At 36.1% G+C, this 71519-nt stretch overlaps 6 protein-coding genes across 6 annotated transcripts; 5 read left to right on the forward strand and 1 right to left on the reverse strand.

Moving 5' to 3' along the window:
• The first annotated feature begins 7935 nt into the window (after positions 1-7935).
• Positions 7936-12797, forward strand: LOC137713105 (uncharacterized). The gene is made up of 6 exons (XM_068452360.1): positions 7936-8157; positions 8306-8423; positions 9550-9708; positions 10725-10985; positions 11706-12353; positions 12501-12797. Exons 2-6 carry the CDS (start codon positions 8343-8345, stop codon positions 12588-12590), a joined length of 1239 nt encoding a protein of 412 aa, XP_068308461.1. The 5' UTR covers positions 7936-8157; positions 8306-8342; the 3' UTR covers positions 12591-12797.
• Positions 12798-18696: 5899 nt separating this feature from the next.
• LOC137712274 (uncharacterized) lies at positions 18697-19035 on the forward strand. The gene has a single exon (XM_068451380.1). The coding sequence runs from the start codon at positions 18697-18699 to the stop codon at positions 19033-19035; it is 339 nt and encodes a 112-aa protein (XP_068307481.1).
• Positions 19036-35300: 16265 nt separating this feature from the next.
• Positions 35301-38094, forward strand: LOC137713085 (uncharacterized). The gene is made up of 8 exons (XM_068452336.1): positions 35301-35400; positions 36439-36598; positions 36693-36798; positions 36884-36966; positions 37179-37242; positions 37340-37457; positions 37559-37713; positions 37854-38094. The coding sequence occupies exons 2-8, from the start codon at positions 36474-36476 to the stop codon at positions 37929-37931; spliced, it is 729 nt and encodes a 242-aa protein (XP_068308437.1). The 5' UTR covers positions 35301-35400; positions 36439-36473; the 3' UTR covers positions 37932-38094.
• A 7581-nt stretch (positions 38095-45675) lies between these two features.
• LOC137713086 (nucleoside diphosphate kinase III, chloroplastic/mitochondrial-like) lies at positions 45676-48520 on the forward strand. Its single transcript, XM_068452337.1, has 7 exons — positions 45676-45831; positions 46548-46685; positions 47403-47440; positions 47537-47587; positions 47696-47863; positions 47941-48053; positions 48205-48520. The coding sequence occupies exons 1-7, from the start codon at positions 45747-45749 to the stop codon at positions 48326-48328; spliced, it is 717 nt and encodes a 238-aa protein (XP_068308438.1). The 5' UTR covers positions 45676-45746; the 3' UTR covers positions 48329-48520.
• Positions 48521-53770: 5250 nt separating this feature from the next.
• Positions 53771-56139, reverse strand: LOC137712046 (cytochrome b561 and DOMON domain-containing protein At3g61750-like). The gene is made up of 4 exons (XM_068451193.1): positions 55906-56139; positions 55395-55800; positions 54606-54892; positions 53771-54124 (listed from the first exon to the last, which is right to left on the reverse strand). The coding sequence occupies exons 1-4, from the start codon at positions 56137-56139 to the stop codon at positions 53831-53833; spliced, it is 1221 nt and encodes a 406-aa protein (XP_068307294.1). The 3' UTR covers positions 53771-53830.
• Positions 56140-66823: 10684 nt separating this feature from the next.
• LOC137713222 (UDP-glucose 4-epimerase GEPI48-like) lies at positions 66824-70838 on the forward strand. The gene is made up of 9 exons (XM_068452500.1): positions 66824-67553; positions 68049-68098; positions 68199-68334; positions 68517-68618; positions 68749-68976; positions 69256-69334; positions 69590-69672; positions 70254-70345; positions 70424-70838. The coding sequence occupies exons 1-9, from the start codon at positions 67371-67373 to the stop codon at positions 70515-70517; spliced, it is 1047 nt and encodes a 348-aa protein (XP_068308601.1). The 5' UTR covers positions 66824-67370; the 3' UTR covers positions 70518-70838.
• The last annotated feature ends 681 nt before the right edge of the window (positions 70839-71519 follow it).

Below are 71519 nucleotides of genomic sequence, written 5' to 3' on the forward strand. Positions count from 1 at the left end.
TGGGAGGTGCGCCTAAACTTCTGAGGTGAGTCTCAACTCTTGAGGCGTTGTCAAGGCGCCACTTAGGCATTTAAATTAAGGAAAACTAATGAAAATGGCTTGAAAACTTTGAGTTTTAACGATAAGGACAAAATCAAGGGTAAAATGAATAGTACTAGGATTGACTTTTTAGTGTAAAAATGTGGTTTTTCGTTGAAGTGAACAGTACCAAGAGTTTTTCATTAAAGTTCCCTTTAAATTATTATCATTAAAAAAAGGTTTTTTTTTTTTTTGTGTGAAATATCATATCAACGTTTACATATTTTTTTAATTTGTCATATATACTAAAATTTTAAGGAATTTGTCATATCAACTTTCTAAAATCATTAATTTGTCATCTCATCATAACTCCATTAAATTTACCATCCAAAATAATCCATGTTCCTTAAACATGACTTGGTTTCAAGGTTATTTCAAACTTTTAACTCCCCACACTCTTTCAAGATTATTTCGGACATTTCAAGTCATTTTTTGAAGATTAGGTGAACCGTGTTAAATTATCAAAAAAAAACTTGTGAAAATAAGGTCAAAAGTGCAAAATAATCCGGAACACAAGTCAATGCGCATGACTTATTTTGAATGGAAAACTTAACGGAGTTAGGATGAGATGACAAATTAATGATTTCAAAAATTTGATTTGAAAAATCAATTAAAATTTGTTCATCTAACAAATTGAAAAATGTATATAAGTTCATATGACATTTCAAAAAATTTAGAGTAAATTAAACAAAACTACCTCAACTATAGGTTGAACTACAATCTCATACCTCATGTTTTAAACATTGCAATGTCATACCCCCAACTTATAAAATCATTGTAATGTCAGACATCCATTAAAAATTTTATCAATTTGGTTGCTAAGCGATGATGTGACAGGTGTGAGGCCCACTCATCACTCAACTGAATTTAAAAATTAATAAAATTTAATAAGTTAAGATTTTTTTTTAATCTGAAAAAATTAAGATTTATTAAAAAAACCCTCCACCCCTCACGTCTCTCCCTCTTCTCTCCCTCATATTTCCCTCGTCTTCGAAAGATCGGCAAAGGAGCTATGGAATGCGCCGTGTGCTTGAGCGAGTTCGACGACTTCGAAACGTTACATTTGCTTCCCAAATCCGACCACATCCATCTAGATTGCACCTGACACCTGACTCACACTTGACGGGTCACTCGCAGATCCGACCCAGATTGGACACAGAGTGGTTCACGTTGAGATTGCTGGAAAAGGTGAGGAGGCAACTGGCTTCGAGAGGCAACAACAAGAACCTGTGCCCACTGGACCACCTCTGGGAGCCGGACGATTTCCACGAGTCGATCCACCACCACAACCCAGCGAGGCAACGAAGTTTCAATCCTTGTCGTCGGTCTAGAACATAAGATTCTCGAGTTGCACTGGTACAAGCTCGCGAGGAATCAGAAAAAAGACACCCAATTGGGCGGCGGCTAAACCAATGTAGAAATGAAACTGATTGGTGGTGGCTGAAGCGGGGGAGGTTGGATTGGTGATGGTTGAAACGGGGGAGGCTGCAAAATCAAGAGACAACCAAGATCAAATGTATACATGTTCCTCCAAACTGTACTTACAGATCATTGTTTTTTTTTAATTTGGGAACGTTGCTGCAAATCAAGGAGAGAGTTTTTTCAATTATCTTAATTTTTTCAGACCAAAAAAAATTCTTAATTTTTGACTTTTTCACACCAAAGCCAATGAAGTAGACGAGGGAGATATGAGGGATAAAAGAGGGAGAAAGACGTGAGGAGATAGGAGGTTTTTTTTAATAAACTTTAATTTTTTTAAACTAAAAATCTAAACTTATTAATACTTAATTAATTTTTAAATTCAAAACAAACACATACCAAATCCAAACAACATCGTTCTAGGCATATTTTTTTAGAACCCAGTAATTCTCTTTCTACAAACGAATTCCAAATTTGTCATGCAAACTTTCCAGTTTGCCCTCAAATAAAAACGCACCAAACTGGTGACCACCAACCACATCCAAACCACCTCAACCATTTTTCTCTCATCTCATCTTTACCTCGAGTTCAAATAATTAAATTTTCAATTAATTTTATTTTTAATTAATTTTTTTATTTTTCATCATACTCATCCTTTCAAATGAAGTTTGAGAGCGTTTGAGAATGTACAAAAAAGTATGTGGAAAAGATGAAGCCACACACCCTTTGCATTTAACAGTCGCCTCCCAAAAACATGCATGTTGTGAATAGACATATGATTACTATAAATACAAGCATCTACATGTATTCAAACCACTGAAAATCATTTATCTTTTCATTCAAAGTATACTGAGAGAACCCCAAAGATTTGCCAGAAGTCTAATGTGAAGTCTAGACTTTTAGGTTTGGCTTTCCTTGTCAACATTGTAATTGTACCACATGCTCAATATTGCTTTAGGTTTTTCTCTGTTTATAGGCTATGTCTGCTAGGAAGAAATGTTCAAGAATGTGGCACATCTTGCTTCAAAAGGTTTGTTCATGCATCTCCATTAATTTCACATCTACATTCCTGTTACATTCTTACTATCTTAGTTGTCTTGCCAGCCTTGCACGCGGATTTCCAGCAAGCTGGGCACGCAATTTAAACATGCCCACGTGGGCTAACTGATAACTTTTTGCCGAATGTTTGTTTTCCACCCTTGATCTTTTCAAATCGTTTTGAAGCATGACACGTGTCCCTTGTTGGTTGAAAAACGAACCAATGTTTTTGGGGTTAAGATCCTTAGCAGGTTTCATTTGGTTTTTTGGGGTTTCTAGATTTATTTTTCTAGAGTGAGGGAGAGAAACGTTAAGGCTTGACCTTCCTCTTTGTTCTTCAGTTATGAAACCCTAGTTGCAAAACTATTTGCTTGCATTAAACACCCAATCATTGAAGAATAGGGTTGCATTGTCTTTGGGGTTTTACATTAAATTTATGGTGAAGTTATTCAAGTTTCAAATTTGATTATTGACCCATTTGAGGATTCACATCAATTTCTTCCTTCAACTGTTTGATTGGAAAAACTGACTGGAAATTGAATCCAGATCTGCATATCATTATCATAACATCATATGCATAGTTTGTGTTGGTTTCGATGCCATAAGGTGAAGAGCTCAGGAAGAGCTACCATTTTGCAAAGATTGAAGGAATCCTCAACTTGTGCAAAGTAAGGCTGCACAAAGGTAAAGCTGCTATGTAGACCATGTCTAGGAATTGAGCTTTACGTGGAATTTTTTAAGAAGCTTATTTGTATTAGTGGATTGGACTTAGTGGAGAGTCCCCAATTTTTTAACCCAAAGGTGGGTTTTTTCGGACAAAAACTTCTTGTGTTGAAAGCCCTTTATTACTTGTCACATATATCATCTATATGCACATGTTACATGTACCTTTTAACTTGTTAATAGATATGTGCATGAAGTCATGCTCACCCAATACAACAATAACCTAAAGTAAACTAGTGAAGTGCTGACTAGGACATTATTTATGTTTTAGATTGGAATATATAATCTGTGTTTGGTTGACTAACGAATATGTCTTAGTTGACTAGTATGCTTGACTAGTCAGTCCAATAGATCATTTTTTTTTTTACAAGATATTCCGCCTATACTAATTTCATCTAGTTTTCCAATGCTGGAATCTCGACCTAAATCTTTGAATCCTGGTGAAGTAGACGTCCATCAAACTACAAGCACAAAGTATGTTTCTAGGACATTGCAGTACGCAAGCCTTGATCATTGTTCTTACCTGTTTTTGTTGTTATTAGCATATTTGAACTTTTTTTATATATAAATTTGTCATTGATTGTTGATAAATATCCAACAATGCACTCTTCCACTCATCCATCCAGCTTTTATTCTATGGTTGAGATCTTCATCTACTTCTCCATTATTTTGCAAAATAGATCCAACATAACGAAAACGTTCACTCTGTAGACCGGATCCTCATTTAGTACGTAATGGGGACAACTGCTTTGTCTGTTGCAAGAATTTAGAGTCAATCCAAAGTTAGTATTAGTTTCTTTCTTCAAAGACGATCAATTTTCAGCACAATAGCAATAAGAAAAGACAGCCATTGAAGAAATGGTCGAGTAAGCTTCATTTTTCCTATCTCCAACTTCACAATAGACTGCAGAATTGGGAATGGCTGTACCGTTACGTAAACTTGCACATACCATATTGACATAGAGCTAGCACCATAAATCCTCATGTTAATTCAAGACCAAAAAACTTACCAACAGAATACGGGTGTACAAATATTGGTCTAATAGAAGATACAACAAAGATTCCATATGAAATGCTAATTTTTAATTCAAAAGACTCACCAATCCACTTAGATATGAATAATCATTGTGTATCTATCACAAAAATATAATACGAAGGGTTTCCACCTTTCTCAACATCTTGAGTAAGTTTACTTAGAGCCAAACCAAATGTATATGAATCATCAGTCTAGTTATCTATATCCTAATCAATTTTTGAAATGTACGTGGATACAAATAATTGCATAACCTAATAAAAAGAAGGAAATAGAAAGAAAATAGATTATGCAGGAAGTAGATCGGTAAGAGCACAAATGGGTGCTTAACCAATGATCTATTTTATCAAGATAGAAGTAGATTCTGCAAGGTTGAGGTTTAGGAATATTGTCCCTATTTTTCAAGTTTTAGGTCTTACGTACCAAGGATGATGTTTTGGGCTATGATGCACCTCTTGGCAGGCTCTAATTCTACCATATATTGTAAAACAAACCTTAGAATGGGTAAGAAATAGAGACATTCTTGGGTTCGAAAGGTTTCATTTGAACCATACGAGTCTTTTTGGTACATCCTCGCTGAAGCAGAGCATGTCGTTCAATAGGCTCCAACTGAAACTGCATTAGACCATTTGGTAGAATCCAATCGAACTGGCTCTACACCGTTCGAGTACCTCCAACCGAATAATCGAGGTACCTATTTCTCACATTTGTGGTAGTAATCAAATTCAAGAATTTGGTAAACTTCTGCTCTCTACAATGCTACTTCAAAAGTAAGTTAGAAAAAATGAAAGGACGAGAAAACTATTCTCCAATCAAAATTCAATCAGATTTATAAACTTCAAAATCGTACTCATTCATGGACATAAAGGTTTCAATCATGTCTTGCTTTGGGCAAAAGATCATCTTTACATGATTGAAATAGTCCGTAAAGCGAGCCAAAGAGCCATGGAATCCTCGTTCGGGAGATATTTTCATTTGTAATGCTTCGACCATAAGTTTTCGAATGAAGATAATGATTAAGGCTTATTCAACTCTTCCATGCCATTGTTGGCTTCAATAGTTTCTTAGCTTCTTGATAGTCAAGTGGAGATTCACATCTTGTACCCCCATAAAGTGGTTTCTGTTGGAAATGTCCAAATCAGTGAAATCGAACTTGTGATGGTTAGTCCATCCATTGATTGGACAAAATTGTGATTGGTGCTATGATAAATAATACATTATAAGCATCAAAGTTAGAAATTTTCAAGTTCTAAGATATGGTTTACATGAAAAACTTTGGCTTTGAAAGGCACTAAATTCGAGACTATAGGTTCAAGTTTAGTTATGAATTTCCGGTTCTAAATAGGGGTACCTGTAAGAACACATAATACAATATATAACTAAGTGTAGTGGATTTGGGTTACTTTAGGAACTAAATATGAGTGCTTTGGGACTACGAAAGTGAGTAAACGGTTTGAAGAAAAGAATAAAATATTGAATTGTTAATGTCTAAAAGTAGACTTCAAGCCAATAATTTTGGATGTCTTGTCAGATTAATCAATTGTTGGTCACTTTAATTAATTCAATAGATTTTAACCATTTAGCTTTGATCGTGGAAGCAAAATAATGATGTTCGAGCCATATCAACTTTGATTGGCTTTGGGCCAAGCGATCACGAAATTATAACGTAATACAACATTAACCAAAAATGTCCCAAAAACATTTGGGTAGGTAAAGAAGCAAGGGATGCCAAATTATGGCATTCGGTCGAAAAAAAAGTATGCAACCCAACACACTCGGGATGGCTACAGTACATAAGGCTCTACAACAAAGCTGCAAGCTTGTTGGTTCGGGGGAAAGGCTACACAATAGCCTAGTTTGGCTGCAGGCCAATGGGCCATGGGTTAGGAAGAGCCCAGTAGTGCAGGGATGCAGGCTTTAGGCCTAGTCATGGAGAAGCTAGCTTCAGGTTTGACGGAAGACAAGCCCAGCAAGCATTGGCTTGTTGGCTAGTGGGCTGAAGGCACGGAACAAGCCTAGCATGTGCTGGAGTGTGAGTAGCCCAACAAAAAAGTTGCTAGCATTGTGGGCTTAGAAATGTAGTAGGCTTAGCAAGTCAAACCTAGGCCAGAGGCCTGGTCCACGCATATAGCAAAGCCCAAATGGCTGCTACATCACGGTGACATCAGAACGATGTCATTCCAGCACCCAAGCCTCGAGTTGCAGCCTCGACTTGGCATCAGATTGGTGTGGTTCCAAGTCATGGCTCAGCCGTAAATTTCCCAAAATTTTAATTTTTTTTTGAATTTCCTAGGATTTTAAAACCCTAATTGCTTCTAACTTCTTTTGATTCTTTGACTCACAAATTCCACATAGCAAATTTATAATTGCGTAATGCATGAACGTGTGTATATATATATATTGACAAATATATGAACATATACAATATATATATATATATATATATATATATATATATATATATCGGAATGTAACTATAAATGTAGGGAATTCATGCATTATGAGGAATGTTTTCATGCTTCATGGTCATTTTAAATATCTTAATTTATTTTAAAAGAACTTTGATTGGCGGAAAACAACTAAGCCTTTGAATTTGTAGAAAATCCTTCTCAAAAAGCCAGAATTGCATCTCCAATGATTTGTATCACGTTCAACAAAGAAAAATTAAATTGAATCAATAACATGTAAACCAATTTAATAAAATAATAAGTTAATCATAAAAAGAATGATTAAAAAGTAATACTCCCCTTGATTGAAGAACAAACTCTCTTTAGCTCAATGTCAAGAGCGTGTTGATAACATATTGTAGACCTAATTTAGTTAACAAAATAAATGACAAAGAGCAAGGGGGTGAAGCGGCACAAAGGAGAAGAAAGACAGGTGTGATCTGAGTTATGTATTCTCACACTCATCATGTCTTTATATATAGTAGTAAGGAAGGTAAATTTCTTACTCAATTAGGATTACAACTCTAATAGGATAACATCTAATCTAAGAAATATGGTAGAATCCCACAAGGATATCTCATATATGATAAGATTTACACAATCACATTCTTGAACTAATAAGATTGGAACAATATTTTTTTTTCCGTTGCAAAGATATTCACATATTTCGATGGCAATGGCACCCCCTTGATTATGACGTTATAAAGTTAAACTTTGATGGTTTTGTCCCTCCGGAGAGAGTTGTTGCTGTCTTTGTGTTAAGGAATTCTAAGGGTTGGGTTATTGGTGCTAGTGCTTTAAACCTAGAAGGCGTAACTATTTCAATGGCTGAGGTTATGGGTTTGAGTGAAAGATTAAAGTTTGACATACACAAAGGGCTTCAAAACATTCTGGTGGAGGGAGATTTCAATATTAATCATCTGCGTAATTCAAGGAAGATGGGATGTCCCTTGGAACCCAAATTCTATTTTTGAGAATATTCATGGGATGGCCTCAGAGTTCAATCACATAGAATGGAACCATGTTTTTAGAGAATATTTTTTTGTAGCGGCTGCGTTACCTCATCTTGGTTTCACTCTTGAAAATCCGCATTTCGTGGATCATTGTCTCCCTAAACGCCTTCCACTTTGATTGCCCGGGTAATGGTTGTAGTATGAGGTTTTTCCCTTGATTTAATGAAAAAACATATATATTGGACGAAGCGGGATGTGAAACTCTCACCACTATTGGTCTATAGTCTCTAGTCTAGTGGATCAATATGGCGGGAAAATGTCCTTATGGTCCTTACAAGATATAAAATCCCTAACCCCTCTTTCTCTCCTTCTCTCTCTCCGAACCCCCTCTTCCGTTCTTCAATCTCACACCCGCTTCACCATTCTCTTCGACCTCTGAGGGCCCTAATCCTCGCCCGAAAAATTGGTACGTTTCGCGACATCCCACTTCCTATTTCTCGAAATCTGGGGTTCTTTCTGTTCTACTGCGAATTAATCCTTTTGTTTGCAATTATGTAATTGTCGATTAATTTTGTGCTTAATTTCTTGTTTTTAATTTTGGGTTTTGGGTGCAGAGGCTTTGGACCGAAGCAATCGGTTGTCTTTGTGAAGATGGACAGTGCATTCGAGGATGAGGCTGAGCACACCGTTTCGATCCAAGAGTATCTTAAGGATGTTGAGGAACAGGAACTGGTTTGCCTCTTTGATCATAATTAGTGGCTAATCTGTTCAAGTTTAACTGGCTGGAATTGATTAATGTGATTAAATGGTTAATAATGTAGCAATTTTGTGTTTCTGGTGTTTTGAAATTGAAGACAATTCTGTGTGTTTTTTTTTTTTTTTTTTTCTTGAGTAGAATTGTTATAATAGACTAAGTGGGTTGCAAATGGACAAGGAACGATTGTATAACACTTGTGTAATTCAGCTCTCGAGGTTTCCTTTCAAGTTTGATGATTTTCTTTTAATATGAATTGGGTGTTTTGAAATTGAAGACAATTCTGTGTTTTTTTTTATTTCTTGAGTAGAATTGTTATAATAGGCTAAGTGGGTTGCAAATGGACAAGGAATGATTGGCATAACACTTGTGTAATTCAGCTCTCAAGGTTTCCTTACAAGTTTGATGATTTTCTTTTAATATGAATTGAAGAAAATTGTTTCTTGTAATGCAAAATAAGTATATGCTGAAAACGACACTTTTAAAAGACAATAAACTTTTTAAGGAGGGTTTAAGTTGTGAAAAATTGCTACTTTTGAGGTTGTAGTTATGTTGGGAAATTTTGATCTCAGCTTGGTAACTTAGTCTAAGAGCTTGTCTAGAGTTTTAGCTAGGCGCAGAACAGCCTAGCTCACAAGTCTTAGGTAAGTTAACAACAGCCATGTGTGGTACTCTAGAGCAAGACGATTAAGCTATTGAAATGTTCAACTGAAGAAAGCGTTGGGACCCCAATATTTGATTTTATGAGGAATTACAAGATTATCGTCTGAGGAAGGATTCAATGAAATATCAATGGATTCTGCAATAAAACATAAATCAGTAGTATGTCTATTGGGAAATCTAGTCTTAATTCCACAATTCTCAGTCCCTCTACTTCTCAAATTGATTAAATGGATGTTTAGTCTTGGCTAATATAACTGTTGAGCTTCAAAACAATCCTGTTTTCTTTAATCAACAAGCCAAGACAAATCGTTCAAGGATCAGGACAAAAATCTCCCCGCACTTCTTTGTCTCCCTTCGTGGTCTTAAATTTGAACAGAATACAAATAACGAGTCACTAATTTATCTATTAATTCCTACTTTTTGGTGTTTGATCACTCATAGGAAGCTGATTTGGTTTTGGGAGGCGACGAAGGCAAGGAGTGTACCTATAACAATGGTTATATGAAGAGGCAGGCAATTTTCTCATGCCTGACTTGCACCCCAGATGGGAATGCTGGAGTCTGCACAGCTTGCAGCTTGTCTTGCCATGATGGCCATGAGGTATTTTGATATCTTTTCCAGTATAAGCCATTATCTAAACTGAATAAAATTAAAGCTGGGTCATTTCTTTTGTGATGTGATTCCACTATTTGATTCACTCCAGTCTCCAACTGAGAAAGAACCTCATATTTACCTTGTTGGCTGAAGGGAGTGATTAATATCCTTACAGGGTTCACAATCTTTGTTTCCTCATTGGCTTGAAAGATTTTTGGTCTAAAAAAACAAAAAGGTGGTTAGTACCTTATGATAGAATATGAATTGATTCAAATTTAAGACTTAGAGAGTAACATAGATAATATGGAGCAAGACAGGTGGCGTTTATTATGACATCCCACATCGTCCAGGGGAGTGATCCTTATATGTATTCTCATCCCTACCTAGCACGAGGCCTTTTGGGGGCTCACTGGCTTTGGGTTCCATCGGAACTCTGAAGTTAAGCGCGCGAGAGCACTCTCATGATGGGTAACCCACTGGGAAGTTCTCGTGTGAGTCCCCAGAAACAAAACCGTGAGGGTGTGCTTGGGGGCCCAAAGCGGACAATATTGTGCTACGGCGGAGTCGGGCCTGGGAAGTGGTCCCGCCCGGGCCGGGATGAGTGGGCCCGGGAAGTGATCCGACCCGGGCTGGGATGTGACATTTATGAGGCTGGGTTAGAAAGCATCTTAAATGGTTGCCTCTTTCCCCTCTGAGTCTCAAAAGATACCTTTGAAGTTGAACCATTTGGTGTTCTTTCCATTCTTTCTAACCAAACCTAGTAGCTCTTGCTCCCCCATTTTAAAGTCGTTCAGATTTTTTTTGTCTCCTTGATAGTTTCTACCTCTTGTGGAGAAAATGACATGTAATTTTGGGATTTGGGATTTGGGATTTGGGATTAATGGTGTTTTATATGTATTGCTTTATATTCTATACTTCAAAATTATTATGCATTGATGTTTTAGCGCTTTTATTTGACTAGGTTATTCTATTTGATTTATCTTCCTATATCTAATGATGACCGTTATTGTTACTCGGAGCAGATTGTAGAACTGTGGACCAAAAGAAATTTTAGATGTGATTGTGGAAATTCAAAATTTGGAGAGTTCTTTTGCAAGCTTTCCCCAAATAAAGATATAGAAAATGTTGAAAATTCTTACAATCAGAATTTCAAAGGATCATACTGCACCTGCAGTCGCCCCTATCCTGATCCAGATGTTGAAGAACAAGTAGAGATGATACAATGCTGTGTGTGTGAAGACTGGTTCCATGAGGAACACATTGGTCTCGACTCTTCTGATGAGGTTGGTAGCTTGGGATACATGTTTGCCATGTTTTCTGCTTCTTTGTATCATGTTGTAGGCTCTTGTTTTCTGCTTGTTTTGTATTATGTTGTAGGATTTATCTCAACATTATGTGCTTTAGTACCAATTAGCATAATGGCATTGGGCTTTGGGTATTGCTGTCATTTTGAACTGTGAATATTTAGATGTAACATAAAGTAAACTCATATTGATGAGTTTGTTGCAATTTGAAACATTGGATAGGCCTCAAAATTTCTTACTGTTGTGCTGATTAATAATTGGTAACATAGGATCTGATATTTTGGGGCTCATCCTATGCTGCTGCTGATTTACTATGCCAATGATATCAGATGACGAGCTTTATTCTGATACTGTTACTGATCAGTTATTTCTCCATCAGTCTGGAGGAAAGTTGATCAACGTGATGATATTTTTTGTATAGTTGTGTAGATCACCAACTTTTTAGCCACTTTAATTCTGAAGGTAGTTTCGTACTTTTATACCTATGCATTTCTAGACGTTATGAATATTTGAAATTTTGTGTGAACGCTTATCTTACTATTTGTATATGGTTACAGTCTACATTGTTGTGAAAAAAGAAAAAAAAAATATCTCACCTCTCAATTGCTAAAGGCCACATCCCAACTTTTTAATTTTCAGTGCTGATATTCTATCCAAAGTACGTTGCTAACATCCTACTTGTCCCCTTATGCACTACAGATTCCAAGAGATGAGGAAGGTGAACCTCTTTATGAGGATTTTATTTGTAAGGGGTGCTCAGCAGTTTGCTCTTTTATAAGACTCTACAATCAAACCATCTTGGCATCTGGGAGCCAAAAAGATGCTCCCGTTGAGACTGCCAAGGATAAAAAGGTTTTGAGCGATATGCCTTTAGCTGGTAGATCTGGAAAGCTAGAGAATGATATTTCTCAAAGTTCTGATACTATTTCTGAACCTGTATGTGGTGGGGATAGCTTGCTCCTTGGAGAAAATTCTGGGAAGAATACAGATTCGGATCAATGCATTACAGATGCAAATGCACCTGTTACTTGTGTTATTGGAGTTAATCTGGTGGTTGCTTCCCCTGTTTTAGAGTGTAAGCCAATGTTTCTTCTGAAAAACTGGAGGGATGTACTCTGCAAGTGTGAAAAATGCAGTGAGTTTTACGAACAGAAGCATATTAGGTTTCTGCTTGACAAGGAAGACTCGATCATGGAGTATGAGAAAATTGCAAAGCAGAAGAGAGAGGAAAAATTGCAGCAACAGGAGGGGGCTGAGTTGACTATGCTCGATAAACTTGGCCATGTAGAGAAAATAGAGATTCTGAGTGGCATCGCAGACATGAAAGATGAGCTTCGTTCTTTCCTGGTAAGTCCTTGATGATTATAAACTTTAATTTTGTTTCAAGCGTTGCTTTTATGATGTAAAATCACATAAGAGACCATTTTAGAATATGACTTTTTGTAAATACATGATTTTAAGTTCTGATCAAAACTATGCTTCCTAATTTTGCAGGGATCATTTGATCCATCGAAGACAATCACCTCTGCTGATGTCCACCAGATGTTTGAGAATCTAGCAAAGAAACGAAGGCGTGTAGAGTGAGTTATAACTGGATCTTTACTGCAGTCATATGCACTTGTTAAATTATAACATTGTATGGTTGCTATTGAAGTTAATCCTGGTTTCAGTAACATTTAAAAAGCCTACGTAGCTAGGCAGAATGCTGTACTAGTATCAGTGTTGCTACCTTGCAGACTTATATCCTAACAAATTATGGTGTTTAACTTGAGGTGCTTATTTTCAACTGCCCGACACGCAATGCTTCTATAGGTAACTGGATCACGTAGTTTTCCATGATTGTGTTGCAATCTATGAGTTACCTTCCACTCTTCGCAGTATGAAATGTTAAAACATTTATGCATATTTTTTGGTATGTGCTTCGGACGGGTGCATGCGTTGGGGTGTTTTATTTAATCACGTGATTGTTCATGAAGCATGTGAAACTAAAGTAGGTTGCAGCGCTAGCAAATTATCTAACCTTGTGAAAATAGTAGGAACCATGTCTAGCTAGTCGGCTACGTGTGTATGACAGTCAGTGCAAGACACAAAACTCTTGCGATAGTCGGCTACGTGTGGGTGACTCCCAACTGTTGATATGAGTCACCCACACGTGTAACTGTCTGACTGGCCGACCCGTAGCATTCTTCTTAGAGCTTGTGGCACTTAAAGATTGGGGTGGAGCATTATTGTAAATCTTGGGGCCGTGATTTTCTGATTGACAGAAAGTATTCTTGTAAATTGCAAAATTGTCAAACACCCTTTCAACAAGAGGGGACAAAAGTAGGCAGTTTTTTACTCCCATGGGAAAGGGAAAGGGAAAGGGCAAGGGAAAGGGAAAGGGAAAGGGAAAGGGAAAGGGAAATGATAGTAAAAAAGAAAAGAAAAATGCATGCTGTTAATTTTAATTTTACAGTTGATCGAGTCTTAATCGATAATTAAAAAAGTAGTCATTGTCTTGACCTAAACCATGGAGACTGTCGAGTGCCTCTTTATTTTTTAACCCCCAAATGGAGAAAATTTTGTATTTTTAGTTGCAATATTTGAAATTTTAATTGTATATTGTGGAAGATTCATATAATTTATAGTTATGTGGTTGTTGAATCTCGCGGTATTACTCAGTACTATGGTCTGATAGTATTCCTCTTCACTTGGAAGTGAGAGGTTTTGGATTTGAATCTCATGGATAACGAATTCAATATCAAATTAGGCTGCTCATTGCGTGACATTGCCAAACTCTCCCTTACAAATATCGATGTACTAAAAAAATAAGTTATGTGGTTACCTGTCGTCTAGTTATATTTTTGGCAAGTCAAATTTTTTTCGTTTTCAACTTGTTATGACTAATATTTATTTTCTGCAATTACTATCGCCATCTATTGTTATGATTACTTCAAGTTTTCAACACAGGGAGTTGAGAAACTTGCATGCAATTAGTGATATAACGGACGATAGCCAAAGACTTTTTCCTTAATTAGCTCATATATGTAGGGGACTTACGACTCATATGCAGCTTCGATGCTCAATCAATGAAATATTTAAGCGTCCGATAGATTGGAAGTTTCGATTCCCTCTAATGTAACAAAAAAAATCTCAAATATCCATCTAGCAGAACGTTTGAAAAAAAAAAAAAAAATCAACCGAGCTTTCATGGTAGAAAAATGATAATCTTCAAACTTCTCTTTTTCTAGCAACGTAAATAAACAGAAGTACGCTAAAACAAAAAGTAAGTGTGAAAATCGTTCCTCTTTAATTAGTTTCTTAACACTTCTTATCGTTGCTTTACAGTAAAATAATGATATATGGATGACTCATAAAATTCACATTCACACCTCTTTTAAATAAGGAGCATAAAATATGAGACAGGACCAGTTGATCTTGACAAACAAACAAACGAACAAACAGGTAGTTGTTGAATTGCAGACCAAATTGAACTTTCTACACTCTTGATTTCAAACACAACTTTTATCCAGAATTCTTATGACATGGTTCTTCTGTTTGTTACGACTTTTTCACTATATATCACTAATCACTTTAAGAGTGACTAAAGTTGAAACTCCTTTTAATGAAATAATTAAGATTACTTTTATCATTAAAAAATAATATAAGCTTAAGCTCCCCTTCTTTTCACCAGATCTATTGTCTTCAATCAAAGACTAAATCTATATATATATATATATATATATATATATATATATATATATATATATATATATATATATATATAGTGTTGTGGTAAATGGTAATCATTTTCTTGCTTTACGATTTTCTGGTTCTGCCTTTGAAATTCATTTTTCTTTCACAAAAAAAGGGTATCCAGCATATCACTATCGAAAGTGGCATTTCCACTTTAAAGAAAAAAAAAAATCTCAATTAGGTAAATCCCTTAGACTTTTTTTCCACGTAAATTATGCCACACCACATGCACATTATGAAATAATGGACTCAACTTTCTTTTTCTCTTTTCTTTTACCTCAGTGGAATGATGACCTATTGTCTGGAATATTAAAAGGGATGAAGAAAAACAAGAAGAGAGAACAAGTCTAAAGAGATGGAGGGAAATGTATAAGGAAATACATTGTCAAACTCATTTAGTATTACAGTTTGGTAGTATTAATCTCTATTTATAAGAAAGCGGTTTTAAGTTTGAATCTCATAAATAACGAGTTTGATAGCAATTTATATTCCATAGTATGTAAATATATCATTGTATATATATATATATATAATAAAAAATAAAAAATAAAAGTACTTGATTCCTATCTTGTAAGGAGTCTTTCTTCTGCGACACAAATCACAGCTTCATACATGTACAACATCATATCATTTATTCGTATGTCCTAGTATGGTATTTTAGGATGTCTTGAGTTTGAATCTCGTTAACGGTGAGTAAGAAGAAATGACATGTAAAATTCACGCGATCAAATCATGTAAATTGTGATTTACTAATAAGAAGAAATGACATGTAAATTGTGATTAAAAAAAAAAGGTTTCTATAATTTTAAACTGTGATTTACTATTAAGAAGAAATGACATGTAAAATTCACACGATCAAATCATGTAAATTTTTCAATAGATCCTAATGCTTGCTTTTGAGGTACGGGAGACGGAATCGGAGATTATTAGAGATACATTGATTCCACGAAAATGAGGATGGTGCTGGTTAGACCTTAAAATTTGTTGGAACAAAAAATATATGATTCTCATTAGACAACAAATAAAGTAAATCGTGAATAAAAATTGAGACGATGTAGGCAAAACTATAGAATAATAATATAAATGGTGTCGGTGACTGCATTATTTTCAGTAATTTAAACAAACAATTTTGCATCCGTGATTCCATGCATAAAACAAAAACTAATTAGATAGATTATGAAAAAAAGACAACTTCTGGGCCTGGCTGCGGCAACATATATCTATAAATTTTGGCACCTTGTATTATATATGTCATGGTGGTGGTGGGCAGGGAGGTTAGGTTTGCAGCAGATTTCCTGTATGCCCGTGACATGTCGAGGAATGGGGTCTCTAATCTATGAATATGAACATGAAACTTCTACTGATTTAGGTTTGCAAATTCCACGAAATGTTCATATTGTCAACTGTTAATTTTTAATGTTAGCTCCAAATGGAAAAAAAAAAAAAAAAAAAAAAAAACTGTTGTTACACTAGAAAGAAATTGACAAGAGAAAAGCCAAATAAGAGTAAAGTTCTTGTACCGTATCGATATCTAATATAACATTTCCACACTTAGTGTGAGAATTCGGCATAACAGTGTATCTAATACATATAAAAGTTTCTCCTAAAGAAAGTTGTGTGTTGTTAGATTCTAATTAGTCTCACGATCTTGACCAAGAGGGGTTTTTCTCTTTTCGTTCGTTACAAAGAGATGCTATGTTCTCCTTGTTGAGGACTTGATGTAACTTCTTGTATGTTTTATATAGCATCTTCATCCTTCGTAAGCTCTTTTGGGTTTTGAAGTCATTTTGGCTTAATGAAATACCTATCGTTGCACCTCACAAAAAAAAAAAAAAAAAATGATATGTTCTTTCCTTCTTGTTTTGTATCCTATATATCCTACAATTTTCAAAATTTTCGACCAATTATTTGGTGATTGCAAGTACCTTCCACTATTTCATAGTAAGGGAAAAAAAATTTAACAATAACAAATCAATCATCATCAGAAAATTGGGTCCGACGTATGATGATGTTCTTTGATTGCTTTTAATCAAAGACATCAGTTATGATCTTTGAAACACGGTACTGGAGCGGGGAGGTCCGGCAACTCGTGGAATTCAAAATTTTTAGATTTGGAAGCGGCATAGATTCCGCAATTAAAATTTTTTTAAATTATTAAGTTATTCCGCTTCTTATCATACCACAGTAAGGCCTCGTTTGGCAGCTCGGACTGTACTGACTATTTCTGTCGGATAGGATAAATAGCCACCGGATAGTACTGACTAAATTAGTCGGGTGTTTGGTGCAGTATCGGACTAGCGATCGTATTATTTATACTGTGTTTGATATTATACTAGATAGGAGGCATCAAATTTAAAAAAAAAAAAAAATTTAAATGAAATCATTTTTTTGTTCCCAGGTCTCTCCGCACCCCCCAAACACCCTCCCTCTCTCTCCCTTCTTCTTCCCCGACGATAGAAGAATCCCAAATAATTGTTCCCCAGCTCTCTCCGCCACACCCCCCAAACTCCCTCCCTTTCTCTCCCATATTCTTCTTCCCCGACTAAATAATCCGGACGTTTTGGTTGGTTTTATTAAGCGGGTGTATACCGTATTATCCTATCCGACCGGTTAAATTAATCCGGTGCTTATTTAGTACGAGTGAACGCCAAACACCCGGGTCCGTATAACTAATTAATCCGGACGTTTTGGTTGGTTTTATTAAGCGGGTGTATACCGTATTATCCTATCCGACCGGTTAAATTAATCCGGTGCTTATTTAGTACGAGTGAACGCCAAACACCCGGGTCCGTATAACTAATCCTATCCGATCCTTTATCCGATGTGCCAAACAAGGCCTAAATATTCAAATTCAAAATAAAACCACTATTCTAAAGGCGATGGTTGGCCACTGTCCCAATTCGTTCATCTCTAGACATTTGAAAATTAAGAAAATGCACATAGACATGCTTAGGCGTCCACCTAGCTCGCTTAAGTGCTTGCCTAGCCTGCCTAAACTTGCCTACGGCACGACCCTGACTTAGACAGAACATCAATAACTTTCATTTTGCATTTTAATTTTTCAATAAAATGTAAGAAACTTGTTGAATATTTGGATGACCACTCATTATATGTTTGTTCCCTATGTTTCCAATATGTTCTAATATTTATAATTTATATATCATTTTATTTTGCAATAGATGTATCTCAATATAATTATGTGTGTGTTTTAAGTATAAATAGACACTTATTTATACAATAAACAATCATTTACTTAAATCTGCCTAGTCCGCCTAGGCGCTAGGCCCTAACACACCGCCTGACTAGCGCCTAGCGTCTTTTAGAATCTTAAATAAAACTATAAGTAGTGGATTGCCTTAATGATTAGGGTATTCATCTTCAACTCATTACATCGTAGGTTCAAACTCCCCCCCTCATTTAAGTAATTTTTTAAAATTATAAAATAACTGAAAAGGTTTTTGAAAATTTCAGTTACACCCTCATTTTAAAGATTTTTTTTTACAAAATGATCCTTAATGCTCCTGAGCCGAAGTACGCAATTAGCTCCCAACGTATCCCGCTCCCACACCCAATCCCGGACAATAGTAGCGACTCGTGAGAGCTTTAGCAGTACATCATGGTCCCTTAAAATATCACACAAACAGACAAATATTTACATGACATGGGCAGTGAGCAAATAATTTTCTCACTTATTTAAATTTTAAAGTAAGAAGAAGAATCAAGGCTCGTGAACAATAAAACAAGTCTACATAATCTTTTTCTTTGTATTTTACTGTTAATTATTGGATTTTCACACCTATATATATATATATATATAAATACATGTTCTCCTTTCGCATGCACCAACTATATATAGTGGTTCTTTTGTTGCCAACCAATGTTTTTCATGGTTTGATTTAAACAAAAAAAAAATAGAGTTTTATAATTTCTCATACAGGAATTAAGGTGGTTAATCATGGGAAATTGTGTGGAGACATGCAAACAAAAGCAGGAGCAAGAAGATGGTCAAATGCAACAGCAGCAGCAGCATGAGCAAGAAGACGATGAGAGAGAAAATAAAGATAGGTTTGTGAAGGAACAAAATTTGGGGAAAGATGGAAACATAAGAGTAAAGATTGTGTTGAGCAAAGAAGAGCTGGAGTGGTTGATGCTTCAGCTGAAAGATAGTGGAGGGAAGAACTTGGAAGATGTTTTGCAGGAGATCCAGAAAAGCAGAGCCAAAGCTATTGAGGGGTGGAAGCCTTCTTTGGAGACCATCATGGAATGCCCTGAAGTAATTGAGATGGATAGATGAGTCTAATATTTCGAACTTTTGCTGCTGCTGCTCTGCTGCTTCTTCTTCGTCTTCTCCTTTTTTTTTTTTAGTTTGTTTATTTTCAACTTGTTTTTAGGGCTTTGAAGTGGCTGATGACCCAACTGTGTAATTAAGGTTTTTCATTTTTTTTTTTTCTCTCTGGAATGGTGAGCCCTGATGTTGTTTGTGAGATGTAAAAATAACTTCTTCAGATTTTTGATCGGGACCATCCAAATAAGGTAATGAGAAATGCTAGATACCTTCTTCATTTGCCTTTTTCTATTTACTTTTTTCATTCATTACTTAATACATGTATTTATTAAGAAATTAAACGACATAAGAGCAGTTCCAGCGTGCCCAGGCAATACACTATGCTATCTATCTAATGAACAGTAACTGCCCTTAATGAACAGTAATCGTCTTTTGCATCTCCACCGTTGCACTTCAATAGCCCTGGTATTAGGCAATAAAATGTTAGAATTTTTTTATTTATAAAATAATACAAAATAATTTTATTTGTAATTTCGGATAAGATTTTTAATCGTTCTCGTTGCGCCACGTGTCATTATCTGAAAAGTTATAAAATAATACAAAATAATTTTATTTGTAATTTCGAATAAGATTTTTAATCATTCTCATTGTGCCACTTGTCATAAAATCTGAAAAGACAATTATTTATAGAAAAGTAATTGTTGCACCATGTAAGATTTTTAATCGTTCTTGTTGCGCCACTTGTAATTTCAAGGATAATGAAAAGGTATTTATAGAAAAGTAAAATCAATTTTTTTTTAATTTTTTCATATTTTTTTTTCCTGATTTTTAATAATTTTTTACATTTTTTAAAATTTTTATTCACCTAATTAATCTCTGCCGTTGGATTAAAAAAATTTGAATTTCCAACACTCCAGATTGTGCCACGTGGCATAATGGTAACATTTCAGAATTTTAAATTGTTTTTTCCTTTTTTTTTTTAATTTACATAGCCTAATAACATGGACTATTGATCTCAGATCCAACGGTTGAAATTAAATGAAGTTTTTTAATTTTTTTTTTACCTTTGAAAATCCAACGGTCCATAAAATATAGCCGTTAAAATCCAATGGACACGGGGAAGCCACGTGGCCTCCCCAATGGTAAGAAATCTGAGTGGGCCGCGGGCCTTATTTCTGAATTTATGTCTCCTGACTTGCGCCCACGTGCCTAATAGAAAAAAAATTAAAAAAACAGCTGACGTCGCCCTAACGTCACACCCACTCCGGGTTCTCGGGCTACCACACGCTGGACCAAATCCGTCGAGCTCTCTGGCCCTGTTCACTCCACTGTCCCCCGAGCAAGAGCTCTCGCTGGAGCTGCTCTAACTAATGCATTAAAATCATAAATTTTACTTTTCCATTTTTTTTAACAAAAGATATTATTTACACTAAGTGGGAGGGTGGACTTAGCCTCACAATGGACTAGCAATAATGTGGTTCAAATTCGTATTTGACGAAAATTGAACCTAAGACCTCTCAGACCGTAGTACTATGTAACTTTTCCACCTTAAAAACATAAATTACGTAATTTATTAATTTATTAGTAGAATAAATGTGTCAAGTGATGAGTGGAGAAATTAGATGGGAAAAGCAAATGGAGAAGATAAATCTTATATATTTGTACACGCATTTTATCTCCTTATATATTAGTATTGTGTTTCTTATTATTTAATTAAATAATAAAAAAAGTACCGAAATTCTTTCTCCTAATTAATTTCCTCTCGCCATTAAACCATTTGTATTTTATTATGAATATTTGCATGTATTTACCGATAGGCATTTGCTCATGCAATTAGATATCCGTACAAATTCAACTTGAAAATTGGTTTATAATCTTCACGGTCCAGGTTAAGTCCATGACTAACTTTTTATCTAAGAAATTCATCCTTCATATATTTTGTGGTTGATTTATAAGAATTCGTGTTTATGATCTGAATTGTTCATATTATATATAAATTATTATGTAAAGATCATTTATGCAAAAAATCAATAAAAGCTAAATTTGTTTATTCAGTCAAGTATAGCAAATAGATAAACCGTTAGTAATATACTTTTACTAATTCCGATCATTTATTTTTATACAATTTGATAACTAAAACAATCTTATATTTTATTATTTTTTAGAGAAATAATCTTTACATAGTAATTTGTAATATTAACAATTCTGATTATGAGCAGCGATTTATGTGATTGGCCACAAAGTGTTTGAGGGAATTCCTCCCCATCCTTTTGAGGAGTCAAGTCAGTTGCATTTTTTGCCTACTATTTTCTGAGTATCTAGTTAAGGGTTCACCAACAGAATTGTGTATGGTTTCATTCAAACGGTCTTCCACGGCAACAAGTTTCGAAGACGTGAGGCTCGTATACCAATTGACACAACAAAAGTATCCGGTTAAGAGTTGACGAACGATTCCCCTTTGAAATAATTCTCAAAATCCAGATATTGAGAAAAGCTCTAGTTTAATCGACAATTTGGGGGAAGTTGAATCAATGCAAACCTAAAAGTCAATTATAAAGTCTTGGAGAAAACCATAGTTGCAAAAGGGAAATTACAAAATTACTCTAAACACACAATACAATTTAAAAGTTGTTTTAACCCCTTAAACTGTGTTAAAATGCCAAAAAGAGTCTTATATCACAATAAAAAAAAATCACAGTAAATCAGTGAGATAGACTCGTCTTGCTGTTGTCTTTCCAAAAGATATCGTGGATCCAAACAAACACATAAAATCCAAAATTTACTATTCATCGAAAAACTTTGGCGCTCGCCGTTCAAATCACTTCTTCCAGCACCTCGTCATATATACTCGCTAAAATTAACCTTGAGAGAGCTCTTGGAGTTAATTTTAAGGTTTAGAGTCAGAATTAACTTTGAAAGAGCTATTGGTTTAATTTTAGGGTTAGAGAATTTTGACAAAATCTCTTAAGTGTGTTTTATATCTTGCAAATTACAATTCCTCCAAAAAAGCTAAACTCAAGTTTCTGAGTTTTTAATATTTGGTACATAAAATTATTTTCATTCCAGAATGGTATCTAAAATCAAAATTTTGAGACAGTTTCATACATCCATTAAGGTTGCACTTAAGTCAACCATTAATTGATGATGTGACGCCCATGTGAACAATGATTGGCGGCCATGTGTCAATCTGGCCCACGTGCAAATTAAAAAATAAAAAAATTATATTAAAAAAATATAAAATTAAACTGAAAAATTAAACCTAAACTGAGGATGCGAACACATGGTCGCAAAGGAGTCCCTCATCGTTGAAGAGCGTGGAGATCGGGATCTTCATCACGTTCAACCAACTCTTGTTTCTCAGATCCAGAACCTCGCGGTTCATCCTTCCGATCTGAACGCTCGAGCCGAGCTTGTACATTCCCTCTTGGATGATCGATTTTCTAATGATTGTGTTAGATGTGGACGCATTCCTTCGCATATCCCGAGGTGATCATATCCCGATACGTGTTTGACTTCGAGATGGCGTCTGTGAAGGAACGCGGGGGGGGGGGAGTCGGCGAGGACAGAGGAGGAAGGAGACTGTGGGATGGCTGAGGGTTAAATTTAGGCTTTAGGTTTATTTTTTCAATTTTTTATTTTTTTTAATTTAAATTTTTTTCTAACTTTTAATTTTTAATATTCATGTGGATCCAGATTGACACGTTCTGCTAAGTTATTGCCCACATGAGTGTCACATCACTAGTTAATGACTGACTTCATACAACTTTAACAAGTGTATGAAACTGTCTCACAATTTTGATTTTAAGTACCATTCTGAAATTAAAAAAACTTCATGTATCAAATATTAAAAATCTATAAATTTAAGAGTAGTAAATTAAGATTAACCCTACGTTCAAATATTCCATCAAACTTCAAAGCATAAATCAAATCAAACTTAAGACTTTGGGCCTATAAGTTGAAGCAAGCGGGCAAATGCATGTCGCAGTTGAATTATGACTAATGAAACGAGTGATATGATATGATATGATATGTCTCACAACTATTGCGAGTTTGGCACCAGCATTAACTAGCCACAAACTCAATCTCTAAATAAGAATTGTTATTGACACTTTAAATTTCTTATTCTACATTCCAAACTTTTTATATTTAGAAAGAAAAAATACACTTGTGAGGAGTGTAGAATGAAAATTTTGAAGTACCAATAACACTTCCCTTTCTAAATACATTAATTTTTTTGGCTCCAACTCGATATGATCAGTGATTATTTTTGGTAAAGAAAAGAAGTGGGGGATGTAACTTGAGAACATTTCAAGAGGTCACCCATCCTAATATTACTCTTGGTCAAACTTGCTTAACTTCAGAGTTTTGATGAAATACGATGCATATGAGTTGGTATGATCGCATCCTGAGACCTATGTCTTTAGTAACATGTTTTTGGGATAATCTTTACCGATGCATCAACCAGGTCATAACACTTGTCCATTTTAATTGAAATGCTATGGTTCAAGTTGTCCTACCAAATAAGAGGTGAAGAAAAATAAAATAAATGAACATTGAGCACAAACCCCTCATAACCTGTCACACTAAAAAACAGTAGCTACTTGGCTCCAATTTGATCAGTGGACACCCCCACAAAGTTGAACTGAAGACAAGTTGTAAATGGTCAAAAGCCCAATCCATAGGTATGTCTTATAGTTTTGCCTATCCAAACCATGTTTGGGTAAGTTTGAAATCAATTTATTTCAAATTATGCCCAGGTGCAAACTGTAATTTTGAAAACGGAAATTACTGCTTAAGCCTGCATAATCCGGTATAATTTATAACAATTATACAAAAGGAAAGACAGTATCTTATCAGTTAAAATCTAAATTACAAGTACAAATTTCATGTAAAATTTTACAACTAATAAAATAGCTACTTCAACTTAGACTAAAGGTCTTAAAAACTGCAAGAAGCATGTAGCTCAAATAGTTAGTGGTGTATTCACACACCTACAGTTCCGTGTTCAAATCTCACCTCTCCCAATACTCTAGAGAGGAGGAGGAGGGGGGGGGGGGGGGGGGGGGGGGGGGGTGCCGCCGGGCGGCGGAAGGCTAGAAAAAACTAATGGTACTAATCAATAGAGGCTAGTAATACCAATAATTATAAATTAAAAAATTGCAATAGTAAAATTACAAATAAACAACTCTCAGAATTCTTCAGGGATGCTCTTCAGAACTGGACATGCAGCACATAAAGTGCTAGCTGGGGACGCCTCAACACTGATATGACCCTTCGGAATCTGGGTAAACTCACCAGCTACATCCTTGAAATCAAGAATGCCTCCATTTTTGCACTTCGAAAGCATTCGTGCCGCTTCTTGCTTTGTCATCTTGACTTTCACTCTAATCACCCCTCCTTTCCTATCTTCTAACTCCTTCTTGATCAGTGGTTCAGAATTTTCATAGTAAGTGCAGGTGCCATTAATTTCTTCCTTCCTCGAGGAGAGCTTCTTACTAATTAACTCATCTATGTATACAACATTTTTTACGTAGGGTTTCCTAAGTTCTAGCATGTTATCTATCGGTTTGATCTTATTGAAGAAAGAAAGCAAAGAGTTCAACATTGTTACGAGAGAGAGAGAGAGAGAGAGAGAGAGAGAGAGAGAGAGAGAGAGAGAGTTATGCAACATGTTAGGGTAGGAAAGTGTATATATAGAGAACCTGGAGAAGCTATGGAGTGTTAATTGGGTAAAGATAAGTCTTGATTGTGTGGTTTGGCCAAGCACAGGTGGTAGACTGTCTTATGAGTACTAATGGGACCCCGAAGTATGATTAAGTAAAATTAACGTTGGACAAGAAATCAGAACACTTTAGAAGTGGTCAAAGCTCTTTATATGTATTTGTATTAAAAAAAGTGAAATAGTAACATTTTGCGAATTTATCATTATCAACTAAAAATTTTCTAGTATTGCTCATTCATTTTTTATTCTAATGTTTTGCTCTTGTCTATAATTGTATTTTTATACGATAATGCACAGAAGCAGGAAATTAAGAAAGTATATAACTTATCTTGTGGAAATTTCAAAACCAAATTAAAATATTGAAATAAATATGAGTGGCTTTCATGTACCCCATGAAAGAAGGCAATGTTAACATTCAAAACTTTAGTCAGTTGGACGAATTATATGGTTGATTATCATGTGTTCTGCCGTCTGGTCGATTAATACGCGTTTTGGATATACAGTCTTGCAACTAATGACGCATGAGGCTGACTTGACTTGACAATTGTCATGATGAGTTCAGTACTAACTTGATCAAAGGGGCGGGTCAGGTTGAACAGGGTAAACGAGGTTCGTTCTCTACCCACTCAAGTTACAGACCTTAAATTTTATTTGATACGAAAATTGAAGGATATCTGTCTAATATTACTGGAAAACTCTCCAGTTATTCAAATAATTATATTAGTTTTTTGGTTTTATTAAGAGAAGTAAAAAAGGAAGAATTAAGTTATATCCTGCTGGGGATAAGTATTAAAGCTGAATCACAGTATATGAAAATATGTTACCAAACAAAGTTGTAAGATTTAATTTATCTTTTCATAGATCATTACAATCAAATCTTGGATATGTTTAATTAGGATTTTTTCTTTTAGAAACGATACGATATTTACGATGCATTATTAGATTACATTCACAACAAAGCAACACCACACCACACTACACCACAATGACACAACTAGTTAGATATCAAAGTTATCAAAAGTGTCTGCCGTCATAGCATCCATATAGAGACAACCACAACAATCAGAAGAAAAATGCAGATAGACCATGAGGTCTCAATCACTTCAGCCTCATGGAATTAAGGTCTAATAGAAGCATCATTAAATTGACTAATCTAATCACGTAACGAATACACTGCGAAAGTAAGCAGAAGAAAATTCTAGATTGCCCAAAAGTGCCCTACAACAGCTTGCGCGCCGAACCTCTTTTCATTGGTTAAAAGATCTTTACCCAACGAAATATTCAGTTTGTAGAGGAAATCTGGTCAACATTACGGTTTACATAAAACCTTTACGAGACGGAAAGTATTCGGAGAGCAAACTTTTATTCATCGGGCAAGATTTTGGCGCCAAGAAGAAAAAAATGATGGGCATTACTTTGAGGTTTGCGGGATGAACTCCTAGTTCTACAAAACGTATTTTTGGTAAAAATCTTCTTGTAATCCATGTCAAAAAATTCGAAAACAAGGATATAATTAGCAATAATGCTATTCTTACTATGTTTTTATACCACATTTATATACCACCTTATGTGGCATCTAATGTGGACAACCACATCATTTAAATTAATCAAAATTTAATTTAAATTAAAAACCATTTAATAAACAATAATTAAAAAAAAAAGCTAGAATTAAATGGTGATTGTGGCATATGAGGAGTCTTCTCTTTCCTTCCCCGTTCAATCCTACTCCTTCTCCCGTTTCTTCTTCTACGCCAGTCTTTTCACACCATTTTTTTCAAGTCAGTCAAATCCACCACAATCTAAATTAAATCTCATATGGCAAGGTTCATGCACCCCCCCCCCCCCCCCAAAAAAAAATTGGATTATTGGTACGCATCTATCGTTTTTACTAATGAACCTTGTCGTACACTTGCAGTGGAATTTTCCAAACTCATTCAATTCCGATCAGCCCTGAAACCCCGATTTAGGAGATGGTATGCCTCTGGTGTCTTGAAACTAACTTTGAATCACCAGGAACATTTGAAGTTGGACTATGAGAACTCCCGGATGTCTCCGAGCTCTTGTTCTCTACATGCCCCTTCCTCACAAACCACAATTTGTCAAAGATTCTCCTTGACCTAGATGGCAGCACTTGCGCAACACTTGCATTGTTTTTGCTGCTATTCTTGCCAAGTTTCGCGTTCTTTTAATTCTGGTTTTTTTTTTTAATTATTTGTTTATTAAATGGTTTTTAATTTAAATTAAATTCTAATTAATTTAAATGATGTGGTTGTCGACATCAGATGTCACATAAGGTGGTATATAAATGTGGTATAAAAACATGGTAAGAATAGCATTACTGTATAATTAATCTAAACCTAAATCTAAAGGTATTTGAACCTAAATAAAGTAACATAGGAAAAAAATTCAATGGAAAAAAAAAAAAAAAAAAGGAGGGAAGAAAAAAATAGAAAATGACATATCGGTACTTCGTTACCGATCTTCGTTGAGGATATCACTACCATGCTAGCAACTTACTCAATTAGACTTGCTAACTTCATAGCGATCCCCCCTTTTCAATTTTTTTGTTCTTTTTCAGTTTTTTATTTATTAATTTTTCTTTTATTTCTCTTACCATAACAACAAATTATCATATTCACGTTTTCTAATCAATTTTAAAAACTTTTACAAGATTCATTATAAGCCAAAATTTGAGTCATTCTAAGTGCACCACATGTTTTCTAAAATTAATTTAGGACATTCCAACATGTGGTGTAATTAGAATGACTCAAATTTTGGCTTATAATGAATCTTGTAAAAGTTCTTAAAATTGATTGGAAAACGTGAATATGATAATTTGCTGTTATGGTAAGAGAAATAAAAGAAAAATTAATAAATAAAAAACTGAAAAAGAACAAAAAAATTGAAAAGGGGGGATCGCTATGAAGCTAGCAAGTCTGATTGAGTAAGTTGCTAGCATGGTAGTGATATCCTCAACGAAGATGATAATTTGCTATTATGGTAAGAGAAATCAAAGAAAAATTAAAATGACTCAACTTATCATTTTGCACTGAATATAAATTTATAGAACATTAAAATGATAGTTTGGTGGTGTGGTATGGGAAAAATGAAAATTTAACAAAAAAATTAATAAATAAATAATAAAATAAATCAATTAATGGTTTAGGCACAACGAGACGTAGCTCAAACTCATGCCCAAGCCCAAACTCGTGCCCTCAGGAAGGTCCAAGGTGAAGTAGAAGCGATGAAGGCCGATGAGGTTTAGAGTTTAGGGGTTTATGAATAGTAATGGGTGAATAGTAACACCCTGAGTTTAGCATGGCAAAAGTCCATCTCGTTTTCCGTGAGCGAAGCCTGCCTCATCTTCTATGCACCTGAGTTCGTATTGTTTAGCATACATGGAATGCATCTTGTTTTGGGTGCCACATTTATTGACCACTAGGTAATCCACCAGTAAGTCCCATCAACTCTTTATCCAAACTAGGGGTAGGAAATTTTGCCATAAACCGATTTACCGACCGAACCATACTGATCGATTCATAAAGGTATGGTATATTTTTGGCATTTTATCATAATCGGTTGGCATTATACCAAACCGACAATTAATGGCATGGCTTTAGTATTGGATTTTGTATATCGGCGGTATGCCATACCGACCAATATATATATATATATATATATAAAGATATTTTCTATTTAGATATTTTAGGTATTTTTTACATGTTTGACTCCTCAGTTTTAGGGTTTTAAAAATAAGGGTTGTTCAATTTTTTTTTCCCTAACTCTTGCACGACTTCGAGCAGCCTTGATCTATCAATTTTCTTCTTTTCTTAAACGCACACCTCCTTGGTTATAAGGAGATCTTATAACCAGAACCATACTTTTGAAGTTTTTGTTTATGCATTAGTTGCTACAATTGAATTTAGACAATTATATTACTTAGACTTTTGAGTTTGTAAACTTATAACTATTTGGATTATGTTTGCTGACAATTGTTGTTGGCTTATTAAGTTTTGATCTGATTTCCATTTTAATTTTTTAAGTCATCATTATGTTGGCTTATCATCAATTGAAAAATAGCGGCAGCAACTTCTTTTTCTCTTTTCTGGTTTGTTGTTTATGGGTCGGTGCATGTTCTTGAGCTATTGTTTTTGTAGCTTATTTGCAACCACCTGTTATGCCATTACCAACTGAACCAACCAATAATTTTGGTTGAACCGATTTTTGGCAACCACAAGAAGACGGTTGGCTAGCGGTAAATGATTTTCAGTAATTATGTGTATATGGCTGGCAGGTGGCACAAGGAATTTGGCACGGTTTGCTAACCGAACCTAGCCCTAATCCAAACCATCTTCTTGAACACTTTCAATTGCAGTTCTTGCAGAACTTTCTGGTTTTTCTTCCTGTTTCGGCGGCAACCCATGCTGATGCTTCTTCCTCTTCGACATCTCTTTTAAGCTCTTGTAGTAAACCTGCTCCGCCATTGCAGAGCCCTTTGCCTAGCAAGATTTCGGATAAATTAAATTTGGCAGAGGGTCTTAGGGGGTGAGTTGATGGCATCTATAAGCTGGATTCGAGAGATCACTTCTCCCAAGAAAATTGGATTTAAGAAGAGGCCCTTGAAAGCTTGGAATAGCCATGCTAGAAGCCATTGTTTTACAGCTTCAATCAACTAATGAGAGCGATAAGGTATTTAGGCTTATAACAAGCAAGAGATGTGGGCGCGATGCTACAAGATTGAAAATCGTATATTTAGTACTATTTACATTCAAAAGATACTTGATGTGTACGTGCATACTATTAACAAACAAAAGATTGGTAGATAGTTCTATTTACATGCAAAAGATAGTACTTGATGTGTATGTACATAATATTTACATAGGATAGATTATCTTATTTACATACAAAAGATGGTCACAACATTAAGAGTTGTTCATTTATCTTCTTTGGGTTGTTGAGGTGTCTTCTATCTTGTTAATGTATTTGTACCCTTCTCTACCAAGCTGTTCAAAAATAAACGCGACCTTTCAATAAAAATTAGAACCGGTGTGATACATTTTAAAAATAGATAGAAAAAAGGAAATTTGGAATTCGAACCTCTGCATGCATCTGGAAATCGAACCTCGGTATTGGAAGATCTTTTACAGATGGTCAAAATTGTACAAAGTGAACTAAAGTGTTCGATATTAGAATTCTTTATTCTGCATTTAACTCCCTACTCTTTTGGTAGATTATCTCATCAACCAATAAGTGGTATCCATTGAACCATTCATAAAGGAATAGAAATGAAGGAGTTCAACAATTTATCAGTTAAGTATCCAAACATTTCAAGGATATGCAGCAAAATTCATCAGTGTTAGTCGATGAAAAATGTAACACACTCATAGATGCATACTGAGCAACCGTAAATGAAGAATCTGAATTGACTATCAGCACTGCATAATTTCTAATTGACTATGATAAAGAAATCTAGTGAACAGTTTTGAGTTTTAGGAGAATAGGCAATCATGTTTGATCAATGCATTAAAAGCGTGAGGCGTGGGCGAGGTGTCCGAGGGATAGCCCAACCTAGGCGTGAGGCGAAGCCTCACGAGACCTAAATTTTCTAATATATACACTGAGCGTACACATATATTACATTAAAAAAGAAGAAGATATTAATCAATAATCACCCTGAGCATACACATATATTATAAATACATATACACACACACATGTATATAATAGAGGATGAAAAGCATAATGAGCACATATATAACAATGCACGCAAACAGCACACACATCCATTATATAAAAAAAAAAATAAAAAAAAAAAAAAAGCAGAGAGATGATAGTGCAAGGAAGATGTATGAGGCAGTTAAAACCATACCCAAATTTTGAGTTTAGGAGTAAAAATAAAATAAAAACCCTTAAGGAGCACCTAGGCGGCTCCGGCGACGCCTTCCGCCGCCTTTCACCCACTCCCTCAAAACAGAGGCCGCAACCCTCAAGCCCAGCCTCACAAGGCACCTAGGCGCGCCCTGAGGTGAGCCTTTTAAAGCATTGTGTTTGATAGACAATTAATAATTCAAAAAAAATTGAGCGATGAAAGGGTGTATAACTGTTTTGCAGACAAAAAAAATATGGTTTCATAATTGCTTGGCGAATCTAATACATATTTGGTTGGAGCCTTTGGAGTGGAAGGGTATACATATCTGGATCAAGAACATTGATAGTGTTTTAGCACCCTCTAACGGTTGAGATTCATGTTGTGGCCTTGTGGAAGGTAGCAAAATCCTGATACGGTTCCTAGACTCCCTAAATCTGCATTTATAATTATTTTTCAAATGAGGAGGAGGATGTTAGCTTAGTTTAGAAAGCTAATGTATCTACATGTTTGGATTTGAATGTAATTTTGGGTATTTTGAAAGAAGAGGTGAAAAATTCATACGATGCTCTGTATGAGTGTAATTTTGGGATGTTTAGATTGATGACCTGACTGATTCTTAATCATTATGCAAGATGAAGAGAACAAAGAGATTATAGAAATAGAAAGGGAAAACAGAGGAAACTTAGAGAGAGAAACAAAATGATTTCTCACTTATATTTTCTTGATTGAATTTCTGGTTACAAACTATTGCTATATAGATGGATATCACCTAACTGACTTATCCGAATCTTACAATTCCAACAATCCTAATTGCCTTATCTATATACTCTAACATCCCCCCGCAAGCTCATGGGGGTCCAAGCATGAGATTGTTGCAGTGAGTGTTGAACAATGGTGAACTCAGGCCTTTGGTAAGAACGTCAGCAATTGCTAGGAAGAAGAGACAAACTAAACCAATAAGCTTCTTAACAGATGACCATCATGAGAATAGATTTTGATACGTCATAAAAGATTGATTGAATTCTTCCAACCAAATGCACAAGTAATCTAATTATAGCAATAAGAAATTCCAACTCAAACTGTAAAAGCCAGCCCAGTAACCCAACAATTAAGAAAGAAGAAATCATTCTCAAAGTATATCCAAGATAAATGCTTCTGAACAAAAACGTGGGGCCTCCACCTTTGTCGAAAATTCTCATATGGTAGCCTAACTGAGTATCACATATACTTCCACCATTGCATAACCGAAGTACATAAAATCTTCGGAACTCATGTACAACAGTTTGAGTAGGAACACCAATTTTCACCTTGTTGTTAGAGTTAAGAACTGGAAATGTCACTTGAATACACGATTGTAAATCCACTGAAATCAACTGAGAGTTTGCACTTTCCTTGTCAATACATTCCAAAACTTGTTTTTCTACATCATCTAAAAACATTTCATCACGATCGTTCTACTTTGAAGCACTGATAGAAGCTCCCGTTGCGAAATTAAGTGGCAGGGAAGATTCAAGGTAATGAGATAAAGAATTGACCATAACAGAGTCCGTCTCAATTGAATCCATTGAATCAGAAACTCAAAGTTGATCCGGCAAGTTTGAATCTTGTGTAATAGATGAGTTAGTAGTTTGAGTAGAACAATGGGCAACAAGATGATCCTTATATGAACAAGTTTGACATGTAGTAATTGCACGTGACAGAAAACTAGGATATGAAGGAAGTGAGCCAAGAATTCCATTATAACTATCAACATTATTACTATAGCTTGACTGGCATGAACTAGAATTGGATTGAGCATGGTAACCACCATTGAAGCCAGCATGAAATTGAAAGCTAAAGAGAGGAAAGAAAGAACCTTTTTTTCTCACATTCAACAAGAGCACAATCCAAAATGGCTTCCTCAGTGAGCAATTATGAACAAAAGTCCTTGAGTGAAATGATACTCTCACACCCTCTGAGTACACATTTAAATGTGTTGTATTTTGGAGAGAGTCCATTCAACGCAATGATCACAAAGTCTTCATCAGCAAATGTGACACCAAGAATAAAAAGTCCATCCTTTGCTTATTTAATTCTTTGAAGATACTGGGAAATTGAATTTGATCCCTTCTTAATGTTGTAAAAATCATTTTGTAATTTGATTATACTAGTTTTTGTACTTGGGAAGAAAAACTGGTTTTGAATACGAACTCACATCTTTTGAGAACTCTTGCTACCAATCACATAGGAAATATCAAATGAAGAAAGTGTGTCAGTAATTAACAACATCAAGGAATGATCATACATTTTCCAGACTTTGTACTCAACATTTTCAATTCTTGAAGATGAAGTACCAAACGTTACCTCTGAATCCCCTGAAGAAGTAGAAGAAAACTGAGCAAGATAGAGATTTGATCCGTCAACAAACCCCATAAGTCCATGGACTTCAAGCCTCAACTGCATCTGAAAATACCATTGTAGATAGTTGTTCTCATCCAGTTTCACAGTAACAGACATGGAAACGGATGAAATCAATGTAGTGATCGGTGACTGCAAGATTTGAAGTTGATTCGCAGTTACCATTTTGGAAAATTGTAAAGAAATCTTTCTGAGGAAAAGGCTCAAACACCTGGTGTGCACAATCTTTCAAAGCGATGAATGAAGAATTGGGCTTACAGCTGCGAACCCACAAAACAAAGCAAGTCTTCCCTTAGCTACCCACTTTATCAGAGAGAGAGAGAGAGAGAGAGAGAGAGAGAGAGCGAGTGTAGTTTGAATTGGCCAGCAAGTCGACTCAATTACCACAATGAAGATGCCAAGCGAGCCAACTCGGATAATCCTAGCAGTGAACGAGTCAACCATCAAAGGCTACCTGCACACCTCGATCAGCAACAAAAGAAAGAATCGAAGAAGATGGTTACAGAAGAAGAAAGAATTTCGTGTAGCGGAAGCAAAAGAAAGGATCGAAGAAGCTGATCAAGCTTTAATGGCTCTGATACCATGTTAACCATTATGCAGGAAGAAGAGAACAGAGAGATTATAGAAGAAGAAGGAGAAAACAGAGGAAACTTAGAGAGAGAAAGAGAATGATTTCTCACTTGTATTTTCTTGATTGATTTTCTGATTACAAACTATTGCTATATAGATGGATATCACCTAACTAACTTATCCGAATCTTACAATTCTAACTGCCTTATCTATATACTCTAATATTGGTGACATCATTTTCTAGTGGAAAGAATGTGAATTCTGTTCCAAACTGTTACCGAGACATCACGTTGTAGAGACAAATTTACAGTACATTATAATTATTAGACAGGAACATCACGATGATGATAAATCAATTTCACGTAAGTTATTTTCTGTCATCCCAATGAGATAAAATTATAAATTTTTTGTTATATAACTGTGGAAGAAGTTAGTGCAAGCTAGTGCAAAGAGGTCATGTAAAGTGTAGATGTTGTAGTTGTGGAGTCCAATCTCGATGGTTGTGAGGCGTCGTATAAATCAAGGAATTTTCTTGCCTTTGAAATGATTTCATTCTTTGTGTTTAGTGATCGGATGATAATGTATTGAATTTGAGGGAGTCGATTCTGAACACATCTCCCACCAAAAGTCCAATTTCTCCAAATTAAGGGTTTAATTTAAAGCTGCTAGACCCACCTAAGTGTCATATTTCTCTACCCACATTATATTCTCACTCACCATGAAAAGATAAAAAATTAAAATGTTATTTCTCAACCTACTATTATTCTTAAAATAAGCTTCAATATGCTATTTTCTCATCCACTATTATTTCTAAAAAATTAAAATGTTATTTCCCCAACACCGAAATCTCCTTCGACGATAATCTATCAGCAAATGAATGACATTTCAAATGCTCTGTTGCCGTTATTATGCACTCCAATAGCTGTCATTAATATTCAATCATCATCATTTGCTAGCTTCTTACCCCTTAATTGAAAAGGGTATCCACACTTTTTCGTTCCAAAATTCCTCCTATCCTCATGCCTCGTCTTTTTTGCAAATTCAAGTTACATATTGTCCATACATATCACAACTCAATGTAAGTTTCGAGCTCCTATTACCTTTTGGCATCCAACATATTATTATTATATAGCTTTTAAGGTCCTTATCGGTCATTTTACAAATAGAAAAACTTGTAATTAAAATTCTCATTAAAAGGTGAGTGGGAAGATATGATATTGGCACGGGAATAACAACACTCTTAACTTATATGTTGTACTAAGTCACACTCGTTTTTTCACTCTCAACCACTAGTGTTTATAAACGCATGAGTAATCTGTGATAAAAACTTAACTCCTTATTTTAATTTTGATTATGAATAAGTAAACACGTCCAAAACAAATTTCATGATGGTTAGATATTCACCTTGATTCAACATAATCAATTATTCAAATCGATGATTCCCCAAAACACAAAAAAACAATTGACATGGGATTTGGTTATAAAACAACGATGGCGCTCGGCCAATTAGGGAATAAAATATAAAAGAAATTATATCCAACAAATGCTAGGTGGGTAATCACACTTCAGACATGATAATTACAAAGTTTGGAATATAATCATCATTAAGGTTGTGTTCATCTATCCATTTGCAAACCAAGTAGAACATCACATGGTCCCGGCGGGGGTAAAACAGTCATATCACATCTAAAGCTGAACTTCTTATGTTACCAAATAGTCAACACCGAATGGGATCAAACGTTTTCCCATGAACACGAGGGGTCAAGGACCCTCCGACCTCCCATCAGCTTCCTTGTCTTCCTGTTAAACTCTCCTTGTACGGCTACGATTCCCTCTCTGTGCCCATAGCTTTTAGTTTCTACATAAAATAAATACAATTATCTGTGTCCAAAGTATTTCTTTGTTTTTATGCTGCAATTTGCTTGGTATGTATGCTGTATACTCAGTCGATCAAATTCAAGTAAGTTTTAATCTTGCTCTTTTTGGTGGAATTGTTATGTTGATTGATTTTGATTAGATTTATTTGGAACATGATGATTCTTTTGATTAGATTTGGTTTAGCAGATTCTTGCTGTGTTTTTTTTTGCTCTTCAAATCATGTATTTTTCTTGCTTTTACTTCTTTCCCCATGTTTTAATATCTCAGCTTTTGGTAGTTTCACAAATCATTCAGTGGAGAATTATGCGTTTTTTAATTAATTTGTGTTGAATTGAGTTCGCGTGATTAAATCCAAGTTGTTAAGACCTGCTTTCGGTGTATTTCAATTTTTCAAGTGTTAATTAATATGCTTTTTGTTTTTCTGCATTAAATGTCTGAAAAAAAAAACATGGGGATGCAGACTTGCAGAGCAACATATAGCTATGGATCTCATGTGATTTAGTGTGAGTGATCAGAGCAGATGTTTTGGTGGTTATTAGAAGTTCAAGGTTAAGACATTGAAAAGGAGAAATAGTTAAAAAGGATAGCTGTTGGTAAAGATGACGCCGGTCAGAAGGCGAAATAAGGATTTCTGTGGTGAATCAAAGTAGTTAGTACGAGGCTTTGTTCTTTTGGTCTAAGTTGTATTTGTTGCAGAAAAAAGGTATTCCTCACATGAAAATTCTTTGATGTTATCTCAAGGTTTTGGCAAGATAACTTATTTCTACTCTAGGATCGAAAACTAGGATTCCCATTTCACAAGATAGTTAATTACATGAGATCCACAACCATATTTCTCTGCCATTGATCTTCATAGAATCTATATATATACATATATGATGCTGTGGTTGGATGAATAATTTATTGTATAATAATTTACAGTTTGTCATTCTATACGTGTTGATTATCGATTCTCATTAACATGGTATGAACACAGGTCTGCACTCACTCCTAGAAGTGTACGTAAGCTTCATGGATGATGGACTTGGAAATATAAAGATCGTCCCAGATCATTTTAAAGCATCCGAACTCAATATAGACTCTTTTCAAGACGTAGCTTCTTTTATCTTGCGACCAAGAACTGATAACTATCTGAGGTATTTCTTTTTCTTTGGAGAAAATAAAAGAACAAGAAAAAATAAAAATTTAAGAATAAGGTCATTCAAATTAAAGCTATCTGGTGTAGCATAGGTCCCGTTCGTGGAGTAGGCGAAAATTAAGAAGTGAAGCATACATGTTGAAATTCTTTAGTCTGCGGGGACTGCCGTGGGGGTCTAGCACAGATGGGGAAGAAAAGGTTGATTCAGTAACTCTTTCAGTTCCTCGATTGAGTCCTCTGAAAATTCCATGTCCCTAACAGCTAGAATTGTTTTAACTGTCAGGTTGAGCTAACTGCTGTGGAACTAGAATCACTTCGAACGGATCTTGCTGATTTAGAAGAGAAGGAAGCGCACTTGAAAGCTCAGTACGGGAATTTGATACTTTTACCATTACATGTGATTTGCGTCTTTGCACACTACATGATAGTTATAATGCTTTTGAACATTTTCAGTTTTTAGCTGAGGTCTTATATCACTTTGTGTTAGTGGACCAGAATTTGTTTCCCTTTTAGGATAGGCTTTGAACTGAAATTATGTCCTCGTCATATCAATCATGAACTGCTTATGTTTTATGCAGATTGGAACATGTTGATCAAATTTTGCGATCTGCTCGTCTCTCTGGCTATTTGTACATCCGAACTGTAATGACCACCCCCTAGTCAATTTTTACTTTGAGCATGTACTTAGTGCATAATGCCAATTATGGTTTGCTTATATTCTCTCTTTTCGATTTGATAGAGGTGGAAACCACTACCAGGAGAACCTCCCCCTCTTGATGATACTGACGTTGATGACTGGCTTCCTCGCTTTGTTGTCTTGCAAGGGCCGTGCATTTTCTTCTACTTGTTTTCCACGGGTAAATATTCAATGAATCATAGTCCCCTGATGTCCTAGCGTCATTCTTCCCATGCGGACTTGAACATATTCTGACCGCTGATGAGCTCCTTCTTCTTCCAGATTTGAGTCCTCAAGACTCCACCCTATTAGCTGATATTGTTGAAGTAAGCCCCTTGCCCAGCTTTACACGAGACGATGAAGGAACTCGGCATGCATTTTGTATCTTAACTAGTCAAGGACTGCGATTCGAGTGCTCAAGCGCTTCTAAGGCGCAGGTACGCCAGTTTTTTCTTTGTTTTGGTGTAGTGTTCTTAAAGCTATGCCTTCATTCTATGTTGATTTCTTGCGTTCTTTTTTCCTACTGCCAAATTGTCCGTATTATCAATTATACGATTAAGTTCTCGCGTTTTCTCAGGTGGACTCGTGGTTGTCAGCGTTACGAACGGACTGCGAATTGGAGGGTTCAGATGCCACAGATCCAAAGGACTCGTGAGATGCAAAATTAGACAGTTTAGGAGCAGCAAGTTGTAGATAGGTAGAAATGTAAAACCCATACTTACATTAGTTCGTCTGACTCTGATGTTATAAAACTGGTTCATATTTTCTGACGTACTTACCATATAAGAATTAATAACAGAATCTAATTGAAGCAGCAATGTTATTACTGATATTGGATGCCCGTATTCTTCTTCCTCAAGTGATTACCATTACGTGTTGCCTTTTCATTTACTTTGTTTGAATGCATATCATTGTCTCTTTCCTCCATAAATGGGTGGCAATGGGTTTTGTTGGGGTTTATCCATGTTTATCTGTATATTGTTCGGTGTCAAATCCACGGATTGATTGACACGTAAAACGAAATACGAAAAGTTATATAGTAAAAAAAATTGAGAAAATTTTTCATTTTAACTGTAATAGTTCAATAATGTTAAAGGTGGGCACATGGAATCCTATATTCGTGCGGATTCTAAGTCGCCTTTAATTTGACAGTAAGAAGCACCAGGTATTCACCCTAATTGAATAAAAGCTATATTTATGGAGCAAACTCTACTACGTTGTAGTTAATATTGTTTAGGAATGTGATTGTGTAAAATTAAAAATAGAATTTGGGATATCTAATCCTTTATGACCTATATTCTTTGTGAGGCAACTAAAGCCAACCTAATTAGTATAAATAAAGGTATAGGGCTATGAGGAAGAGTGTGATTCACAACCCCGAGTTCTCTTTCTCCCTCTTGTTGTCCCCTCTTTACCCTCACCATACAAATTTTCCTTCAACACGTTATCAGGACTAATTGTCTCTCTGGAGGGAAGATTGAGTCAAGAACGGTGTCTTTGTAATCATATGTCTAGTGGGGAAGTTAGTTAGCTAGTTGATAATGCTACAACGCATACCATCTTGCGTGAATGCAAGTACTTCACCAACTTCATACATAAAATATGGTGTTTACCATAAATGAAGCATTATATTCTCCACATTTCTAGTAGAATGCTTTTCAACTTTAAAGATATTAAAGAAAATGGCTATTAAGACAAAACCACCGAAGAAAGAGGAGTGGAATATGTTTATATTACTTCTTATAATGGCACTAAGCGTATAAAAAAGATAGAGCGACTTCTAAATGGGTTGTACCTAATAACCATCTGAACCGCTAAGGTCCACTATGTGGCCAGCCCTAAGGTGGAAAACCTGCAAGTTCTTAAGCTTTGACACGATCATCTAGGACATCCGGGTCGGGATATGATGCACCGAATCCTCAAAGTTACAAAAGGGCATCCTCCTACTAAAAATAAGATTGTACATTTAAATGTGCCATGTCAAGCTTACTCCTTGGGACAATTAATCACAAGACCATCTCCAACAAGTATTGATGCCGACCCTTTTGCTTTCGTCCAAAGGATTCAAGGAGATATCTGTAGGACCAATTCAACTACTACATCGACACGTTGGTCACATGTTTGTCTATTGTCCACAGGCATTGCTGCCTCTGCGAAGATCATGGCATAGATTGTTAAGCTGATGGCTCACCACCCTAATTATCCGATAAAGTCGATTCAACTGGATAATGTCGGAGAATTTATGTCAAAGACTTTGCATGACTATTGCATGTCTAAAGATATCGAAGTTGAACATCTTGTTCCCTATGTTCACACCTAGAATGGTCTTGCAAAAATGTTCATAAAGCGCCTTTAATTGATTGCTCGGACCTTGGTCTTGTGCACTAAGCTTCCGATTTTTGTGTGGGGCTATGCAATTTTACATGTAGCAATACTTGTTCACCTACAACCCATCACTACCCAACATTAATTATCGTTCTAGTTGGTTACTAGATAAAAGATTAAAGTCTCACATTTACGCATGTTTCGGTATGCCATTTGTGTGCTTATATTGCTGCCACAACATACCAAAATGGGCCTGCAAATAAGGTTGAGAATCTTTGCCGATTATGTTTCACCTTCGATTATTCTCCATTAAAGCCCTTGACAGGCAGTCTCCTTATCACTAGATTTACGGATCCTCACTTTGATGAGGTAGTCTTCCTACCGTTAGGGAGATGAAAGAACGTCAATGTTGATGATGAACAGTATGAATTAGCGTGGTTCGTTCCCACTATGTCTCATCTCGATCCGTATACAACATAATGTGAAATGAAATTACGACGTATTCTAGATCTTCAAAGCCAGACGCTTTTAATTATCTAGCAAGAGTGATGATATCACATATATCAGTTGTAAACGTGTCTGTAAGGATTGACATGCCAAGAGGGTGTCAAAGCTGCATGCCAGAAAGGTGTGTCGTACCCCATTGTATTTCATCTGGGACAACCGCACCTAATGGACGTGCTAGTACATTGACAGCCAACCAATTAGCTACCCAGCCCTAGAAGCGAAGCAAACTAGTAAGTTTGAATGATTCACACCCTCATAAAAAGAGAAAAAAAATTGGCACAACCTAATCCTAGCTAAATCGTTGTCTTTTTTTTTTGCAATGCATGAGGTATTCTAGACTATGGTAGTGCCTTGGATGAGACAGAACCGTCTCTTGAGAATCAAAAGATTTGAGTCCACTATGCTTGCTTGGATGCACTTTAGAATAGGAAAGAGATGATCATTAATGATGCATTTGCATATACTGTAGCTATTGGGATCTTGCAAAATGATGACATCGAACCACGTTTCATAGACAAATGTCAACACAGATCGAACTCTATTCCTTAGCAAAAGTGAAAGGTGTTTGGTGCCATAAGGCCCACACCGCCTAATGTGAATTCAGTTGGTCATAAGTGGGTTTTATTCAGTCCACCAATTGTCACCTTGTTGGAGCCTTTCGATTGGTTAATTCTTGTATACAAGGTAAAGTGAAAACCCAAAATATGGGTTACATCCTAAACCCATTCAAATGCCTGATTTAGTCAAAAAAATCTATAAAATTTGTCCCTCTTATAGCTTGCTTAGCTTATAAATTTGGAAAGAAAAATCGTTGAACCCATCCAAAAAAACCAATTGGTAAACCTAGTCTATTAATTGCCCAATGCTTTCTTGCTTTCATGATGGGGGTTGATTGAAGCTCTGATTGGCTTTTCGGCGACGATGACGAACGTCTTCGGTTTGCGAAGGAGAAGGTTCTTTCAAGAGTGTTTGCCTTGAGGTTGCGTAAGTCCCAACCACACGATCTCATTAAAAGAATTTGGATGACTCTGCACACTATTTCTATTTATTGGCTAAAATAATGCAAAAATAACATAAATGGTGTTATCCACACATCTCTTTTTACCTCTCACACACCTTTTGTTGGAACCAAATTTGTGCCCTTCCACGGACGGAGACAAAATCCAATCAAAATTACTTATGAGCTCCGGCAAGAGGAGAAATGGGTTATTGGAGGATTTGACTAAATCCAGATCCAACTACCTATATATTTCTGGTGAAAAAGAATCAAATCACTAGTGTAGTTCTACGAAAGTAGTATGTATGTGTGGTGTGTGCTACATCAGAATACATCTTTGATGATGGTGCCTTAGCTTGGCAGGCTTTAGAGATGTTTATCCAATCTTCACGTAGATGGTGACGTATATAAGAGATGTGTATGGTAGAGAATATCAATCCTAGTAGAGATAATGATCAGAGAGAGGTAGAAGTCCTTGATACATACCTAGGCTAAAGTATTTATAGAGATCTTGAAAGTCCTTGTAGGGAGAGTAATCCCTATTAAACTAGAAGGTTATCTAGGAAAGGATCTAGGATAAGATTGTTGGAGTTATGCCCTAAAAACTAATTAAAGAGTTTCCTGTACCGCAAAGAATGGTGTAAGAAATAACAAACAAAGTCACACGAGGGTCAAAAAAGATAGGCCCATGCTAGGTGCCTAAGTCATTGCATTGGATGTTATTTCTTGACCAAGTTGTCTTGCTTATGATCGATTGATAAAACCAGATTGGAATCAGTTCGAGGCTGATCAGAGGAGCCATACATAATTGAGGCTAATTTAAATTAGAGTTTAGCTCATGCAAGTGGCACGTTATGAATCTTATGATTCCAGGCCCCAGTCTTGTTTGAGAGTTTTTAAAGCATGTAAAATTTTACATTTAATCATGTATACAATTAAATAATTAAAAGTATTGACCTCTTAAAGAGCTACCATGATTTCTACCAAGGTTGTTCACCCATTGGATGGGCCTTCAAGTTGTCTTCCTCATGAGAGTTCGAATAAGAAAATGTGAACTATGCAAATCCGCAAAAAATCACTAATTGTTTTGTCTGTAACAAAACAACAATATATTCCTCGTTAAGGACTGGAACCAAAAGCCGTAAAATTCTATGGAAAGTTGACATACGTAGATTTCCAACAATATAAGCCTCGTTGTCCAATTATGTTTGAGGAATTCCAGTTTAGTTCGCAAAGTGAACTCATGTGCATAGGCAGTTTGTTGATTATCTTTTACTTCGTGCTGGAGTTGTTTTTGTTCCATGCTTACATTCCATTTTGGAAATATGCGTGGGTGATCCGAAGTTGCAAACACACTTCTCGTGTCCTTCAGATTAACTAATACTTGCACTTTAGATTGTAGACAATGACATGTTGTCTAAGCTTAATTACCACACTTATTCATTCTCCATGAAGCATTCGGGAGTTGCAGGATCGACCTGAATATTAAGATCATTTGTTGCGCTTGCCAATTCCTAAATTGTAGGAATCTCCAAGAATATAGGCAACCTGCTTGATCCCCAACTGGATCAGGCTTCCATGTCTTGCGAAACAAATAAATCTTACCTGAAGCCCAACAAAATGTGGTGCCACATGGGTTCGTTTGTTTTCAGCTTATTTCAATCAGAGTTGTTTAGTCCATAACTGGAATATGAAGGCGCACTTACTCCGACTTGACTTACACTGGATGGTTTAAAAGTAAGAGTACCAATGTCGTTCGGAATTGTTTATGTGTAGGAATCCGGATCCATAATGACCATGTGATGTAGGAGTCATTTCAGATTCATAAACTTTTTCTTCTACTCCATATTGTATGCCTATGTCATTTTCCATTACAAACCAGCTATGGAAGAGAACAAGTGTGGAGTTGTCACTCAATGTTTTGCGAGTGACTTTGTTTTTAGCTTGTCGAAGTGGACTTGTGTTGGCTGAAATCCTTAGGTTAGCCGTTAACTTAATCATTGTTGTGTCTTGGACCCATAGGTTGTTGTAGCCTATTGCGCATCGTTTGATATATGTTCAGATGAAGAACTTGAGGAGTTCTGCATAGAATTTCAATATGCGCTATAAGTGGTAAATCGGAGATAACATTTTCCACGTAGCTCGAAATTGCATTCCGTGTAATTCTACAAAAATATGACATTTGTATCTTCGAGATGGTGTATGGTACAAAACCCAGTTTTTTCTGAGCATGTACAGTTTAATCTGTCAAGTTGACAGTGCTGCTGCGATGTGATGGTTAGGTTGTCTTGTTGTTCAGCTGCTTTGTATGCCAGATTTAAGACCGTTCTATCTGCTGAAAAATTCTGAAAAAATATTAACATTGTATCTCCACTTCTTAGCTTTCTAGCCCAATATGGTACATCACTTGGAAAGTTAAGAAGGCTTCAAAATCTTCGTTTTCACAGCTATGCAGGTCATGAGAGAATGCAGCTTTAACTGTCTTCCTTCAAAAAACTGGAAGGATTGATTGTGTAAAAAATTATGAAAATTTGACATAACGATCTTCGGTACCTTAGCCTTTTGTTTCTAATTGGCTGTACATTGAAATTAATTTCAAAAAGTTAGTTTTTCACCAAAAGTCATTCGAGTGCGCATAATGAGTTTTAAGGCACAAATACATTGCTCCTAGAGCTTCACGAACACTTACCCTAGTCGAAGTGTTACTGGACTTGGGATCAGTTCCATGAAAAGCTTATTGCAGACTTTAAACAAGAGGTCTATGAGTCGAACGTGCGATGAAGTGTTGGTTTGAACGGAGCCAAAGCCGCATTTACTTCTTGGCTTGGAAGTATGATCGTTGCATTTTGGAATCGATGCTTATACTCTTTCTAAGGGCGACTTGCCCCGATGAATTTTTTCCTACGTTGGGATTTTACTATGCTCGTCGAAGCAGTTGTGTCGTCATCGGAGTTACTGGCTCCACTAGAATGGTTGATGGAATTCGTATGATGGCATGGACTTGGATTTATAAGATTGCAGCAAAATAACATAGACACGTTGAAGAGAAGGGTTGTGTGATCAACACATCTCTTTTGCAAAACGATAACAATTAGTCAGATTGTGTTCTTAGTTGTTTCACTCTAAAGCGAATTAAACTTTTCAAAAAAAAAAAATAAAAATTATTGGAAGAAAATAACTAAAAGTATCATAAATCTTCCCTTTTGTGTTTTTCTAGGAAGACTCGAGCCTTGATCATGGATAGTAGCACAACAATTCTATTCATAAAGTATTCTTCGTGTGAGTCACTAGAATTGGTGGTTGTCTCGAATCGCAGAAGATTTGTTTTTTAGAGCATCAATTAAAGCTCTGCCTTCAGGATCTTCTGCGTTTCATTGTCACTCATAGCAGAAGTCGCTGGCTAGGGAAATATGAATTCAACTATCAATGAAAGCACTAATTGTTAGAACCAAATTCGCGTACATCTGAAAACAAAGGCAAAATAATTACCATGACTTCTCTACAAATTTAGAAAAATACCACCGCAATACTAAGTGGCTCGTGTACCCTTGTATTAATTAAATAATAATCCAAAAAGTCATAGTTCCTAAATGGGCCAATTCCTGCCAATTAGGTCATCTCCAACCGAAGGGTCCAGAAGGCTGAAAATAGCTCGAAAATCGTCTCCAACCGAGGGCTAGGCTAGAGGGCTCTGGAATCTGAGAGTGCTCCATGGAATCGGAGAGGGCTAGAGGGCTGGCTGCATCCAGCCAGCCAGCCAGCCAACCAGCCCGGGGCTGGCCATTTTTTTTTTGCTTATGTTGGATTTCCTATCTGTTATAACCGACTGGAATTCTTTGAATATTTTTTTTAACAGTTTTATTATTATTTTTTATTTACAAAAAATTTCCTATAACTTCTATTTTTCCTATATATTTTTTTAAAATTCTATTTTTTTTTTCCTATAACTTTTATTTTACAAATTTGTTTCTTTTTTTTTTAAATTTCATTTTTTTTCCTATAACTTCTATTTCACAAAATTTGTTTCATTTTATTTTAAATTCTATTTTTTTTTCCTATAACTTCTATTTTACAAAATTTGTTTCATATTTTTTTTAATTTTATTTTTTTCTATAACCTCCTAAGCCATTATACAACATTAAATTAAATTAAGTAACATGAAACAAAATTAAACAATATTAATAACATTAACCAACATAAAAATTATACAACATAAAAAAAATATTTAACAACATGAAACTTAAACAACATTTAAGTTGTAGTTTTTAAATAATAAATTATGTTTGGCCCTATGGCCATTTGACCCTCGGTTGGAAACGAAGGCAACTATGATCATGTACTGTTCATTAAAATATTAATATCTTAAAGAATCTTGGAAGAACAAAGAACTAAAACGAACCCTCTGACCAACCATCGATTGGAGATAGCCTTATAGACCGGGTAGGTGGCTCTTACGCATGGTATCGCATTGGCAATTTCGCACCCGTGTTGGCATTCGTTCCTTATACTGCGGATAGGTTTTTTGACTAAACCACAAGCTTAAAGCTCTCTCACTTCCTCACCTACTCTCTCATCGCGCTCTCTCTCTCTCTCTCTCTCTCTCTCTCTCTCTCTCTCTCTGAGCTGAGCTGAACTGAGAAAATGAGGTCTCAGATTTGCAGATCCGCTTCCAGAGCTGCGAGGTACTTCCTCTCTACTCCCAAGGCCTCCTCCCGTTCCTACTCCGGTAACATTTCATCTCCTCTCTGTTTTCACCTTATTTTTTCAGCATTGATTTCTACGTGTTCGTTTCGTTTTTTGTTTCAGCTTTCTACTTTATTGATTTTAATCAAGTGTTTGATTGTCACAAATTCGGAGCTCGATCAATGATCTATACGCCATCTGTTTGTTTTCATGGAAATTGAATAAGAATTCGATCTTGACTAAGAAATGACTGGATTATTTTCTAGTTATTGGATTGTTTGGACGGTTCAACTTTGTTTACCTTTCCATGAATTGCTTTATCGTCAAAAACAATAAAAAAGGAAGTATTTTTTTACATGAATCATTGCTTTTCTTTTCTATTTTTTGGGAAATTATTATTGGGTTTTGCTTTCTTCTTTGATTTGATCTGTCGTCTCTGGATTTGACATGGATGGTCCACGTATTGGGACACCGATCTTGTGGGACTCACCTACCGACGGTTGATGTACTGATTCTTTGATTTTTTGATTCCATGATTGATAAGTAGGAACCGTTGTACATATAAAGCGGCATTGCTTTCTATCAACTGTTGTACATATAAAGGTCGTGGCTTTGTATGTGTTAGGCCCTTCCCACATCAAAAATCAGTGATTATTTCACTTTTTTATCGTGACCCACGAAAAATTTAGGATGATGCTTGTGTTTGTGTAAACCGGAGTGCAAGTTTTTTTATCGTGTACCATGTTGTCCACATTGCAGAAGGGCGAGCTGTAGCTACCGCAGCAGCAGCAGCGTTGGGTTCGAAGGTGCCTTTGTTTGCTTCAAGTTTTGGAAGAGCTGGTTCTGACAATGCATCTAGAGGATGGATTTCTGGAGCCCTTGCCATTCCTGCCGCAGGTATAGAGGAATAAAACTTTATTTCAGTTTCCATTTACTCTTTTTGTCATGATATGATTTTTCTTTTTGTTTTTTAATCTGCTTTTAGTGCTGTTCATGCATATCTGGTCTCCTAATGCAATTATTCTAATTGTCTAATCGTGTTTTTGAGATTGTTAGATTATGTTTCAAAAGTGTGATATAAACATTTTAGAATGACATGATGGTATTAGATGTTAGAATACAGTACATTATCTTTGATGTCGATAAGTTTGGGTCCAAATGAAGAGGGGCCTTGTCCCTTGCCCAAGTTTTAGCATTGTGGCTTCCGGATCCTCTTCAACGATAATCATACTGTGCTTAAGCATGGTAATGGGTTGGAATTGTATCGCTTGGGATGTTTTCTTGACTTGACTCTGTTCCTTAATTTCTTCCAACCGGACATTATACATGAACCCCAAAAGATATGTTACCTACCGTCAAACCTCTGCACTAATCAAATTCTATGTAGTCCTATTTATGTTTATGGGTTCTTCTCTCTCTACTTCCCCTTCCTGTTTTCTTGTCTCTCTCGCGTGCACATGCACATCCACACTTGAAAAGCTTTCGTGCATTTTCTGGTATTAAAGTTACTAGACAAAATCTTTGTAATAGCATGGCCAGTATGATTCTTTTAATTTCAGTCTCTACAAACTAAATCCTAGCACATCCTTGCTTTCTTTTCTCTGATTTCTCTAGCTTACATGCTCGTCGACCAGGAGGTTCATGCTGCAGAGGTGCTTTGAATACCTTCTGTGCCATTTTTTCTCACTTTTAAGTGTTAATACATCTTTCCATTCTATTTATTTACAAGTTTTTCATTCTCTAATCAGTTGGAACGCACCTTCATTGCTATCAAGCCAGATGGAGTTCAAAGAGGACTGGTAAGTTAACTGTTTGACCTAAGATTGTTCCCTGAAGCATGTGCCATGGCTTCCATGACATGTTTTATACCTTTTTTGTGCTAAGCCTTTTTTTTCCATTGATTCCAGATTGCAGAAATCATATCTCGATTTGAGCGGAAAGGTTTTAAACTTGTAGGCATTAAAGTGGTTGTTCCTACAAAGGATTTTGCGCAAAAGCATTATCATGATCTGAAGGAGAGGCCATTCTTTAGTGGCCTCTGTGACTTCCTTAGTTCCGGCCCTGTTATTGCAATGGTTTGTAGGACTGATTATATGCTTGGATATGACAATATCCTTTCATCTGGCAAATCTCATATTCCTAACTCTTGCAGGTCTGGGAAGGAGAGGGTGTGATCAAGTATGGTAGAAAACTTATTGGAGCTACAGACCCCCAAAAATCAGAACCTGGAACTATCAGAGGCGATCTAGCTGTTGTTGTTGGAAGGTAATAGCTCGATCTTGAGTTTTTGATAATTTTATTGCATTAGTACTTTGCTTCTCAAACTACATTCAGTTACCTTTTATCTTCTATTTAGTTTTCAATCTCTCTATATTGTTCACTCCAATTCTAACTTCGATGCCACAATGCTGTGCAGAAACATCATCCACGGCAGCGATGGTCCAGAGACTGCCAAGGACGAAATCAACTTGTGGTTTACACCAAGTGAGTTGGTTAGTTACACCAGCAACCAAGAGAAGTGGATCTATGGAGTCAACTAATCAAAGTTTTTGTTTTCCTTGATTTTCCGGCAATGTAGGTCGCCCACATGAAGTGTGGGGTGAAAGTGGAGATTATTGTTAGAATAAAATTAAATTCCATTTGGGGTGAGTGAAATCTTATGCTAGTGTTTAGTACTCAATAAAATTCTTCACCGATTTCTAATAATCGTTTACGTCAGTTTTGATTTGTAACTGCGGAGATGTGTATTATTTGATTTACTGCTTCACTTTCGCCGAGTTGATGTTGCTTAAGATTTCACTCACCAAATCTTTAGGAAAAAGACTTGCACTGACTAAGAAGCACAACCGTAGGACGAGTGTTCACATTGGCCGCGATAAAAGGTTGACGGCAAGTGCAGAGTCAATCCCAACGAACACTTTCTCAACACGAATGCTGTGAGCAAAACAACGCCCATAGCTCAGCCGCCATCAGAATCGCGGCTAATTCTGTCGATGGCAATTGCACCAGACCAGAAGAGCCATTAATATTGTGCTGGACGGAATCTATTAATTATTAAGCATGATATGAAGAACAATTTATTTTCTGATTATATTGGCAAGTAACGCATTAGCAGGAAAAAAAAAAAAAAAAAAAGATTAGCCTGGGCCTATTCATATGATTGGAATTTTCCTTCACTTCCTGGGAAAAAGTTGGATAGTTTGAAACTAGGGTTTAATCTCTTTCTTCGTCCCTACGCAATCGTCTTCCATTTCCCCTTCAACCCAGCGATTTCCTGCCTTTAGTATCGTGTTCAATCTGCCGCCTTCAACACTGTCTCCACTGCCTGTGATGTCTTCCGGTTCCAGAATTGAAGAGCAAGGAGAAGGAAGCAAAGGCAAAAGAGAGTTGAGAAAAAGAATAAAAAAAAAAAAGGAAAGCTTATGACAAAGCTCTGCAGCGGCAAGCATGGGCTGCTGCTTCTACTTCGACCAGTAAAAAGATGAGGAATGCAAGGACTTGGGATGACGAAGACGAAGAATACCCGGAGACTCTGTCAGGTGAGAAGAAAAGGTTGGCGAGTATTGTGACTAAAAGGTACCATCTTTGCGCCGTAGAGAAGTCATGGTACGAGAGGTGGGAGAAAGCGGATTATCCTCGGTGGATGCCAACGGCTTGAAGCCGTTTATGATTGTTTGGCCGCCGCCCAATGTAACCGGTACCCTTCTCATAGGCCGTGCTCTAACTGCTGCTATCGAGGACACAATGTCCGGTTATAACATTGTGCGGGTGCCTGGAATGGATCAAGCCAGGATAGCGACGCAGGTGGTTGTGGAAAAGAAGCTCATGAGGAAAAAACAGCTGACCAGACATGACAACGGCCGCGAGGAGTCGTGGCCAAGGTTTGGGAATGGAAGGAAAGCACGGGAGAACGATTCTACAGCAGCTGCGCCGTTTGGGGGCTTCGTGGATGTTTCACGATGGATGAGAAGAGATCAAACGCTATGACGGAGGTTTTCGTGAGGCTTCATAAGCAGGAGCTTCTCTACATGTGGCAGGTGATGTCATGATAATTGCTTTTGTATTTACAATTTTATCTCTCTATAATTGTAAAATGGGTCTTTATTGTTATATTAATATTTAACATTGTGTGATTGTGTATATCCTTGGTAGATTTGGTTTAGGATTCATATGTAAACTAGTGATTCTATCCTATTAGGTTTTTTATTACTTGTAGGGCAAGTATATCTCTCCTTATGGTTTACTATAAATAAAAAGCACTGGCACAATCGAAACGTATCTACAATTTCTTGAGCTCTATTATCTTTCTTTCTCTCTATTGCCGCTGGCCCCCTTCCTTTCCCTTTTCTTTCCCTTCGGTAAATAGGCCACAACACTATCAATCGCAGCTCATTCTCTTGGAGCTACGCTAAGGAATCATAAAGGTATTTTCTGCTACAAACCAGTTCGCAATTCTCATCATGCAATCCAAGTATCTTCTAAAACATGGTCCAAATTGTCCATATTTTTCAGCCTTGATTGCATGAAACATTCACCGCCATGCATAAACCCCAAATTTTGGCATTTTGAATTTCAGATTCTGCTTAAATTGTTGTTTGGACTCAAATGTACACAATCGGTCCATACGATCAAGGCTGTTGATTAAGCATAGCTCTCAACCGTCGGATGAAAAGTTGAAAATAATTTTATTATTATTGAAAGATAATATTATGGTTTTTATCATAATAATTATCTTTAATATGATTCGTCATGATATTTTCTTATACAACAGGATAAATGAGATTCAAGTTATCTCCAATGGGAAGCAATAACAACAGAGTTCAAATTAACTTGGGTTTGCTAGCCATGGACGTGTAGATTGAAACATCTCGGAATAAGAGATCAGCATGTGGGATTTGACATCACCAAAAGGAAAATAATGGTCATGGATAATGATAAAATAGGAAACCTAGGTAGGCTAGGCTTTTTTTTTTTTTTTTTTTTTTTTTTTTTTTTGCACCGTGATGGACGTTGTCAGATGGGTTTGAAGTGATAAGGGTACTTTGAAATTTCAAAGTCCTCTTTTAAAAGTCTATGGGCGCAAGGAGACTAGGGAGATTTTTGCTGAAACATGTGGAGTAGTGTTTTAATTGGTATGGTGTGATGGGCTGAAAGTCCATGGTGGCATTATGTCTTATGCTGAAGGATATGCTTCAGTTTGTCATGAAGATCCTCAACTAAAGGATACGAGATATAGCGCATAGCTTAGATGCAATTCCATGAGATAGAATTCAAATAGGACTCTCCATGAGTATCAAGCTGCGCTAAGCAGTGGAGTTTAACCTTCACTATAAATACAGAAGGTAGTGCAACATTTAGGGCCCCTCCAAATCAATACACAAATTGCCCTACGCAAAACTTCTCAACAACCCTTGAGATTTTATCCTTCTCCCCTTTCTTCTGCCAACACATCTTCAGTTTGGATAAACAGCACTATGAATGCAACTGGTGACATCTTCAGTTTGGATAGATAGCACTGGATCCGTAGAATCAACTGATCGATGGGCACCTTTAGTTTGGATAGACATAACTGCTTCGAGACCAACTGGTTATTTATCTAAGTCTCGATCAACAAGGATTAACAAGGATTTCCGAGTCCTTGTTGGTAGAAGTCATCTCATCAGCCTTCTCGGCGAAGTGAGGTGTTACCAGGTTACTACATTCGGCACATTGAAAGCCGAATTTGAAATTGAACTTCGCAAAACTAGCAGCCTTGTCTTCAGGCTCTAGAACCCAAAGGATGAGACATGTTCCTTCCTCGGCTGCAGTTGCAAGATCAAGAAGTCAACAGCGAGCCCAACGCACACCAACATATTTTACTCCCCGGCCGAGCTCGGCCGAAGAGTTGGCACGCCCTGCACACAACCGAAGGACGTAGTTAACTTATTAGTTACTCAGTCTGCACGCCACATAGGTTTGGTAGTTTTTAGGGTCAACAATTGTGTTCGCATTATTTTATATATTATATTTGTTGTGAATTTGATGATTGTGTGAGAAACCAAAGAAAAGAAACAAAATTAGGGTTTTTCCACCATGACACGCGCGAGCCACGGCCTACAGCCGTCTGAGCCTCGCCGCTGGAGCCTTACAGGTCCCATCTAAAACCCAGAACGACGTCGTTTTGCGTCGTTCCTATCCTCGGACACAGGCCATCGCCTGGGCTTTCCCCGCAGTCGAACCCAGCCCCTTAGTTCATGTTTTCTTGTGAAACCTTGCAGCCCCAACGACCTGTAGTCGTCCCCGACGAAATCCCAGTCAACCCCGACGAGGTGGTCGAGATTTCGAACCATAATCTCACCAGATTTTTCAAGATTCAATTCAACTCTCCCATGTTTTCAACCATAGTCACGAGCTCGATGCTCTCCGCCAACCACCTCAATATTATTGAGCTCGTGGATCGTCGCCAGGCTCTGAGCACAGCCCTGGTGCACCTACAGAGCACCCCCAGCCATCCACTACAACCCCTGATGTCAAGAAATCTATCTCTGTCGCAACCTAGAGTTCCCGGTGAACTCCATAACTCGACTCAACCACCTTGAACCGAGATCACTTCATGCATCCATGTTGGTTTGCCCGAGACCCATCTCGATTCAATCTATTCTACACTACAATTATAACTGGATACGAGCCCGAAATCTTACATTTGTGTATTTTTTATTGTGCGGTCTACGTGCCAATTGTGTCGCGCTTACGTACAAAAATGGATTATTAATAAAGACAGTTTTTTCATCATTAAAGGGAAATAAGAACATCAACATTCACGTAGAACAACGTGACGAATCTCAATATATCTCATTTGCATCTCTGCACTACACAGTTTGAAACTGAAGTGCGACGTGTTCTAGATCTTCAAAATGTTACTTAAGGCATGTTAGATGCTTTTATTGATCTAACAGGGTCAGCCATCACCACCAATTGACTTATCTTTTTTCCTTGAATTGAAGCAGATGGAGCGGGTTTGCTCATGGCGGATGTGCATGCAAGGAAGGTGGAGGATTGGAGATGGGCAAGAAACCTTATGTTTCGGGGGATTATGAGATGGAGGCTGCGGATTGGGATAATGGATGAGGAAGGAGAACTTAGGGTTGCAAAATTAAATTGGATTCTTGGGCTTTCATTTTATTTCAGTTATTGGGCTTAGAGGGGAATAGACTAAAAGGTTTGGGCCTAGGAAATTCAAGTCAGGGTCTGATAGTTATGTAAAATTATAGCATAAATTAATTTATATTAAAACCAGTCTGGTTCGGTTCAAACCGGTTATTGAGAAGTAAGAACTATAACCAAATTTGGTCCATTTGGTTCCATTCAGTTTCTGAACTGGTTTTGGCTTTTTTTTCGTTAACGCGATTTTTTACCTTTTTTAACAGGTTCAATTTGGTTTTCTAGTTCGACTGTTTTTATGCCGATCTCTACTTTGTGTATCTTCATAAGACCCAACCCTAACCCTAATTATGATCAAACCCCGCAATTGACGATTGATGATCGAATCTATGTTCTCTACTCTTCATTCTATTCAAGAACTATCATGGAAAGGATTCCAATTATTGTTCCTATTTTCAAAGTCCGGTAAAAAAACGTGGCCCAAGAGTTAGCAAGTTTTCCAACCCTTGTTTTCTTTTTAACGTTGAATTGATTTATTGCCGTTTTTCAACTAAAGTTTTGCAAAATTCTCCGTCTGGCCTATGAGAACTTGAGGGAAGGCAATTGATATTTTTACATGTCAACTATGTTCGTATGGTTTTGCTTCACTACTTACCATCAAGAACATTGTACAAAAACCAAAGACCAACTAGATGTTGATTTAGCGGTGTACGGACATCCTTAGTTCGAATCCCCTTTTCCTGTTGATTAGATGACCAAAAAAAAAAAGAACATTGGGAAGCTAAATGATTGATGTTTAATAACACTAATTGTTAAGATCTCAATTCGTATATGTACATAAACATCGACCATCATAAGAAAGTTTAATAAAAATAATTTACTAAATAGTAGTGGAATTAATGCTAAGTTCGTGGAGGAACTTGAAAAAGAGGAGGCTCATCAGCGGTAGTTGTAAGTGCTGCTCTTTTCCTCTGAAGCAAGAGCCGGATTTCCAAAATTATTTGGGACAAAACGAAAGTAGAAAAGGCGCACAAAAAAAATATCTTAAAAGGTTTCCCTCCATTTCCATAAAAGAGACCAATGAAAATATTGACAAGAGCAAGCACGACCACCGATCTCCCGACCCATTGATGGCTCTTGTTCCAGTACTTCCTGACTTTGGAGGTCCTGGATGGCCTCATGATAAACTGGCATATCTGTGATCACAACTACCGAAGTCAAATTTAAGAACTCAAATAAAAAAGTTCAGAGAAAAGAGCACCACATAACAGAATTATGACGGAATGACCATATATATTAATATGCGACACCCATTTTCAGAGACTACATTGATCGATTTTCAATTTCAGAAACCATCTTGATGTGGTGAGTCAATTTCAGAAACTATTTGCAATAAAAACCCTTTCTATAATTGAGTTTTGGAAATCATAGAAAAGTATGGTTTGATGATGGATTTTCAAATAAGAAGTTGTGCATGCACCAGACCTTTTTGAGCGGTAGTTAATTAACATTCAAAGTATCGATAGACACGTCAGACACACTCATTTTGAAGGATCAAGTGCGAAACGCATGCAAATTTTCAGACTAAAAAATGCATGAAATTCATCATATGGGACACAATGTAACAAAATTTTAATTGAGGCAACACGTGAGATTAAGAATTAAAGAAAGGATTACCTGAAGAACACTGAGTGCAAGCACAATGTACCCTATGGATCTGTGGCTGTTAAAGTCAGCATGTACTAGTTCATATAGTGTCCTTCCAACAGCCACACCAGAAAGCCCCACAAAGAAACCTATAAACTGAACTGATGAATGAAGGTAGTACCACAAAGGCTCACACTCCCTAAGATATCTGGCCATTGATGCTCCGAATGGAATTATTATGCCCCATCCAATAATAGTTAGTATTCCATGGGTCATCTTCACTTTCCTGCTGTCTACAAACCCTATACGAATGGCTCCTGCATCCAGCAGAGACCAAATAATTAGAACACATATATCATTTTTTATATACGTACAACGATATATTTACACTAAGAGGTGGGCGGATTTGACCTAAACCACATAATGAGTCAATCTTAATAATTTAGTATCAATCTTAACTTGCCATTTATGAAAGTCAATCACACAGTGTACAACGCTATACTGTAGTGCTAAGTAGCATATATATTGCTAATTTACTGCAAATTCTAGCATATCGATTAATCAAAGACCATGTTTAAGAACCCAAATAACCTAATAAAAGCAAAACTGCAGGCTATCACTAGACCTCAAAAGCTAAAGTTGTTAGAAAATGAGTCAATCATGTGCAGGCTATCGTGGAGAATGAAAGAAACGTAGAAATAGTGAAACATATATTTTGCAAATCGAAGGCTCCATTTTTCACCGCCTCTTTACCGAAAAGCTTAAACTGTTAGAAAATGAGTAAATAACATGAGAAAATAAATCAACTTATGAACCAACCTTTAGGGAAATCAACTAACAAGGCGCTTCTATATTTATGCGTTGGTAGGATGTTGTTAGCACCAGGCTTTCCATACCCGGCAGCAAACAGAAAGGGTTGACGATCAAGACGACTGGAAAACTGGAGTTGAAACCCTAGATAAATGATTTGGTCCTTGACAACAATGGTGGGTGTAACATTAGTGAATTTCAATTCACCTTTATCTGGTATGCTTTCATCATTCCTCGTACGTCCTTTCAAATAATATTGCTTTACTGTGCCCGATCTGCCGTCTCTGTTCATCCATCCCACCACGGCACTCGAACCGACCATCATGCCGTCCTTTGACACCCCGACTCCGACCCAACTGTTCTCGTTCATTCCCGACAGTACAACAGTAAGAACAGCGTTATTGTCCTGAAAGAACTGTTATATCACATCATGTCATGGTCATATCACGCCATATAAAAACGTAATTAGTCAATGAAGAAATTGGGTTTAGTTCATAATCGAGAATATACGATCGCTTACACTAATACGGTAGCCGTGCCAATCGAGGGATGAACAGATGGATTTCGGTATATCATGGTAGGGTGGCTGGAGAACATTTAAACGTGTTGTGCAAAAATTAGGCAGTACTACGATATCATTCCGACCAGCATTGACCAATCTCTTATTTGGCTCTAATAAAAATATCATCATCGTGATCATGAAAACATAGCACAACATTATCAAGGAATTTGATGAATTCCCCATCATCACCATATGACCATATGATCTACAACAAGAAGAAAGAAGCTAGCTAATAGCTAAAAATAATTTATCTTAATCTGTGAAGTTGCATGTTGATCACGATGATCCCCTTCGATGTTTCTTGATTTGCACGTAAATATTAAAAATAAACCCTCCATAAAAGAAAGAAGTAGAAAGAAAGAAAGAAAGAGGAGAAGCTTATACTTTTTTTTGTTACAAAATAAAAAATTATGATATTGGAATTGAATTAGGGTTTGTCATGAGGGTGTGGAAAAGAAAAAAATGATGGGGTATTTCCTAGGGTTTGAATTCTAACATGCATGGCCATGAAGAAGGTGATGGATGGTTCCCGCCATTTTTCTTTCCAATGGCCACTCAATCGTCTGGTACTCTTTTTTATGACCACAAATTCTGAGAACCTGGAGAGATATAGAGAGTAGAGAAGAGGTCAACGAGGTCTCTGCATCGTACTTGCATATACAATTCCCTCTCCACATTTAATTTAGTAGTTCCTCCTCCTAATAATAATCAAAATATATGATCATTATTCTAAATTATAACAACCTAGCTAGCTCTTCTGGTTTACACAAAGGCCATTGAAATCCAAAGTCCAAACGCAAATTTAGGGATAAAACACAAAGACACTCATAAAAAACTAAATATCTATAAGCTTTTGTAAATAATCTAACACTTGAAAACGCAAGAACTCAACTTATTTGTTAACTACATGAATATATGATAAGACAATGTTAGAAATTTTGCGTCAAATCCAATCAATAGATGACTTAAACTTAATGTTACTATTTTAAAAATGCCTGCCTAGCGCCCCATCTAAGCCTTGCCTAGGCACTAGACGGTTATTCATCGTCATGATTAATCCCTAGGCGTTCAACATTAAGAAAGGGCGCCTAGACAGGTCTAAGTGCCCAACAAGACCGCCTAGGCGCCCGCCTAACCCGCTCAAACCCGCCTAGGTCGCAACTCTCACTTAAACAAAAAATCGATAACTTTCATTTTTGCATTTTATTTTTTTCAATAAATTACAAGAGACTTATTTAATACTTAGATGAACACACATTATACATTTGTTCCCCATTTTTTCATTATGTTCTAATATTTTATAAGGGACACTTTGGATACGGTCCCTAACTATCAATATTCTCTTATTGAAACCTTGTTGGTTTTCAATTTTTGATCGAAGTCCTTGAAATTAATGTGATAATGTATTTCTATGTAGGTTACTATATTTTTTTAATTAAAAATTGAAATTTATAGTTGTTTGTATTAATGAGATTTTAAATAATTAAAAAAAACCCATAATTTGTGGATTAAAATTATTAAAATATAAATTATACTCTCCAATATATTTTGTGTGTGTGTGTGTAAACACAGGTACATTCATTAAATTAAAAAAAATTATTGTACCAAAATATGGGTACATTCTTCAAAACCACACAAAAAATAATAGATATTAGGCTTAATAACATTAGTAAATTTCTTTGATTAAACTTGACATGGATACATTCTCAAATCAAGAAAAAGAATGTACCCATATATAAGTTTAAAAATGAATTAGAAAAAAAATTGAATAGATTTTACATATAATCTATATATCATTATATTTTACAATTTATTTATCCCAATGCAATTATGTATGTTTTAAGTATAAGCAAGCATTTATTTGTACTAAATATGTAAAATAAATATACTTAAATCCGCTTAATCCACCTAGGTGCCTAGGCGCTAAGCCCCAGTCCCCCACCCGACTAGCACCTAGCATCTTTTAGAACCTTACTTAATTTTGTTACTAAATTTGGGACCATGTACCATCATCAAAGTTCTTCTACTCAACATGTCACATGACATGAACAACTCACACAAGTTTTCTTACGTCCAACTTTGTGAGACAACCACTAGTCTCAAAAACTTAATTTATCAAGGAAGATGCTAACAACGTATTTTAAGCTTGCACATTCTCTGACGTAAATCCTCAAATTGATTACATAGTTTTTCCTCTCCCTTTATATGCACGGGGGGAGTAAACAGGTCTTTGTGAATTGTGATTAATCAATTTGATGAGGAGCTGTACATGCATTATTAATTAGGAAAACTAACGAAAAATCTAAAAAAAAAACTTCAGTTTTAATGAAAAATAACAAATAAAGGTGCAGTGAATAGTACCAGGAAAAGGTAAAAATATGGTTTTTCGTTAAAAGTGAACAGTACTGGGAGTGTTTCGTTAAAACTTTGTATTATTAATGGGCCGATAACAAGCCAGCCACGTTTGTCGTAATGCACATTGCACAGTACATCTTAGCTTTCAAACTATTATTCTAACATCATACAATTGTATTGCATTTTACTATCTCAACTTTTGGTCACATAACAAACTTATATCTTATCTTTTAAACATTGCAATATCATACATCAACTTGTATATTTGTTGCAATTTCAGACTTCCGCTAATTAATCTATTAATTTGACTATTAATGATGATCTATCAAATATGGGAAATGTCAGGGCATCAACAAGTTTAGTAATACGGAGCAGTTGTGTGGCGTCGGGTCAGGCTGCTGTTGTTTCTTGAAGAACAAATTCGGGTCTGGTGGTGCGACTGCGACTTTGGTGACTTTCAGGCGAGCGACAGATGTTGTTGGTCTGGTGACTAGTGGTGGCCTTCGTGGGTCAAATCGTAGTGGTGGTGGCGGGGAAGAAGCAAGTGGGTTCAGGTCAAGCAGATTGCGGGTCATGATCTCATGGGTCTAGTGGCGGTTCAATGGTGCAAGGGTGCAGAGGTTCAACGAAAGAACAACGGTGGTGCAGTGTGGATGATTCGATTGGTATGAGCAGGTTGGTGCGGCTGTAAGAGCTCTATGGGGTTGGAAAAGTGGTGGATATAGCCTATTTTAGAGCTCCAATGAATCTTTGTGGATTTATAAAAGAATCACTCTAAATGAGGGGCTATATCTTTTGGATTCTATATGGGGCTGTATATATTTATTTATATAGTAATTTGATTAAGTAATGATTTTTTTTTTGTTAGCTTTTCTTAAGTTGATTTTTGGACGTGAAATCTTAAAAAAAAATTATGAACCTTTCAACCTAAAAAGTTCGAATTGTGACAACGTTAGATTTCATTACTGATGAATCATTCGTTGGATTAGATTCTCTTATCTCAATCTCATCCGTTGAAAGAAACAAATTCCCACTTCGCCCTCTGAAATAATTTAATTTTCACGTATAACACAACAATTTACCTAGCACCAATTGGTAAATTAGTATCATACAATTTTGAAAAAAAATATTTGAAAATTTCACCCACCAATGCCCATGAATGTTAAATCAATTTGAAATTTTAATTCTTATGGAATTTAAAAAAAAAATCATTAATTAGCCAAATTGCAAGAAAAAAAAAGTAAGAAAAAGGAATTTGAAAAAATAAAATAAAAGGAGAGTATAAGCATATTCGCAAGTAGAGAGAGAGAGTGATAGAATTTTGCTCATATAGGTTGCTACTTTTTATTGGACCCATTGTTTTTTGGGGCTAGATGTAGTCCGATTTATACTACCTAAGAAAGGAAGTTGCTTTCCCCAGTGACGGATTTAGCCCCATATTCCAACTCATTGGGGATGAAATTTCTCCCTAAAACTTGAAATGTAGTAGCCTCATAAAGGATAGAGCCCCCCATTAGGAATGCTCTAAGCTGATGCTTCAAATGAAATTGGCACCAAATGATACAATTTAATTTGCTTGGGTGGAGGGATAGAAAGGAAGATGGAGATAGAGAGGAGTGGAAGGGTTAACACACTCGGGTTGGGGGCTACTAATGTTAAGTCTTTTGAATATAATTTAAAGGTTGTATTTTATTTTCATAATTTCATATAATTTTAATTAGTTGTTTGTCCACATGGCGTAAATTTGACATCACATCAGTAAAAACGTACGAACCGAAGTTGACACATTATCATTTAGCGGCCAAATTATTGACTAACGAGGTCTGACATTGCAAGGAATTCGTAAGTTGATGTATGACATTACAATATTGAAAAGATAAAGTATGAATTTTTTTATGTGATCCAAAGTTGAGAATGCAAAAGAATAATACTTGGCTAATTAAATGATGAGTACGAGTTTCTACTCAAAATTATTCGTTGCAGATTTATAAAACTTTGTGTTTATGATTAGCACCATTCATATTATAAATCACTCTAAAAATCGCCTCCACAAAAAGAAACCAAATAAAACTAAAGTTGTTTAGTTACTAAATTGTATAAAAACAAATAAATGAAATTGGTAAAAGCAAACCGTTTATGTATTTGCTACAATAAATTCACTAAACGATATTAGTTTTAATTCATTTTTTACAAAAATGATCTTTATAGAGTAATTCATAATTTGAACAGTTTTAATGATAAGCGCAAATCTTTGTAATAACAAGCAGAAATTTGAATAACAAATCCTTCTCGTTCTTAAGTAACTAAATATTATTTAATGCAAAATATAATTTACCATATCTCGACGTCACGAAGGTCAGAAATACGGGAGAAAGATAGCAGCTTTGATAGATTTTCTGTCGGTTAAACGCGTACGTTGAATTATCTGGCATGACAACGTAATATCATGCTGATGGTTGACAATGAAGGGCCCAAGTGGCCTTGGCACCAAGTTTCCGTTAATAGCGCACTTTGAGGCTTTTTTTTTTCCTTTTTTTTTGTTTTAAAAGAGGGACAACTGTGGTAAATCATGGTTATCCACTTCTTCCAGATTCAGAGAGGTTATGGGAAATTTTACCCTGCCTGTGACCACAGTCAAGCAAACTCACCAACTCAGAGCATCGAACTCGAGACCTCTTATATTTTATTTTATTTTATTGGAGAGTCGCAGTTCGCGCTCTTACTAGTTGGAGGCTTTTCAATTCATAGTTTTGAAAAACAATTCCATGTATAAAATCATGTTCTCTAATTTCTATTTGTAAAATTTTGCCTTTATTTTTATAAACAAACCTTTATTTTTAAGCACGTCCCTGCACATCGAATCCTAACTCCGTTCTTGCTCTAATTCAATTTTTGTTTTTAAATTGATGAAATTACTTACTGCTCATTAATTTCAAATACCAAACAAACGCCTAAAAATTTGTTAAAGAAGTGTCGTTCCAACCTACATTTTGCATGTGTGAAGATATCTCATTGTATTGGATTTTAAAGTAAAGGAAAAAAAACGTTAGAGAATGTGAAGTCATTGTGTGGAATGAAAATATGGCAATCACACTTCCACATGGAGATTCCTTATTCTTCTTCTACTTTTTGTTTGTCAATGCTCCCACACTTCCACATGTGAGATCATCTGTATTAAAATATGCTTACATCCTTTGAATTTTGATTAAGTTGGTGACCAAAACCAACGAACTAACTTCTACTCCAACAATACTTTACAGGAAAATTAAACAAATTTAATTATTTATTTTCTTCTCCTTTACGATGGGGTAGAAGAGAGATTTTTCAGTGTTCCTAAAACACGAAGTGGTATACTACATATCACTATAGAAGTGGAAGAATACTTGTGTCAAAAAATTAACAACTTAGGAAATAAAACTTCCCTCTACTTATATAAGGACACATGGTATGGGCATAATGAAAATTTTCTCTGGGCAGAGGATCTGCAGATACTCGTAGAGCTCCTCATTACCCCAATCTTCCTTGTAGGCTCCCCGTTCCGGCATCGCGACAACTGTCCAAATCCTTTGATGCTTCTTCTCACGAATCGTCATTTTGTTTTTTAATACTATATTACTTTGTTCCTTTCTTATAAAAAAATGTTATATCTTGACATTAAAAATATGTTCTTCAATGGGTAATACTTAATTTCAGGGAGACTACATTATTAATTGACATTCTGAATCATAAAACAAATTTCTTGGCGAGTTTAGATAGTTGTTTTTAATAAGATAATTTCAGATATCTGACAAAAAGGAAAGTTATAGTTTACAGATATGGTACCGTATGAATTTTCTATGATGGGGTATAAATACGATCATTCTTGTGTATGATTTGTTGATTTACTTTGTTATATTATTTCTTAATTAGAATTTGACAGGTTTTAAGATCATAATCGGGTAATGCTTTCATTCACATCTGATAACTTAGGATCTTCTTGTCATATTCGTTTAATAACATTCTTACTCGGCATAATTTCTCTTGCAGTTTTCAAGCCTTTCTTTTTTGTTCAAGTTTCTTCTCTTTTTGTCTCATTGGTTCTCTCATGTGCTAAAAAATACATTTCGTTCTCTCAATTTAAAGATAGGAATGTATTTAATATTGTCTATGATTTCAAATAAAAAGTTTTGAAAATCCACAATCTCGAGCGAATAATTTATACTCCAAACTAACTGAGCTATAAAATTTAACTTTTAGGTCACCTTATTAGTTTCGAAGACTTTTTGGCTTACTTGGTGAACAGGTAAAGCAGAAATGTGATTCCATGTTGAATGGGGCGATGAGAATCTCGTGACCTGCCTGCCGAATATTCACGAAAAGGAGAAGGTAGGTATGTATTGACTTGTTATTGCAGTTACGTGTCCTGCATTTCCAGAACAAGCCATGCATTTCCTTGTGATCACATCTTCACATACCCCCACACCTACTCTTCCCCATTCTACTTTTCCTTTTTTTCAATTTTTTTTTTTTTTTTTTTTTTTTTTTTTTGCATTTTGAATATTAATGTAATGTTTCGACATATTTAAGCATTGTCGCGTGGTGTTAATATTTATTAGGTGATTGATAATGCACTTTCAATGTGACCCTCGTGATAAGAATTATTAATTAAACCCTTGTGGTGAGCTCCGTTAGAAATTATGGTCTAAACTTAAATATTTGTTAGTCTTCCGTTAAATAAACATATGTGAGCCTTGAATATTTTTTTGGTCGCACATAGCCTATACCAGGAACTTATCTTGTCACATCCCGACCTGGGCTCCACCACATCTCGAGCTCGATTTCGCCGTAGTACGATATTGTCCGCTGTGGACCTCGACCACGCCTTCACAGTTTTGTTTCTAGTAACTCACACGAGAACTTTTCAGTGGGTCACCCATCCTGGGATTGCTCTCGCGCGAACTCGCTTAACTTCGGAGTTCCGATGGAATCCAAAGTCAGTGAACTCCCAAAAAACCTCATGCTATATGGAGGTGGGATCTAACATATCTCATCCATAATAAAAAGGCAACACAAAAACGCCATAAACAACGACCAAAAGCAAGGGATGTAGTTTGTTGCCGCAATATCCATCACCAGCTAATGGAGGACAGAAGAACAAGGTCCTGCATACTTTCTCAGGATCCATCACCAAATCAAACAACAGATACCTTTGGTTTTCTTAATTTAGTTTGATTGGACAACTTTAACCGCTCCACGTGAGACTCACATGTGCTTTTTTAATGGAAACTAACAGACTCACATGTGCTTTTTTAATGGAAACTAACAGAAATTTAGGTTTTGACACCAATTAATAACGGAACTCATAATGAGGATTACATTAAAAGTTTGGTGCCACCACATGGATCATACAAAAAATTTAGCCTATTTATTAACATACCAAAATATTTATTATGTGATTGTCATTTTTCTCTGATTTGGTGGCAAACTTAATTATTATTTAGAGTGATATAGCCTTGATAACATTATTTTACTCTTGGCTCTTATAAATGAATCAAAAAAACTAAAATGGAATAATTGAGATATCTTTAATATCTAGAATACGTTCTTCAATATTTAACCCTGAAAAATGAAAGAGAATAAATTCTTTATACACTTTCCTTTTTGGATAATGTCTATCAATCACTTCTTTAAACATACAAGCATCTTTCGTTTCAAATTAGAGAAAGGTAATAAAATGATTTTTTTTTAATATTGCGCAAAATTGACTAGATAATATTCACAATGTGACATATTAACATTGTGTTACGATCAAACTCATTAAAATTATAGCACTCTTATAATTTTCAATATCTAGACCTTAATTTAAAAATGATCAACCCACGCGTATGGAATGCATAACACAACGTTAGCACAACATGTGATGTTGCCGCCACTTACAAATGCCAATGAATAATGCAATGTTAAGGCTTCGATGCATTTTAAAATCGATAGTCTCGTATTCATTGTTTTTCGATAAAACATAACAAACTAGAAAAATTATACACACAGAATGATGTCGAAGCCTATATATTGTAGGAAAACAAATGTTTTACATGAAAAAGAAAGGGAAACTTTGGTTCCAGTTACTCTTAAACCAAAATCTTAGACCTAAATTTTCTTAGTTTGAATACTTTCATTAAAGGACAACATATTGAATTTTAGTATGAATTAAGAAATTTAATAACGAAAATTAACATATATATATATATATATATATAATCAGGGAAAGATTAATCCCAAATAGGGGGTTTTTAATTTATTTTTTTCCGCAAAATTGAATAGAGGGATATCTCAGAATTTTTTTTTTTTAAATATAAGTACGTTTTAGATATTGGTACATTTTATATATAACAAAGTAGTACATTATAAATATATGAATGGGTACAAATAAAAAATAAAAATAAATTATGGATGCAAATAAAAGTTTAAAAATATAGGCACAAAAAGAAATTAAATATATGGGGTACAAACTAAAATTAAAAGAAAATTGGTGCAGTTCTAAAAGAATGTTTGCAAATTAAAAAATGAGTACAAATTAAAAAATAAAATTTAGCTACACGTATAAATATACAAAAAGTAACGTTTCTAACACTAAATGAATGTGTCACATCCTGACCAAGGACGGATCACTTCCCGGGCCCGCTCCACCACCGTAGCACGATATTGTCCGCTTTGGGCTTACCATTCCCTCACGGTTTTGTTTTTGAGAACTCACAAGCAACTTCCCAGTGGGTCACCCATCATGGGATTGCTCTAGCCCCCTTCTCGCTTAACTTCAAAGTTCCTACGGAACCCGAAGCCAGTGAGCTCCCAAAATGCCTCGTGCTAGGTAGAGATGAGAATATACATATAAGGATTACTCCCCTGGACGATGTGGGATGTCACAGAATGTATTTGAAAACGATTAAATAATTTTTAATTATAAAATCTAAATAAGCTGACACATAAATATTTAATTAGTTAAATAATGAGGTGGATGTAAAACCAAAGCGTCTTGATCAAAAATTAAAAAGAAATAAAATTTTGATCAATGAAATAGAAAACAAAACAAGGATGAAAACCTAATTTAAAAATAAAAAATGTCCAAATAAGAATATGATTCCATAAAAAATGTGACTCATTTCATCATATTCATTTCATTTTTCTTAGTGTCAAGCATTAAACAAGGTCAAATTATGTCAATTTCTTTTCTTTGTCTCCAAATATATTAGCATAAAACATCTTACTATATTTTTCTAATTCTTATTATAGTACTTCAATCCGATGTTTATTGATATTTTTAATTTATTATTCAATATTACTTCTTATTCTAATCATACATTTTATTATGCAACGTTATAATTGAAATAGTTGATGGTTCTACATCTCAAGCAAGAACATCAATTCCAAGTGCTTCGAAGAATTGATTCATGGAAGATTTCACATGCATTGGTTGCTGCTACTTTAGTGATGTTGCATTATCAAAACAACAAGTTATTTGTTTTGGGATTATAATAAGGGAATCTTATAATCAGAACCATACTTTTGAGTTTTGAGTTTTTTGTTTATGCATTAGTTGCTACAATTGAATTTAGACAATTATATTGGTTAGACTTTTGAGTTTGTGAACTTATAACCATTTGGATTATATTTGCTACCATTGTTGTTGGCTTATTAAGTTTTGATTTGATTTCCATCTTAATTTGTTAAGTTATGATTATGTTGGCTTATCATCAATTGAAAAATTGCAACAGCAACTTCTTTTTCTCTTTTCTGGTTTATTGTTTACAGGTCTAAGCATGGTCTTGAGCTGTTGTTTTTGTAGCTTATTTGCAAGCCATCAGTTGTACCATTTACCAACCGAACCAGCCAATAATTTTGGTTGAATCGATTTTTGGCAACCGCAAGAAGACGGTTGGCTAGTGGTAATTAATTTTTGGTAATTATGTATATGTGGCTAGCAGGTGATACAAGGAATTTGGCATGGTTTGCCAACCGAACCCAGCCCTAGGGATGTCCATTAAAAAAATGGAGAATAGTTGTGGGGTTCACACCACATCGAATTTCAACGATCCGAACCAGACTTGCAAAATAAACAACTCGAATTGTTGAAGTTCGATATAGTTTGCACCCCATAACTAATCTCCATTTAGAAAAGATGGGGTTCCATTCACTTAAAGGTCTCCTATGATGTATAAACGAATAATATAATATTTTACATATTTTGGATGAATTTGCAAACTCACGTTGGTGGTTAATTATTACTAACTCATTGTAACGCTTAGGTCTTCTCTTTCACTCGAGATAATTTCGTTGTTAAAAAAAAAAAAAAAAATCTTTTTTTAATTTTGAATTTTTTTCAATTAAAAAATATGTAATTAGATGTAAAAACAGAAATAAAATTTAATTTTTAAATTAAAATAAATATCAACTGCTAGACACGTAGAGGAAGTTAGTTAACCTTGAACTCAATAAGTCCAATTAAATTCAATGAAATGTTTCTTACCTTAATCTGGCATCCTCTCCAAGATTCCAGTCTTCATCCCAGATTTTAACCTAAAAAAAGCAGACACCAATCACCGCCCACCGCCGCCGCCGCCTCGTCCGTAAATTTACACCCAAGTCCTCTCCATCACTCCGATGGTCGCCATGTGAGTCATCCAACCTTCACAAATCACCACCCCACTCGAGATCGCTCCACGTGTCAGATCTGGTCCACCCCAAAACTTTACGTTGTTTATTCAATTAATTATTCCAAAATTTCAGTTACTCCCTCACTCAGGAGGAGAGAGAGAGAGAGGAGAGAGGAGAGAGAGACGTTAAACTGCTTTTGCTTCGTGTTCTTCCTCCCTTTGGAAAATTAATTAACTAAATTAATTGGTTACTTAAAGTAATCGCTGGCGACTAGTACCATCAGCGGTTCCTATATATTGGCCTTCTTTCCATGCTTTTGCCGCGGCACCCAAAAATCTTCACGCTTTCCAGGAATCCCACCACTACTTCTCATTCCTCGCCCTCCTCTGCCTCGTGTACTGCGCTGTCGTTTTGACAGCCGCATTTCGCTTGCTTCCATGGCCAAGAGCATACTGGTCACCGGCGGAGCCGGTTACATCGGCAGCCACACCGTGCTTCAGCTTTTACTCGGCGGCTTCAAAACCGTTGTCGTTGACAATCTCGACAACTCATCTGAAGTCGCCATTAACCGTGTCAGGGAACTCGCTCGTGATTTCGGCAAAAACCTCTTCTTCCACAAGGTCTGGATTTTGGTTTTTGTGGTTAATTTTTTGTTTCATTTGCTGATTGGGTGATCATTTGTTAAATTTGATCAGTTGTAGTTTCTAATTTTGAGGGGCAGAAACCGACACTCTTGGTTTTTGAACTGAGTATTTATGCCCAACTGTCAGAAATTGGTATTTTAATTAGTTGGCAAAACAAAAAATGTATATATACAAATTGAGTTTTTTTTTTTGGTGGGTATTTTTGGAGAACTGTAATTCTGCTTTCTGGGTTTCCAAGTTTGTGTTTTTATATTTGAAAATTTGGGAAATTTTTGCAATTTCTTGATTTTTGTGCCTTAGTAGTCATATAACTGCTGAAAAAAAGTTATGCAGAATTGATGGCTCAAGTTTTGCACCTTTTTTTAGTGATGGCTGAAATTTCTTATGGGGTTGAGTTTTTCCAGTGTGTTCACTGTTTCATTGATTCATGATCATGATTTCTCACAATTCTGTTTACAATTCCACCTGCAGCAGGACCTCCGGGACAAAGCCGGACTCGATAATCTCTTTTCTTCAACACCGTAAGCATCTTCACTCGAAAAGCGCCCCCAATCATGACTTTGCCGTCGATTGTACCATGTTCCAGATATAACATTTCTTGTTCATACCTCCAAATTGCAGATTTGATGCTGTCATACACTTTGGTGGACTCAAAGCGGTTGGTGAAAGCGTTCAGAAACCATTGCTCTACTATAACAACAATATAATTGGGACAATTACTCTGTTGGAAGTCATGGCTGCCCATGGATGCAAAAAGGTTCTCTCTAATGTTCCTTCAACTTTGTTTGATATAATGTTGATTGCGCATCAGTGGTTTCTCATTTTCAAGTTCCCAAAATCTTATATGATAGTTCTTCTTGGGAGAATTTTTTAAATTCAGATGTTGAATGTATCTGATCTTTCATTGACATGGGTTTCACATACTTTGAATACTTTCAGCTTGTGTTCTCATCGTCAGCAACTGTTTATGGTTGGCCGAAGGTGGTCCCATGTACAGAAGATTTCCCACTTGTTGCAGCCAATCCTTATGGACGAACTAAGGTAGAATATGGCCATAATTAGGTTTATCTAGTTCTTAATGTCTGGTTAGCTTCGCAGTAAGAGTATCACCATGCAGCTTCTTGGTTCAGATGATGTACCTTTTATTCATCCCCTTTATCTTCTTTTTCAGCTTTTCATTGAAGAAATTGCTCGTGATCTTTACCGCTCAGACTCTGACTGGAAAATCATATTGCTGAGATATTTTAATCCAGTTGGTGCACATCCTAGCGGCCTTATTGGTGAGGATCCTCGTGGGGTACCAAACAATCTCATGCCGTTTGTGCAGCAAGTTGCTGTAGGCAGGCGTCAAGCACTGACAGTGTTTGGAGCTGACTATAATACCAAAGATGGTACTGGGGTATGTATTCATTGTAGCCTTTTTCTGTACGCAAATTTTTTCATGTCCGCACTAACTTGTTTGGGCCATATCCAAATTTGTATAGATGCTCAGTTTACTTGATTACTTGAGATTTTCATAAGTGTTTTGGTATCTGTGTTCATTAATATTTTACCTTTGTTATTGTATGGATTAATCACGAATTTTTGGGGATTTAGGTGGCATCATTTGCTTTTCCTTTTCTCTTAAGCTTACAATATTGCTGGAGGATTAATTTTGATGCTGTTTATCCCATTTCAGGTACGTGATTATATTCATGTATGTGATTTAGCAGATGGGCACATTGCTGCATTGCACAAGTTAGACAAGGGTACTATAGGTAGGGGTTCTAATATCGCCATTTTCTTTGTCTGTGATACTTGACCTGTTTCTGTTAGTTTGATATGGAGATTATTTTATGCCAGACCACACCCTCAAACTATGTAATACATCTTGCCTCACATGTGATGCTTTGGTGTTTATATATTTCATGCTAATGTGGTTCAGACAAAGTTTAATCTAGAACTTTCCCGTTTTATTTTGCCTTTGTTCCACAGAGATGTTGAATGTATTTACACTCTGTATTAATCGACAGGTTGCGAGGTGTACAATTTAGGAACAGGTAAAGGATCATCAGTCTTAGAGATGGTTGCAGCATTTGAAAAGGCATCTGGAAAGGTTTGTTTTTGCAAATATTTCTATATTTTTAGTTGTTGTATTGGTTACCGGACCCTAATTCTCTGTTATGAACATCGTGCTGCTTGTAAAACTGGGGTCTCATTCTGCAAAATGTTGTCTGTACATCACTTTAATTTTAGTTGTTAGGATAGAGGTGACTCCTATTTGCATAGTCAAATATTTTATATCAAATTTGGACAGAAGTGTGGATAACGTTTCAGAATTTGGACATGGTTGGAACGAGATGTTTACCACAGTGGTTTTAGCTTGGCTCATCTGACAAGAACTTTTTCGTTTCCCTTTATTAGAAGAGGTCAAACCTAAGACATACCAAGTCCACGCACTAGATCGCTTAACCACCCCCAGCCCCCGGCGGCTAAAGAATGACTATTCTAATTAAGCGAATACTAGGATTTCTGTAGTTGGAGAATAGTGTTCAATTCTGTTGATTAACTCACTATTGGAAGAATCTTGGACCTTGTTCCACTTCCACAATATATGTTCTGTTCAACATTTGCCAGTCTTTCTTTGACCATTTGTTATTTTGGTTAAGCTTATTTGTTTACTTGTTACTTTTTCAGAAAATTCCTCTTGTCACGTCTGGGAGGCGTCCTGGTGATGCTGAAGTCGTATACGCATCAACAGAAAAGGCAGAGAGGGAACTGAGCTGGAAGTGAGTACTGAGTTTTTATGAAAAATTTATGCGGTCTGTCATCAAGCCTTAAATCTTACATTTGTAATTTCCTTGCAGGGCAAAATATTGCATTGATGACATGTGCCGGGATCAGTGGAACTGGGCTAGCAAAAATCCATATGGCTATGAAACTTCAGACTCTAGCAGCTGAGAGCTGATAGTTTCATACGCTTTATATGTTTGTTTAGCGTTTATCGACAGTGGAACTAGACTAGCCAAATCCGTATAGCTTTAGACGTGCAGGCTAAGCAACTGTAAGGTGATAGTTTCATATGCTTTATATTTAGGTTTAGTGATCGTCATCTCTCACACTCGATGTAAAGCTTTAGCGGCCTTGCAGAGATTAGGTTCGTTCTCATGAGCTTCGTTGGCCGATCCTTAACCAGTTAGTCACTGTGGTGTTAAGATTCTGGCCTATTAATGTTATGTTTTGGTTTTACAGTTTCTCAATCCTCACAGTTTTAGTTGTACAGTTCTAACCAATTGCTGTTACTTATGCTCCTTCATGTATTTTGAGATCAGACCGCGTTATACCATTATTTGCAATACAAGAATTTGGAATGTCCAGAAGAAACTTTGTTGTTGGAAACATATATGCTTTTGATTTGCAGTCTGCACTTTGTTGTGTGATGGATTCCTTGGGAGAAATTCTTGGGTGCGGCCAAACGTGCAACGTCGCTAGTGCCCGAGAATCTATCATGGCCAAAATCGCCCAAGGCCGCTGGCAGTTTGTAGCCATTGCATGTTGCGAGGCCCGAAATTGTCACTCTTGGGCTGCGTTTCTCTTGTAGTCTCATTCAATGTCAATTTTTGTTGTTTTAGAGATATTTTATTAGAAATTTAAACTACGAAAGATATTATATCTTCCAGATTTAGGAATATAAATTCGGGTAGTAAGCTAGACTTAATATTTTTTAAAGAATTGATTCGCAATGCAAGAAAAGAAACTACTTCATGGGGCAAAGTCCACTACTGTCCCTTCACTTAGGGCTGTGAATCAAGGCCGTACCAATTCAGTCAATCCAAAATGGATCGGTTCAACAATCTATTAGAGAGCCCGGTCTTGACTCTTATGTGTTGTATTCATTCTCGTTCAGCTCTTGGAATCACATCCAAATCAATCTAGGGAGATTATTCTAGCATCGGACAACTC

This window comes from Pyrus communis, chromosome 13, assembly GCF_963583255.1.
Source record: "Pyrus communis chromosome 13, drPyrComm1.1, whole genome shotgun sequence".
Classification (NCBI taxonomy): Eukaryota; Viridiplantae; Streptophyta; class Magnoliopsida; order Rosales; family Rosaceae; genus Pyrus; species Pyrus communis.

Excerpts from the sequence above, each read along its gene's own strand:
- LOC137713105 (XM_068452360.1), top strand. The coding sequence starts at position 8,343 with ATGGACAGTGCATTCGAGGATGAGGCTGAGCACACCGTTTCGATCCAA. Across the intron at positions 8,424-9,549 it reads ATGTTGAGGAACAGGAACTG|GAAGCTGATTTGGTTTTGGG; the intron begins GTTTGCCTCTTT and ends GATCACTCATAG. Across the intron at positions 10,986-11,705 it reads GTCTCGACTCTTCTGATGAG|ATTCCAAGAGATGAGGAAGG; the intron begins GTTGGTAGCTTG and ends TATGCACTACAG.
- LOC137712274 (XM_068451380.1), top strand. The coding sequence starts at position 18,697 with ATGGGAAATTGTGTGGAGACATGCAAACAAAAGCAGGAGCAAGAAGAT.
- LOC137713085 (XM_068452336.1), top strand. The coding sequence starts at position 36,474 with ATGGATGATGGACTTGGAAATATAAAGATCGTCCCAGATCATTTTAAA. Across the intron at positions 36,799-36,883 it reads GCACAGATGGGGAAGAAAAG|GTTGAGCTAACTGCTGTGGA; the intron begins GTTGATTCAGTA and ends TTTAACTGTCAG. Across the intron at positions 37,714-37,853 it reads CAAGCGCTTCTAAGGCGCAG|GTGGACTCGTGGTTGTCAGC; the intron begins GTACGCCAGTTT and ends GCGTTTTCTCAG.
- LOC137713086 (XM_068452337.1), top strand. The coding sequence starts at position 45,747 with ATGAGGTCTCAGATTTGCAGATCCGCTTCCAGAGCTGCGAGGTACTTC. Across the intron at positions 46,686-47,402 it reads CCTTGCCATTCCTGCCGCAG|CTTACATGCTCGTCGACCAG; the intron begins GTATAGAGGAAT and ends TGATTTCTCTAG. Across the intron at positions 48,054-48,204 it reads CTAGCTGTTGTTGTTGGAAG|AAACATCATCCACGGCAGCG; the intron begins GTAATAGCTCGA and ends AATGCTGTGCAG.
- LOC137712046 (XM_068451193.1), bottom strand. The coding sequence starts at position 56,139 with ATGGTGATGATGGGGAATTCATCAAATTCCTTGATAATGTTGTGCTAT. Across the intron at positions 55,801-55,905 it reads GGCACGGCTACCGTATTAGT|TTCTTTCAGGACAATAACGC; the intron begins GTAAGCGATCGT and ends GTGATATAACAG. Across the intron at positions 54,893-55,394 it reads GTTAGTTGATTTCCCTAAAG|GAGCCATTCGTATAGGGTTT; the intron begins GTTGGTTCATAA and ends TGCTGGATGCAG.
- LOC137713222 (XM_068452500.1), top strand. The coding sequence starts at position 67,371 with ATGGCCAAGAGCATACTGGTCACCGGCGGAGCCGGTTACATCGGCAGC. Across the intron at positions 68,335-68,516 it reads CTGCCCATGGATGCAAAAAG|CTTGTGTTCTCATCGTCAGC; the intron begins GTTCTCTCTAAT and ends GAATACTTTCAG. Across the intron at positions 70,346-70,423 it reads GAGAGGGAACTGAGCTGGAA|GGCAAAATATTGCATTGATG; the intron begins GTGAGTACTGAG and ends ATTTCCTTGCAG.